Source organism: Geotrypetes seraphini, chromosome 12, assembly GCF_902459505.1.
Source record: "Geotrypetes seraphini chromosome 12, aGeoSer1.1, whole genome shotgun sequence".
In the NCBI taxonomy this organism is placed as follows: domain Eukaryota; kingdom Metazoa; phylum Chordata; class Amphibia; order Gymnophiona; family Dermophiidae; genus Geotrypetes; species Geotrypetes seraphini.
In genome coordinates, this window is record NC_047095.1 from 114,378,836 (window position 1) to 114,450,879 (window position 72,044).

At 44.4% G+C, this 72,044-nt stretch overlaps 2 protein-coding genes across 2 annotated transcripts; both read left to right on the forward strand.

The window, feature by feature from the left end:
• The first annotated feature begins 4,835 nt into the window (after nucleotides 1-4,835).
• LOC117346317 (carbohydrate sulfotransferase 6-like) lies at nucleotides 4,836-5,984 on the forward strand. Its single transcript, XM_033915716.1, has one exon. It carries the CDS (start codon nucleotides 4,836-4,838, stop codon nucleotides 5,982-5,984), a length of 1,149 nt encoding a protein of 382 aa, XP_033771607.1.
• A 22,600-nt stretch (nucleotides 5,985-28,584) lies between these two features.
• On the forward strand, nucleotides 28,585-53,148 carry LOC117346820 (carbohydrate sulfotransferase 6-like). Its single transcript, XM_033916944.1, has 2 exons — nucleotides 28,585-28,695; nucleotides 50,490-53,148. The coding sequence occupies exons 1-2, from the start codon at nucleotides 28,630-28,632 to the stop codon at nucleotides 51,648-51,650; spliced, it is 1,227 nt and encodes a 408-aa protein (XP_033772835.1). The 5' UTR covers nucleotides 28,585-28,629; the 3' UTR covers nucleotides 51,651-53,148.
• Nucleotides 53,149-72,044: the final 18,896 nt, after the last annotated feature.

Below are 72,044 nucleotides of genomic sequence, written 5' to 3' on the forward strand. Positions count from 1 at the left end.
AAATGGAGGGTGTGGGAAACCAGAGGAGGGGGGGGGAGAGGGATGTGGGGGTGGGGGGGTTGGAGTGTATGCGGGGGGTGAGGATTAAGGGTCTTGTTCGCGGAAGAGGTGTGTTTTGAGAAGTTTTCTGAATGGCATTACAATAATCGAGTTTGGAAAGGATGATGGATTGTACAAGGACGGTGAAATGCTTTTGGTGAAAATAGGATCTAACTTTCCTCAGCATGTGGAGGCTGAAAAAACAAGATTTTGCCAAGGAATTCAGGTGATCGTTGAGGGAAAGGGAGGAGTCGATAGTGATGCTGAGGACCTTGCTTGAGAACTCAAGGTGTAGAGCAGGGCCTGTGGATAGGGTGAAGAGGGCGGGCAGGTGGGCTAATTTTGGGCCGAGCCAGAGTAATTTTGTTTTTGATTCATTTAATTTCATCTGTACTGAGAGGGACCAGGCGTGAAGTCTCATTATGCATGATGTGATGTTCTCTTGGAGGTTTGTAAGGTTTGGATCTGTTTCGAGGAGGATGAGGATATCGTCTCTCTCTCTCCTTCTCTGTTCCCCACCTCCTCTTTCTGCCCCCATCTGACTGAGTAGTTCGGGGGCATAGAATGAGCGTGAGATGAGGAGGTAGAGGACTAAAAGCGTGAAAGAGAGATAGAGAGATAAAAGGCAAGAAGATTGAGTAGGGGACAGAAAAAGAGTGAGAGAGAGAGAGATATGAAATAAAGGCTGCTTACTTTACCTCACTGGGATCCACCGTGAAGGAACCCCCCCCCCCCCCCCCACAAGGCTTATATTGTATATTCCAAAGCAAATAACTTTTTATTCTAGTAATAAGTATTATAGCAGCATTTGGCAAATCAGAAATAAATCAGTTTGGACATATACAATGGAGAGAAGAAAAAAACTCATACAAAGAGAGTGCCAGCATATTTATGTAAGTATGGCGCAGCTTCTCTAAAGAAACTCTGCCAAAGCATGGGGGGAGGGGGGTTATACAGCAAGTTTCTTTGTCTTAGATCATACTTTGTCTGTGATTATGTACCACCCTATTTGAGCAGATATGCTGCCTATCTAACCCACTCCTAGTCCACACCTCCATTCTTCCCTGGGAGGCCCTGGACAGGCATAGCTTCTGGAACTTTCTTCTTCTTCTTCTTGAAGTTTCCATGCTTCACATGGATACATCAGTATCAGTGTCTCAGTGCATTAGTCTGGCATCTCTTTATCAGTTTTTAGGTTCCTGGATGGAGTGTCCTGCTGACTTGCATTTCCTTTCAGCACTGTTAAATAGCACTGTTTTGTGTCCTTGAGAAACTCTTCACAGCAAGAAATCTACACACTCACATGCCACACATTAGCATCTCAGCATCTGAACTGAAACCAGTTTGTACAAGCCCGTGACTTTAGCAACTCCAGCAAAATGCAGGAATAGGTCTCACAGCCTGTAAAAGTCTCCCATAGTCTCTATCTCAGAGAGTAAAAGGAGAAAGCGGGGATAGAAACAAGAGGAGGTGAGAAACAGAGAGAGAGAGGACAGGAGGAAAAGGTGAGGGACGGTAAGTGAGAGAAGATGGAGCAGGAGCAGTTGTTGAAGAACAAAGGGCTAGGTTCACTAAACTCACCTCAGCGATTCGATCCGTGGCTCGAGTCTTGCCAGCTGGCTGATTCACTAAAGATTGTACATACAAATGATCTGATTGGACGCACGCCCACAAGCGATCAAAACGCATGCGCAGAGTTCCCTTCTTGGCTGTTGATGCAATTTACGCATGCGCTAGCTCTTTGGCCTCTACTGAGTAGTTAGTGGGTAGGGTTTACTCATGTATGTCATTGGCAGGTGGTGAATGCGCTACCCGCAAAGCATTGTTGTGATAAAAAAAAATGTAATATAAACAACCGCAGAAGAGAGCTGTCTCTTCTCTTCGGAAGTTTTGTTGCAAGCTGTTGAAGCTGTCGCAGTAGCTTTTGGAGTTTTGAAGGTTTTGTAAGGAGTGATTTCTTTGGAGGTTTTTGAGCAAGCTGTTGAAGCTGTGACCAGAGCTGGTAGAGGAATTCTTCGCATTCGGAGGTTTTTAAGGAGCGATCTCGAATTATTGGATGGTGTGCTTCGAAGCAGCTTTACAAGATAGAATGCTGATGGTGGGAATAGAGAACAAAAGAGAGAAGGAAAATGAGGTGGGGAAGAAAAAATGAAAGAGGGTGCAGGGAGGAAGTGGGGTACAGAGAGATGAGAGAGAAAGGCAGAGGGGAGAAGTGAAGATAGAAAGAAGAGAAGGTGGGGACAGAGAGAGAGGGGGCAGGAGGAGATGGTGAGGGTTAGAGAGAGAGGTGATAGGAATATAGAACAAAAGTGAGGTGGGTTGGAGAGAATGAGAGAGGGCGGTATAGACGAGGTTGAATGAGATGGAGAGATAGAGGCAGATGGAGTTCACATTAAATAAAATGGATCCTGTCCAGAAAGAGCTTTAAATACAAGAATCAACCACTTAAATCAAATTCTAAAATACACGGAGCCTGGGGGGGAAAAAAAGGGGACATCTCCAACATTATTCCAAATAACCAAAAAATTCCCTACTGCTGCACTAACTTCTACCTAAAATTCAAGTCATTTCTTTTTTTTTTAAATTGAATTTTTAAATGAGTTACAAAGCTAGTAACTTAAGAAATAAATAAACATCTCATAAATCACTAATTAGAATCATAACACATTAGGATTCTAAGGCATATACCTACCTCTTGAGGAGCTAAGAAGGCCATTAGAAACACAATTTTCATTATATTTCAATATAACTACACATTATCATTTGTAAGAATGAAGCAAAATATTTGTTTAATCCCTACTTGAAATTAACCAGAGGAAATTTCTGTTTAGTCTTTAAGAAACATCTTCAAATGAGTTGGATCCAAAAACATATAAGGCGTCTCCCGTGTGACCAAATATTTACAGAGAAATGTCAAATAAAAAGTGACTCCCCTTGCCAGCACACTAAACGGAGGATCTGCAGGGCAAGGAAGAGACACTGTGGATCAATTTGGAAAGAGGGAATGGTAAATATAATTACATTGGTGTGATATACAGGCCTCCTTCACAAACGGAAGAAGTAGATAGAGATTTAATAGTAGACATTCAGAATATGTCTAAAAAAGGGGAAGTCTTGCTAATAGGTGATTTTAACATACCGGATGTTGATTGGGGTCTCCCTATTGTGGGATCTTCTAGAAGGGAGATCCTGGCTTCTCTACAAGGAGAACTGTTCCAGCAGTTGGTAATGGAACCCACGCGGGATGGGGTCATACTGGACTTAGTGCTTACAAATGGGGAAAGTATTTCTGATGTTACAGTAGGTGATCTTCTGACATCCAGTAATCACTGCATGGTATAGTTTAATATTAAGATGGGTATAGAGAGGGCTCATTCAAAAACAAAGGTTCTAGACTTTAAAAAAACTTTGTTCGGATGGGGGATTACGTCAAGGAATTGTGTGGATGGGAACGTCTGGAAGGAGTGGAGATGCGGTGGGCAAAACTGAAAGGAGCAATTGTAAGGGTGATATACCTTTTTGTGAGGCAAGTAAGTAAAAGTAAGAGGAAAAGAAGGCCGCTTTGGTTCTCAAAAGTAGAAGCTGAGAAGGTAAGGAATAAGAGGTTAGCTTTCATAAACTACAAATGATCACAAAGAGGAAGACAGGCAAAAATATCTGGAAAAGTTAAGAGAGGCTGGTCGAGAAGTCAGGAAAGCAAAGATGCAAATGGAAGAAAAAATAGCTGACATGGTAAATATATTAGTGATAGGAAGAAGTGCAAAAGTCGCATTGTGAGACTCAAAGGTGAAGGGAAGAAATATGTAGAAGTTGTATGAGCACATCAAAGTGATGGTAAGAGGCACCTGGGGCAGTGGTGCCCCTCCCCCTACCCTCACCTCCATCCCCTCCTTCCCTGTACCTTTTTAATGTTCCTGGTGCGAGCATCAACCAAAACCTGCTGCTCGTGACAGCATTGGCTCTTCCTCTCATGTCACTTCCTAGGCACAGCTCCAGGAAGTGATGTCAAAGGAAGAGCTGATGCTGATGCAAGCAACAGGTTAGGGGTGAGATGGGGCAGGGAAGAAGTAGGGGGTGGAAAGGAGGACAGGTTCCAGCGCCCCCACCAAGATGGCACCCAGAGCAAATCACTCCCCTGTCCCCTCTTACTATGCCACTGCATCCAAGTTAACTGTGGGTCCATCCAAAATACTTGGTCTGCCTATGCCACTGATATAGTTGCATATGCAGAGGGTTTGGAAAGGATTCTATGAGCCATGATCACTGAAACACAACAACCTCCCAAAATGATCACCAACCCCCCAATTACTTCATTATTTTCTACCACACCCCCAACTGTCCCCTAACAATTACCCCTGCCCCAATGATCCCCCACCACTCAAACTATACGCCAGGTAATCACAACCCCCAAATCCTCCTCATCTTCAATGGTCCCCAAGCCTACTTTCTTCAAGTATCCCTCTACTGCTATCTCTGCTCCCTAAACTACATCTACTCCATCTCCTAAATTACCCACATCTACCTACACTTTCCCCATCCACCAAAACTACACCACCCAACTCCCTATAAACAAAACTGGCCCCTCCCCATTCTTCTAAGTCATTCCCAGAGACAACACAGGTAGACATACACAAACAGATGGAGGGGTTGGAAGAAATTCCATCAATAATGATCTGCATGCTTTTCCTACTTGTTTAAAACTGGTATAGATGGAAATCACAGGAAATGTGTAGTCATTTTAACACTTCACCATCCAATCTAACAGCTCTGCTCTCTCTTCACAGTTATCTGATATGATGAATAGAAAGTACAGCATTTACATCCAATACCTCATCTGTGTGACTTTGATCCTTGTAATATGGCTTTCTGGCTTCCAAGTATATCAGGTTCCTAACCAAAGGTCCAAAACTAGACCAACTAAAACCCAAGTCCTCATCCTTACTTCTTGGAGATCAGGGTCTTCTTTTGTGGGTCAGCTCTTCAATCAGAATCCTGACGTGTTCTATCTGATGGAGCCCGCATGGCATGTATGGGCCCGGTTACCTGAGGAACCACCGAAGCTTCTGCATTTGCCTGTCCGGGACCTGATCAGATCCATCTTCCTGTGCGACGCATCTGCTTTTCCACCCTATATGTCCGAAAGCAAGTATATATCAGATATTTTCATGTGGCATGAGAGTCGTGCTCTCTGTTCCCCTCCTGCTTGCCCAAACTCCCCCCTCACAGAGTTCTACAACAGATTAGAGTGTTACAAAACATGTGGAAAAGTTCCGCTTGATAAAATGGAGGAGGCCTGCAGGGCTAACAGTCACGTGGTGGTGAAGACTGTTCGGTTCTTTGACTTGGAGGTTCTCTACCCACTCCTGAAAGACCCCTCACTGAACCTCAAGATAATTCATCTGGTAAGGGATCCTCGGGCTATCCTCTCCTCACGGCAGACATTCCCTTCTCTGTACCGTGACGACAATACAATCAGTAAAGCTCAGAATTCCAAATCCAACATCAGTGTGGTGATGGAAGAAATCTGCAAGGCCCAAGTACACATTTATAAACAGGCCTCAAATAATCCTCAACCCTTCTTGAAGAACCGGTATTTTATGGTGCGCTTTGAAGACCTTGTGAGGAACCCAGTGGATCATATCAGAGAATTGTATGATTATGCAGGGCTCACAATGAACCCCAAGCTCGAATCCTGGATTTACAATATCACCCACGATCTCATTCCTAAAGAGAAAAACTTCCTCCCTTATAGTGAGGACTCCATGAAGATTGCCCAAAAGTGGAGGGAGCAGCTACACTTCTCAAAAGTAAAGGAAGTGCAGGAACTCTGTCAACAAGAGATGGACGTGTTTGGTTATCGGCTCATTGAGTCTGAGAGGGAACAAAAGAATATGACATTAGACTTGCTGCTAGCCATACCAGATAAATTTGAGTGGATCCACTGAGATAACTATCTGGAACAATTAACCCATCCACTATTTCAAAGTATGGACTGATAAATGGGAAGGCCCATAGAGAGGCCAACTGAATATAACAGAACTTGAAAAGAAGGCACTTGCTTTTTTTGTTGTTGTTGTTGTTTATAAGTCCAAGTGTTCTTTCTCCCGTCCACATAATGGCCACAGTTGCCAGTTTTCTTTCCTTGGGAAGATTCAACCTTACTTGGCCAAAAGGTTGTGTTTCTCCTTCGATAAGCCCTTTCTAGAGTGTCCCTATGTCTACTGCCTGTGAACAAGAGAGACTGACTCTTCCTCAGTTCCACTCAAAACCTTTCTTAAAGGTTGCTATTTGGTTTTACTTTAGATTGGAGCTTACAAAGTTGGTCGCCATCTTATTCTTTTAAAGTATGATCCTGAGTCACTGCCCATTGCTATGGAATTGGCATTAGTCTCCAAGCTGAGCCAGCCTAGAGGGAGAGCAATACCAGCCTATCGTTCAGTAAATTTTATACAAGAGTATAATGTTCAATATGTGATTCCTTAAAAGTGGTGCAACTCTAACTGTGGTCACTAACCATAAAATTGGCTCTGGCAGGGAAGGACTGAACAAAGTCTAATGGTGTTTAGGGTTACCAGATGTCCTCTTTTTAAAGGACTCTCCATGTACCCGGAGGGATTTCTAAAACCTGGCATTTTGTCCGCGTCTGAAGGCCCTCTGCGCATGCGTGGCTGACGATGCGATGATGTCATATGCACCCACGCATGTGTGTGACATCATTGCATCGATGTCGACGTATGCACAGAGGCCTTCTGGACACAGCCCAGAGCTCAGGGCGGGAGACCGGAGGTTTGGGGTGGGGGCAGGGATGGGACAGAACAGGACGGGGCTAGAGGCAGAATGGGGCAGGGCTGGAGGTGGAACAGGGAATCTTGCAACCCTAGTTGTGATTGTAAACATCGCTGGTCCCAGCTCTGCGGATTATGCCTGGAAATAGGAGGTGACGGTGTGGTAATTCTGTGAATGTGAGCACTGATCAAAATCTAGTACAGACTGACTGAATAGTGACAGTGCTGTGGTTAGAGCTACAGTCTTGGCATCCTGAGGTGGTGGGTTCGAATCCCGCACTGCTCCTTGCGATCCTGGGCAAGTCATTTAATCCCCATTGCCCCTGGTACATTAGATAGAGTGGGAGCCCACCGGGACAGTTAGGGTAAAATGCTTGAATACCTGAATAATTTGTAATTTGCATAGAATTGTAGGATATGCAGAATTTAATTTATTTGAACCCCCCCCCCCCCCCAATGATCCTGGTCTGTGACTAAAAATGGCAGAGAGTGGGATGGATGGCAAAAGCAAACTACCGTAGCCATGATCAATTCATCCATGATCATAAGCATTGCTATGAGGTAGCAAGTGCCACCCCCAAAAATCGCCTTGCTACTCCAGCCTTAAGAACATAAGAGTTGTCATAGTGGAACAGTATCCTGTCTCCAACAGTGGCCAACCCAGGTCACAAGTACCTGGCAAGATCCCAAAGAATAAACAGATTTTATGCTGCTTATCCTAGGAATAAGCTGTGGATTTCCCCCAAGTGCATCTTAAGGAAATAATGGCTTATGGACTTTTCAAGTTAGCCAAACCTTTTTTAAACCCTGCTAAGCTAACTGCTTTCACCACATTCTCTGACAACGAATTCCATCACCTCCCTACCTTCCTCCTCCCCCATCTCTTGAGTCTGGTCTCTCATCTCACACAAGGGAAAGCTTCAGGGTGGCCAGAGAAAAGTCTGATCTAATTGCCATTGGCAAGAACTACAAGTTTGCAAACTTGCCACTGAGGGGAGAAAGACTGGACCAGAGGGGACAGGGGGGAGGTGGAAGTAAAAATGAGGAAGAAAAAGAGATTGAATATGCAGGAGCAGTAGGAAAGAGGAGAAACAATCTACCTACAGAGGCTCCACCATGTGTTCTTCAGCCCGCATACCGTAACTGGAAGTGTCCAGTTCCAGAACTGCCACCAGGGATCTAAAGGTATACATTCTCCTCCATTGCATCATTTGCAGAAACACCAGATGCAAAGATTGCCCTTGCTATACAAATGACTGTTACCTTTAGTAAGGGATTTACAAATATTACATTAACGCTATTAACACATGTTAATCCCCCATTGCCCCAGGTACATTAGATAGATTGTGATACCCTGGACAAGACAGGGGAAAAATGCTTGTATACCATTCTGAGCTCCCCTGGGAGAGCAGTATAGAAAATTGAATACATAGGGATTCCGGAAATTGGAGGCTTGGTGGATGGCTGGCTAGCAGTTGAGCTCCCTCCTCTGAGCATCATTATTTAAGCTTCAAAGTAACAAATTTTCTTCTATTGATTATAAAATCCTCTAAAATGACATCAAACAAGCAGATGATGCAAGAGACTCCTGCAAAATCTACAGGAAAGGTTAAAAGATTAAAGAAAGATTCACAGATTCCTAGTGGGAGTCCTCTGCCAATGGATGCGCTAGATGTAATTGAGGAAGGAAAAGTGTAGTTACTTACCTGTAACTTAGGTTCTCCGTGGACAGCAGGATAGTCAGCCACATATGGGTGTTGTCCCAACACCTCCCAATTTGCGGATAAGCTCTCCAATAGCTCAGAGAGATTTTTTTTTTTTTTCTCTGAGCACGTGCAGTGCCCGGGACCCACTAGGCATGCCCGAGCCCTACCCATTTCCCCCTGCTTCCCCCTAATCCCCAGTCTTTAGTTTCCGCCCGTTCCCATCGGTCGGATTTTTCTACAGCTCTCCATTACAACTTTTCTACTCATCAACTTGAAGATGCCTGAATCATCTAAAGAAACAAATGGGATGCAGGAGGAGGATGAACACACTGGATCCTCATGAATTGTGCGCCCACTGATTGGATCCGGCGCTCGAGGTTTCCATGTGGCTTGCATTGTGCGCACATGTCACCACGTGCACGCAAGCTAAGGAAGAGGGCACTGAGAGACTTCATGAAGAGAAGTGAGGCCCGAGAATCTTCCTCCAGCAGCCATCCTCATCGGAGCGTAGCAGCGGGGGATCCACAGACGAATCTGGTGAGGAGCCTCCAGGACATCCTGGCTCAGTCAACCCCCCCGACTGCAACTTGCCCGGTCGAGAAATCTCTCCCAGAGGTCCTGCATGCTGTCGCTAGCCGCCAGCCCCTGCAGGAAGCCGATAGGAGTCTCACCAGACCGAGAGATCTCTCCAGGAGTTCCTGCATGTTGCTGCTTACAGCCAGGCATGAAAAGAAGTGAGGCCCGAGAATCTTCCTCCAGCAGCCATCCTCATCAGAAGGCAGCAGCGGGGGATCCACAAGCTACAGTGGCAAGGAGCCTCCAGGATGCCCTGGCTCAGCTAATCCCCCGCCTGCACTTGGCCCGGTAGAGAAATATCTCCCAGAGTCCCTGCATGTTGCCGCTTAGAACCAGCCTCTGCAGGGCAGCCGATAGGAGTCTCGCCAGACCGAGAGATCTCTCCAGGAATCCCTGCATGTTGCCACCTACAAACCAAAGCCAAGGAAAAGACCAGGGTTCAACTGTCTGCAGTGAAAAACAATCCAGAACAAACAAACCAAAAACTGCAGACTTTGTACACGATGCAGGCAGACTTTATTATGACAAGAAGATCTTTGATTAAAAACCTTTTACCAGGTAAGGGACCCAACACGGTCCGTATTTCGGACTAACCTTCGTCAGGGGTCCTAATAAGTACAAATACAATATATTTAAAACATTAAAAATTTACCAATATATTAATTAAATTGGATCATTATAGTAATTAATATATTGGTAAATTTTTAATGTTTTAAATATATTGTATTTGTACTTATTAGGACCCCTGTTGCCACCTACAGCCATCCTCTGCAGGGCAGCCGATAGGAGTCTTGCATGCTGCTGCGTAAATCCACAGCCTCTGCAAGCAACAGATCGGGGCTTTCACCCTCCAGACGGCATGCTGCCTCTTACAGCCAGCCACTGCAGGGAGCCGATTGGGGTTCAAAGGTAAATCCTATCTGCTTGTTTTTGGGAAAACCTCTGATAATCTGTTGCAGCCCCGAGGGCTCTGCCCCACCCTCCTCCCAATCTGAATTTAAGGAGAAATAATCTCCCATGCTTCTTTCCCTTGGAGGGGACCTGCAGACCTCTCCCCCCAGTAGGAGACATGCTTATAAAGGACATGCTGGGAAAAAAAAAAAAAACAACAACTCGATGTTTCTTTCCCTCTTGGGGTCCTGCAGAGTCTACAATTCACACCTTTCCCACCCCGCCCCCCTCCCCCTCTCATGTTGGTAACGAGGAGTCTGCCTTTCTCAGCAGGGTGCTGATATCTTCAGAGATGCGGCATGTCAGACCATGCCTCTCCAAAGGTGGGGGTTTGAAACTCCTCAGTCTAAAAAGCTGTTTGCTCTTCATAAAACATAGGCAGAGTGCTTTTCCAGCTAGCATGAGGGACTCTGTACTATTCATGATTTCTATAGCACTGAAAGGCATATGCAGCGCTGTACAGTTTAATATACAATAGGCAGTACAGCAGCAGAAGCCCACTCAAGAGGCATTATCACTCCTCTTTCTCTGCCTCCAGGCACAGTGGAAAACGCAGCCAGGAGCACTTGCACAGATGAAGGGGTGCAACCTGCCCCTTCTCTGCAGGCTCTCCCCCCCTCTCAAGAAGGACAGAGAAGGGCGGTGGGGTACATGGAGCCACCCAACCAGTCAAGTGGAGCAGCACATGAACCTGTGAACCACCAGGGGTGGGACCAGCAGCCACAGTTAATCCTCCTGCTGACCCACTCCTCTCTCAGCGGGCTACACTCCCCACTATGTCCCCCTTTAGAGGGAGCCACGCACAACAACATGGCGCGGTTCAGCGGCATGCCATGCACCCAAGCAACGGAGGAACAAGCTACACACCAGCCTCCAGCCACGCCCCGAGTCACCACCCACAAATATAAATAAATATTTACTAAAAAAAAAAAAAACAAACAAACCCACAAACGAGGACTCACCCCAAGTCCCTCCAGAAACTCACAGCCTTTCTCAAGATCCACATGGGTGGACAACAAGTACCCAAGACAGAGTACTGCAAGGCCTGAACTACCAGTACCAGTACTTCACTCAGGCAGTGGCGATTCCAGTCCACAAGAACCTCCTGGACTGCAGAGACAAGATTTGGCTGACTCCCTCCTCAGGGCAACCAACATCAAGGAGACTGGGATTGAAGTACCAGATCTTTCCAGCCCAGGGATTTGACAACCCGCAGCAGCCATACATGGACATTGAGGTAGCTTAAGAGAAACAGGGCAGCACGACCCCCCCCTCCAACCCCCGTCAGGGAAGGACCTGAAAAACCCTGGTTTCCACGGGGAAAAAGACCTTCGAGGGCGCAATGCTGAGCGCATGAATTGCTGCGCTCCAGTTCCAGATGCGGCTTTATCAGGAGGCCAGTGAGAGGAAATAAATAAATAAAATAGAGACTCCAGCTCACAACTGAGCCAGTCCACACTGGCAGCAGTCTGTGCCCCAGCGCTCGCAACAGTAACATAACTGCTACGCAAACAAGCACCGCCCGAGGGGCAGGGGCATCCAAGGGCAGCCCTCTCCCCAAGACAAAAACAGAACCTTGATCACCCTCCGGCCCAGCAGGATCAGATTGTCTGCAAAGGCTTGGCCCAGGATCACCATCGACCAGTGGGCCCTCAGCATCATCAAACAGGGATTCCGAATTCGTCTCCACTCCCCCCCCCCCGAGTGGGCGGGGCACCCTCCATCTGACGACCCAACTTTCCTGCAGCAAGGAAAGGACCTGCTTTGGCAGAATCAATAGAGGCGGTGACGAACAGAGGAGATCACCAAGGGGTTTCTACTCCAGGAACCCCCGCGTCACCATGGACAAGGACAACACTCGTTCCTGGATCTCTGTATGCTCAACAGATGCATACACAAGGTCCAGACGCACTCTCTGGGTACAGTCTTGGCCCTGTTACAGCCCGAGTATTGGCTAGTATCCCATGCACCCAGCCCACAGGAGGCATCGTCGCTTCTAAAGTCAAGACAGACGCCTCCAGTACAAGGTCCTGCCCCTTGGACTCTCAACGGCTCCAAGAGCGTTCACAAAGTGCGTGGCAGTGGCACATCCTCGCCTTCAAGGGGTGCGCGTCCTATCTTATCTCGATAGCTGGCAGCCCCGTCAACCACCATAACCCTCCTCCAAGAACTGGGGTTCCTCATCAACTACATGAAATCCCACCTGATACCCACCCAGGGGATATCGTTCATCTGGGCAGTCATCAATATCACGCAGACCAAAGCCGTCCTACGGGACTACCAGATCGACGCTATGACATCCCTGGCCCAGTGCATCCCTGCCAGCAGCTCATCGTCAGCACGCTCCGGTCTTTGTTGTGCAGCACACCAGACTACTCATGTGATCCCTGAAAGGGCACCTCAGACGTCACTGGGACCAGTGTACCCGACCTCTGACTACCCACCTACTGGAGCTCAGGGCCTTAGGGAATGCCCTCGAAACCTTCAAACAGGCAGGGCAGTCCTCACCCAAACAGAAAACCAGGTGGCCTTGCACTATATCAACAAACAGGGAGGGACAGGGTCGACCTCGCTATGCAAGGAAGCTTGCCACATGTGGGAGTTCTCCAACTCCATTCAATGCCCCATCCAGGCAACTTACCTCCTGTGGGAGCAGAACGACCTGGCAGAAAGACTCAGCCACCAGCTGGATCCCGATGAGTGGTGTCTCAACCCAGTGGCGATGAAGAAGATCTTCAGCACCTGGGGCACACCGAGCATCGACCTGTTTGCAACTGAACCGAACTCAAAATATTCGACCTTCTGCGCAAAGAGATCAACCCATCGCCGCCTCAGCCCCGACGGTCTGTCTGTGAGTTGGAACACCCTAAGTCCTGCAGAAGATTCTTCAGGACAGAGCAACGGTGATCATGATTGCCCTGTTCGGGCTCCTGCAACCATGGTTCCCGTTCCGGCAAGGGATAGCGGTTCACCCACCTCTCCCCGCTCCCGATCAGTGCAGTTCTCATTACACAACGCGGGAACCTTACCCTCCACCACGACCTGCGTTCCTTAGCCCTGACCACATGGATGATGAGAGGATGAACCTACCACAAGACGTGGAGCACACTCTTATGGCAGCCAGAAGACCTTCAACCAGAAAACGCTATGGGTTGAAAGGGAGAAGGTCCCGCTACCAGTGCACAGACACGCAGCACAACTGCCCCATACCGGACATCCTGCAGTACATACTGAGCTTATCTCAGGGGGACCTAAAACCCACTTCCATCAAGGTCCACCTAAGTGCAATCACGGCATACCACGCTGGCCTAGACAGCAAACCAGTGTCGAGGCATCCAGTAATCACAAAATTTTATGAAGGGACTGTCCAATCTGCACCCACCGGCCAGACCACCACCGCCTGGATGGGACCTCAACTTGGTGCCGCATCATCTCACCTCGACCCCTTCAAACCTTTGGGGGAGGCAGATCCCGTATTCCTGGCTGGGAAAACCCTGACCATCGTGTCTACTGACACACTCCCTCATGAGAACAGGGTGGTACCCAGAACCCACCCCCGATTCTTGCCGAAGGTGGCTTCAGCGTGCCTCCCGGCACTCTACATCTCCCCCAGGGAGGCACACTGCCACCTCAGCAACACCTCCTGGACTGTGTGCGGGCCCTGACTATGCAGCAGATTAGACAAGCCTCAATTGTTCGTCTCCTACGACCAAAACAGACCAGGACTTCCGGCCACCAAACGCAGGCGCTCGCGCTGGATATAAGAGTGCATCCCCTTCACCTATAGAAAAGCGCAGTATCAACCGCAGGTGGGAGCCAACGCCCACCAGCGCAGAACCATAGCCAACACAACGGCACTTCTGCACCACACACCAATAGGGGACATCTGCGATGCAGCCACTTGGTCCTCCATGCACACCTTCACCAAGCACTACTGCCTCGACATAGCATTCCACGCTCCAAATGCATTCGGCCGAGCAGTCTTGGAAGTGGCTCTTCCCTCCCGGGAGGGACAGCAACCACTAGCACAGCCTTGACAAACACTGATCAAGTAGGGGGTTATAAATATCAACAAACACTGTTCAAGTAGAGTGTTATAGATATTGATTAAGTAGGTCTTCCAGCACTCCTTCCTAGACTGAATGTGGAATAGGCAAGTATGAATTCTCACATGCAAGTACGATTTGTCACTGTTGACCAGTTGGTTTCTCACTGTTCATTGATTGTCATTGACCAATTTCACTGTTCTGTGAGTTAAGTAGGTCTTCCAGCAATCCTGTCCAGTCTGAATGTGGAATAGGCAAGTATGAATTCTCATATGCAAGTACGAATTGTCACTATTGACCAGTTATGAATTGTCACCGTTGACCAGTTGGTTTTCTCACTGTTCATTGATTGTCATTGACCAGTTTTCACTGTTCTGTGAGTTAAGTAGGTCTTCCAGCACTCCTGTCTAGACTGAATGTGGAATAGGCAAGTATGAATTCTCACATGCAAGTACGAATGGTCACTGTTGACCAGTTGGTTTCTCACTGTTCATTGATTGTCATTGACCAGTTCATTGTTCTGTGAGTATTATTGCTCAGTTAACACAGCACTTTATCTAAAACCTTGTTTCCACAACTTTACCCGCTTTGCCTGATTACCCTGCCTGGCTCGGCCTCCACAGCCAGGCGAGGGATGCACAAAGCGCTAAGGCGCAGGTCCAGTCGGTACATCCCTCGGCTAGGGAGTCACCCATATGTGGCTGACTCATCCTGCTTGTCCTAGGAGAAAGTGTAGTTACTTACCTGTAACGTAGGTTCTCCGTGGACAGCAGGATAGTCAGCCACACAACCCACCCGCCTCCCCATACGGCCGACCCGGCCACAGCTAGGAACATCCTGGGGATTAGGGGGAAGCAGGGGGAAATGGGTAGGGCTCGGGCATGCCTAGTGGGGCCCGGGCACTGCACGTGCTCAGAGAAAAAAAAAAAAAAAATCTCTCTGAGCTATTGGAGAGCTTATCCAATAGCTCAGAGAGATCCAATAGCTCAGAGAAATCCGCAAATTGGGAGGTGTTGGGACAACACCCATATGTGGCTGACTCATCCTGCTTGTCCTAGGAGAATGAACCTCATGAACAACAAGCTGGATATAGTAAATCATTAATAGAGATGAGGAAGAAAATGAACCTCATGAACAACAAGCTGGATATAGTAAATAACAGAATGGACAAGATGGAAAACAGAATAGAAAAGATAGAACAGATACAACAGGACAATAAATAAGATGTTAAAAGAAAATGAATAAAAAAATGATGGATCTGGAAAATAGATCTAGAAGACAGAATATAAGAATATTAGGATTAAAGGAAGGAATTGAGAGGAAAAGTATGATTTCCTTTTTGGAAGAAGTAATACCAAAAATTCTGCCTCTAAAATTAAAAATGCCTATGGAAATAGAGAGAGCACACAGGATTGGAGTGAAAAAATCTCAGAATCAAGGTGAACCAAGACCTCTAATATTAAGATTATTAAGATTTCAGCATGTACTTGAAATTTTAAAAGCGGCATGAGAAACAAAAAATCTGCCATATAAAGACTCCAAACTGCTCTTTGTCCCAGATTTTGCTAAGGAGACTGTTCAACTAAGAAAACAATTTTTACAATTAAGACAACCTTTGAAGGACATTGGTGCTAGATATGGACTATATTATCCAGCATTGATGAGAATAACATACAAAGAAAAATTTTATCAATTCGAAGATCCAGATAAACTTAAGGAATTCCTGTCATTTCAAGAAACACCTATGAACTAGAGATCATTATATGGATGTAAAATATGTTTTTGGTTTTTACTTTTTATTACCTTGGTTTAAAAAGCTTGAGAAATACAGAGTTGACTTGATAATATTTTTACTGGATATTTGTTATCAAAAAGGTTGCTGCAACTGATTTTTAACTGTCATGGAACTATGGGGGTTGCTATCATTTTAAAACAGATGAAGATTCTATATTTGAATAAGAAAATTAACTAATACATTAATATATTCTATGGTCACCTGACGTCAGAAGAAACGGTTGATGAGTGGTGGAGGTGGAATGGGGGAGGCATTGAGGACTCGTTCTGACATGGAGCGTGAGGTGCGATGCTTCCATCTGGGTTGGTGGAGTTGCGAGAGGTGTTGGAAGGAATTTTGGTGATCACGATGTGCTGGAGATGGGAGCGACACTGTGTTTCCTTTGAGGCTTTGTCATGTTCTTAGTATCAAAATGCCTAGATTGAATAAAGAAAACAGAATATTAATAGATACATGGAAAACTTTACGATATATCAATAATTTAATACCTAATCCAATACAAAAATCTACAAATCAAACTATATGGCTGAACTCCAAGATTCAAATTGGCGTATTTAAGGTCGTCTGGAAGTATTGGATAATAGCAAGTATACGTATTTTAGATGATGTTATATCTAATGGTAAACTGCTTGATTTTTCACAGTTGCAACATAAATTCGGTCTTGACAAATCACAAAGTTATAAGTGGTTGCAACTGAAGCAGGCAATTCAGGCGGGGTTCCCTGAATGGAAAAATCTTAATAATCAATATAGTTTAGAATTCCTATGCTTTCAGGCAGACTTCCTGGGGCACCAGGCAGCACAGTGGTACAAATTAATATCTGGATTTGTGGAAAAAAAAAAACCAAAGACTGGTCTTAGAGACATTTGGAACATTGAGATTAAGCATCAAATTACTGCGTCTCAATGACCACGAATTTGGTCTTGGAGGATGAGATGTACAATGTCTGCATCTATGAGACAAACATGGTTTTTCCTGTTGCATAGAGCAGTGTTCTTCAACCCTTTTACACCCGTGGACCGGCAGAAATAAAAGAATTATTTTGTGGACCGGCAAACTACTTGGGCTAAAATTTAAAAACCCCGTTTATGCCCCATCTCCGCGAGCTCGGTCCCCGCAAACCATCTGATCCCATCTGCACAAGCCGCAATTATGATTTTATATTGAACGTATTTTATTAAAGTATAAAAAGAAACAATATTCTGAACAATTGTGATTTTATAAATACAAATATACAGAGCACGGACCAACAAAACCCCTGTCTCCCCTCCCCTTCACATATATCCCCTCTACTATCAAGAAAACTGAACAAGCCAAGTTATTATAGAATGCTACATAGAAATATCATGCTAACAGAATACTGCAGTCCCTAGTTATATATCTGATATATTCTAATGACAAAATAGAAATAAAATTATTTTTTTCTACCTTTTGTTGTCTCTGGTTGTCTTTTCACTCTTTTCCTTCCAGCATCTGCCCATTCCATCCAATGTCTGCCCTTTCCCCCTTCCATATGTATCTGACTTCTTTCTATGCTCCTCTTCCCTGTCCATCCACAGCCTGTTCCTCCTCTCTCCTTTTTACATCATTCGTTCCAGCTTCACTGCCTTTTTCATTTTTATCTCTCCTACACCAGATCTAGCATCTTTATCCCTCTCTCATTTCTCTGCTGACCCCCTTTCCAGCATCAATGTCTATCTACTTTCTCATTCCTCTCTCTCCCCTTTCCCTCATCTGATCTCTCCATTCCACCCTGACCCCTACCCCTCCTGTAATCTCCCTGCCAGCTGTTTCCTTCCTTTTTTCTTTCTCCCTTCCCTCCTTCCTTTTTTTCCCTTCTCCCTTCCCTCCTCCCTCTATCCAACATTAACTCTCTTCCCATCCCTTTCCCTCCTCCCCTCCCAGCAGCATCTCTCCTTCTTCTACCTTCCCTCCTCCCTCTATCCAACATTAACTCTCTTCCCATCCCTTTCCCTCCTCCCCTCCCAGCAGCATCTCTCCTTCTAACTCTCTCCAAGTCCAGTAACAGCTCTCCCTTTATCCAGCAGCTTCCCAGCCTCCTACAGTGGCTTCCTTCCCTTCCAGCAGCTCTCAGTACTTGCCTGCAGGAAGTTGCCGGTAAATCACTGCCCTGGCAAGCAAGAGAGCTGGTGGGAGGGGAGACAGCCACTGTGAAGGCTCCCCAGGATCTTGCTCGCACACGCTGACCATCTCCCTCCACCTTCACCTGTATCTGCAGCTCTCTCCATTCTACTCGCGACTTCCCTGCGGCCCTCTTCAGCAACTCGGCAGGGGCGGCGATCAAGACAAGGCTGCCGACGTCGGGACCTTCACTCTCTGAGTCCCGCCAATTTTGTTTCAACTTCCTGGTTCCTAACAAGCGAGACTCAGAGAGGGAAAGCCCCGACGTTGGTAGCCTGTCTTGATCGCCTGAGGCTGGGAGGAACATTAGTCAGCAGGAACCACAGTCGGGAGGAACTGCAGCCGGCAGGAAATTTAACTGCCAACTTGATCTCGCCGGCCCTGTGCGGACCGGCAGAAATTTTCTGCGGACCGGCAGTTGAAGAACTGTGGCATAGAGCATTCTGGATCCCTGTTCGTTTACAAAAATTAGATGGCTCTAAGTCTAATAGATGTTGCCATTGTCATCTTGAAGCAGGGACTTTAGAACACCTATTATTTTTTGTCCATTTATTTTGGCTTTTTGGAAATCAATTTGGGGCCAAATAAATTGTTTGTTAGAAAATTATGTGGCATTATCGTATGATACAGTATTATTTGGCATGTCTATGAGGGCTAAGAGCCAAATATCTTCCAAATAACAAATAACATGTACTGTACATTGTAATTAAAATTAACTACTTTAAATTAAAAATAAAAACAAACTGGGGTAAACAATCCACATGAAACAATAGGAAAGGGGGAAGAAAGAAAAAAAAAAAATAAGCAGGTTGGGTTAGTACATAGGGAAGGTATGAAGAGAAGGAAAAAAAAAAAAAAATTTGAGAACTAACATGCATTATGTACTTAGATTCCATTTTATGCACTGGGCCTTATCTACAAATATTTAACATGGTAGCGACTCTCAATAAACGTAGCAATTGATTTTCAAACTGAGCAGCTAGGTGTGACCTGGGGTGTGGGTGTGCCCTGAGCTAGTGTCTCCTTGGCTTGCCCCTTAAGCTGGCCCTGAGGGGGGGGATGAGTGGGAATTTGGAGAACAGGTGAGGGATAGTGGGAACTAAGAAACTGAACAGAGATTAGGAGGGCAACAGAGACTAAGGGCCGTTATACCACCTTAACGTGTGGTAAGTGCACCATAAGAGGCTACTGAAGAACATGCATGTCTGTGCTCCAAGTTTTCCATTCTCTGTCTTTTAAAGAATATACAAAAGAGGCTTAGAGACCATAGAATATTTATTGGGATTTATTAACCACCTTTATGAAGAGATTCACCCAAGACGGTGTATTAAAACAAAATTTCTAAAGCCATACATTGACTACAAACATTTTTGTGATATTTGTATTAGAACTGTTTGGTAAGGGTTGACTCTTTGTGGATGATACCAAAACCTGCAATAGGGTTGATACCGCCGATGGTGTGAATAACTTGAGGACGAATCTAGGGAACATTGAAGAATGGTATCGGATTTGATAACTCATATTTAATGCTAAAAAATGCAAGGTCAAACATTTGGGCTGCAAGAACCCAAGGGAGAAGAACAGTGTAAGTTGTGAAACGCATCTCTGCATGGAAGAGGGAAACTTGGGAGCAATAATATCCGATGATCTTATGGTGGCCAAACAGGTGAAAAGGCTACAGCAAAAGCCATAAAGATGCTTTAGTGAATAGGGAGAGGAATGACCAATAGGAAAAAGGAGATGATAGAGGTGGAAAACTGGAACGCTCTTCCGGAGGCTTTTATAGGGGAAAACACCCTCCAGGGATTCAAGATAAAGTTAGACAAGTTCCTACTGAACCAGAATGTACGCAGGTAAAGCTAGTCTCAGTTAGGACACTGGTCTTCGACCAAAGGGCCGCCGAGTGAGCGGACTGCTGGGCACGATGGACCACTGGGCTGACCCAGCAGCAGTAATTCTTCTGTTCTTAAATCCTGCCCTATAGGATGCAAGCATCACCTAGTACAGGGGTCCTCAAATCCTGCCCTTGAAGCCCACAACCCAGCCTTGTTCTCAAGACGTCCACAGCGAATACGTATGAGATCTGTTTGCCTTACATGCATATTCATTGTGGAAATCCTGAAAACTATCGCATGCAAAAACAACCTCATACATATTCATTGTGGAAATCCTGAAAACCATCGCATGCAAAAACAACCTCATACATATTCATTGTGGAAATCCTGAAAACTATCGCACGCAAAAACAACCTCATACATATTCATTGTGGAAATCCTGTAAACCATTGCATGCAAAAAACAACCTCATACATATTCATTGTGGAAATCCTGAAAGCCATGCTGGGTTGTGGACCTCGAGGACAAGATTTGAGGACCCCCGTCCTAGTATGTACGTACCTAACATTTTGGCATTTGAATTTATGGAAGTCATAGAGCTGGTGCTAAGTAAAAATGCCTAACTGTGGCAGAGATATGTGTATAGGATTATTTCTCTCTCTCTCCCTCAAACCCCTCTCCATGCAGGTGCCACTCTCTCACTGTCCCTCCCTCCAGCCCCCCTCCCTCAACAGGATCTAGTGGTACAGGATAGGGTTACCAGATTTTACTTTAGTAAAATTTGGACCTCCTAGACCCTCCCCCAGGCCTGCCCAGTTCCAGCAATTCCCGCCTATTACATCCAATGGGGCGGGGATGGGTGGAACTGGGGGTGCTCTGGGTGGGGTGAACATCTAGGGTCCGGATTTTACTAAAGTAAAATCTGGTAACCCTACTTGGAGGGGATAGAGAGAGACAAGACAGTGCTTGAGCACAGGCCTCTGCTTCAGGTCCAGGTTGGCACTGAATCCTTTTTGCCTCTTCGACTCCTAAAGAGGGAGGGCAGTGGTGGCAGCAGCAACAGCAGTGGCAGGATGCCTGGCAGGAAGAAGTAACATGCACTGGACAAAGAGAGGGGGGGATGGAGATAGGGGAGCGAAGATGGGAGATGTTGAACTCTGAGAGGAAAGGCAAGGGAGAAGCTGTTGGACTATAAGGGGAGATGTAGGGGGTAAGGCCTTGAGCTGTTCCGGGGATGGTGAGGAGGCCTGCTACTTTATAGAAGTGCACCTCCCCCCCCCCAATACTTTTACCATTTTCCTCCTTTTAAGTAAACACCATTCCCTACCACTTCTAAGCTGATTACCCTAAAAATTGTTTTTAAAAATGGCTCTCTCTATGGCCTACTCGGTCAATTTAGATTTGAACACTCAGTTCCCCAGCATTCCAGAAGCATCAAAGATTCTCACACGTTACATTCAGTAGAGCCAAAAAAATTATGAGAAGCATCTCCGTACCTCATTCTTACCACAGACATTCCATGCCCGTTGGTTCTTTAAATGAAGGTCTAATGAGTTCTGACTGGATTAGGCCTTTGCAAGTTCTAGCTTATCTGTCTCAGGAGACCGTGGGAGCAGGAGGAAGCGGAATCATGGGAAAATATTCTCATTTCGTGGTTTTTAATATATTTGTAATAAATAAAGTCTATTTTGTGATGTACCTTTTGTTGCTTGGTTCTTTTTCTTCTCCAGACCAAAAGGATTCCAGTGGAGATCCAGGAAATTACAGACTGGTAAGCCTGACTTCAGTGTTGGGCAAAACAGTGGAAACAATTATAAAAAAAATAAATAAATTATGGAATAAATAGGCAAACTTGATACAAAGGGACAGAGTCAGCATGGGTTCAGCCGAGGGAGTTCTTGACTCACCAATTTGCTTGATTTTTTTTAAAGTTGTGAATAAACATTGTAGATAAAGGTGAGCCAATTGATATGGTGCATCTAGATTTTCAGAAAGCTTTTGACAAAGTTTGCCATGAGAGACTCCTGAGAAAATTAGAGAGCCATGGGATAGGAGGCAGTGTTTAATTGTGGATTAGGAATTGGTTATTGGACAGAAAACAGAGGGTAGGTTTAAATGACCATTTTTATCAATAGAGGAGGGTGAACAATGGAGTGCCACAGGGGTCTGTACTGGGACCGGTGCTGTTTAATTCATTAATACATGATCTTGAAAATGAAATGACGAGTGAAGTGATTCAATATGCAGATGAGACTAAACTATTTAACGTTGTCAGAATGCATGAGGACTATGAAAAATTGCAGGAAGACCTTAGGAAACTGGAAGACTGGGCATTCAAATGGCAGATGAAATTTAATGTGGACAAATGTAAAAGTGATGCACATTGGGAAGAATAATCCAAACCATAGTTACCTGATGCTAGGGTCCACCTCTAGCACCCAAGATAAAGATCTGGGTGTCATTGTAGACAATAAGCTGAAATCTTCTGCTCAGTGTTTGGCAAACAGGATGCTAGGAATTATTTTAAAAAGGGATGGTAAGAGCATAAGAATTGCCGCTGTCTGGTCAGACCAGTTGTCCATCCTGCCCAGCAGTCCACCCAAGCGGTGGCCCCAAGGTCAAGACCAGTGCTTCAAATGAGTCCAGTCTCACCAGTTTAGCATGAAATTGTCCAACTTTGTCTTGAAACTTTGGGGGGTGTTTTCCCCTATAACAAACTCCAGAAGAACATAAGAAATGCCTCTGCTGGGTCAGATCAGAGGTCCATTGTGCCCAGCAGTCCGCTCACGCGGCGGCCCATCAGGTCCAGGACCTGTACAGTAATTCTCTATCTATACTCTTCAATCCCCTTTTCCTTCAGGAAATCATCTAATCCCTTCTTGAAACCCAATACATACTTTGTCCTATCACACCCTCTGGAAGCGCATTCCAGATGTCCACCACCCTTTCGGTGAAGAACTTCCTAGCATTGGTTCTGAATCTGTCCCCTCTTAATTTTTCTGAATGTCCTCTCATTCTTGTAGTTTTCAAGAGTTTGAAGACTCTGTACCTATCCAATTTCTCTATGCCCTTCATGATCTTGTATGTTTCTATCATGTCCCCTCTAAGCCTCCGCTTCTCCAGGGAAAAGAACCCCAGTTTCTTTAATCTTTCAGTTCCAGTTTTCTACCACTCTCTGGGTGAAGAAGAATTTCCTTATGTTTATACGGAATCTATCCCATTTCAACTTTAGAGAGTGTCCTCTTGTTCTCCCTGCCTTGCAGAGGGTGAACAACCTGTCCTTAGCTACTAAGTCTATTCCCTTCAGTATTTTGAATGTTTTGATCATGTCCTCTCACAGTCTCCTCTTTACAAGGGAGAAGAGGCCCAGGTTCTCCAATCTCTCACTATATGGCAACTTCTCCATCCCATTAACCATTTTAGTCGCTTTCTGGACCCTTTCAAGTAGTATCATGTCCTTCTTAATGTATGGCGACCAGAGCTGGACGCAGTACTCCAGGTGAGGGCACATCATGGCCCGGTACAGCGGCATGATAACCTTCTCTGATCTGTTTGTGATCCCCTTCTTGATCATTCCTAGCATTCTGTTCACCCTTTTTGCCACCACAGTGCATTGTGCAGATGGCTTCATGGACTTGTCGTTCAGAACTCGTACAATCCATCATTCTTTCCAGACTGGATTACTGTAACTCTATCTATCTAAGCCTGACAAAGAAAAGCCTACACAGACTCCAGCGGATCCAGAACACTGCGGCTAAAATAATCTTCGCAAAAAGCAAATTTGACCACGTCTCCCCGCTTCTGTCTAAGCTTCACTAGCTCCCAGTAATCCTTAGGGTTCACTACAAATGCGCCTGCCTAACCTTCAAGTCTCTGCACGGTATCCTGCCTCCCCTTTTTCCACTATCTTGGAACTCCTCTAACCCCAACACCACCAGATCCACTCAAAAATTCAAACTATCCTTCCCCTCTTTAAAAGGCATATCCCATGCAGGAAAACTAGGGACTTCCCTCTCCTTCAGGATCACCGAACTCTGGAACAGTTTTACCACCCCGCTTCGGTGCCTGTCCTCCCTCCAACTCTTCCGAAAACATCTGAAAACTTGGCTCTTCTCCAAAATGCAATGACCTCTCCCTCATCGATTTACTAATTCCCTCTAAGCCCCTCTTTCTAAGCCCTTCTACTTTTCATTGTAGTTTCTTTCTATACCAATTACTGTAAACCGTGACGAGCTCTACTTCTGTGGAGAAGATGCGGTATACAAACTTAAGGTTTAGTTTAGTTTAGTTTTAGTTTAGAACTCCCAAGTCCCTTTCCTGGGAGGTCTCTCTAACTACCGCCCCGGACATCCTGTATTCGTGCATGAGATTTTTGTTCCCGACATGCATCACTTTGCACTTATCCACATTGAATCTCATCTGCCATGTCGATGCCCATTTTCAAGCTTGATTATGTCACATTGCAGATCTTCACAATCCCCCAGTGTCTTCACTACTCTGTATAACTTCGTATCATCCACAAATTTAATCACCTCACTCGTCATACCAATGTCCAGATCGTTTACAAAGATGTTGAAGAGCACAGGTCCAAGCACCGAGCCCTGTGGCACCCCGCTGGTGACGCCCTTCCAGTCTGAGAATTGTTCATTTACCCCCATTCTCTGTTTCCTATCCTCCAACCAGTTTTTAATCCACGTATTTCACCCTTGATTCCATGGCATGCAATTTTCCGAAGTAGTCGTTCATGTGGAACTTTGTCGAACGCCTTCTGAAAATCCAACCGGGTCGCCATTGTCTATCTGCCTGTTTACTCCCTCAAAGAAGTGCAGCAAGTTCGTCAGGCAAGATCTGCCTTTACTGAAACCGTGCTGGCTGGTCCTCATCAGATTGTGTCCGTCAAGGTGATCAATGATGCGGTCCTTTATCAGCGCCTTTACTATCTTTTCTGGTACCGAGGTCAGACTCACCGATGAAGAATATTATAATACCTCTGTATCGCTCCATGGTGCGACCTCACCTTGAGCATTGCATTCCATTCTGGTTGTTGTCTCAGAAAATATATGTAATGTAATGTAATTTATTTCTTATATACCGCTACATCCGTTAGGTTCTAAGCGGTTTACAGAAAATATACATTAATTTTGGCACCCCCCATCTGTACGAAAAACATGATTTTTAGTAACAAGCCACAAGTCACACATGAGTACCTAGGAAAAGGCAGCATCTTACATACTGCAGTGAGCAGTACAACATCAATACACCCATTGTAAAACTAAACAAGCCAGACTAGTACAGATCAATCCTACACCGTCAATCCTAACAGAAAACCATGTCTTTTGAACAAACAGAACACAGAAAACACCTTCGCCTAGTATGGAATATGTCATCACAAACTAACCCCTCTCCCTTTTACAAAATTGTAGTGTGGATTTTAGCCACGGTGGTAACAGCTCTGACGCTCATAGAATTCTGAGCATCAGAGCTGCTACCACCACGTCTAGCGCTAAAAATCGCTCCACAGTTTTGTAAAAGAGGGGATAAAATAGAAATACATAAACAAAGGTTAAATTGAACCAGCAAGAATCTGGACTCTGCATACAATGCAACACCACAGAAACAATGACACATGTCTCCTAAAGCAATAAATAAATAGAAAATTTTTGTTCTACCTTTGTCTTCTCTGGTTTCTGCTTTCCTCATCTTCTTGTTACTCTCTTCCTTCCATCCACTGTCTGCCATCTCTCTGCCCCTATATGGCATCTTCTCTCCTTCTATGCCCCTTCCAGAAACTGTATGCCAACCCCCTCCATCTCTCCTTTCACCCCCATTGGTCTGGCATCTCTCTCCTCTCCTTCCCTCTCCCACACCTCTCTTCTGCAATCCCTTTTTTCCCTCATTTTCCTTTTCAATTTATTTTCTGCATCCATCTAGGGAGGGAATGCATGGATGGGAGAACATCGCAGGGTAGGAGACATAGGCATCCTGGGACTGTCTGCCAAGTCTCTTCCCTGAAGAAGCCCTTTCTGGAAACATCAATCGCTCCTCCTAAACTTACTTGCTCCACTTCATCACTGACGCTGAAACCGTGGATTGAAGACAAAGTTTTATTTTATTTTTCTTTCCAGCTTATGATTTATCTTTAATCTTATCTATTGTTTTGCCTTTTGTCTTTGTTTTGTTCTATTTCTATCATTTAAATTTCTCCAGAATTCTACTGTTCAACGGCTCCCCCTTCTGCTTCTATTCCTTTCTCTCCTCTCTTCTACCTTCCAAAGTATTTAGATCAATGCTGTCTTGTTAAAATGTTTATTTTATTTTTATTTTTCCTCTAACTCTACTTTTCACTTCTCTATTACCCTCCAGGTACTTTAGTTAGATTGTGAGCCTTCGGGACAGTAAGGGAATTTTTCAAGTACCTTTCTTATTTCTTATTTCTAATCTTAATGTATATTTTCTGTAAACCGCTTAGAACCTAACGGATGTAGCGGTATATAAGAAATAAATTACATTACATTACATTACATTACATCTAGATTACGTTCTTACTACCCTCTCATCAATTTCCTTTTTTACTGTCTACCTAGAGCTTGCCACCTCTTTCTCTCACCTCCTCCAGTATTTCCCTAACTCAATCCTTTTCCCCCATCATGTGCCCTCCTTTTATTTATCCCCTCCTTCCATCCTCTGCCCTCTTCTCTCTCTCTCTCCCTTCTCTCCACTTCCATCATCTGCCCCTTCTCTCTCTTCCCCCCTCCTTCCATTATCTGCCCTCTTCTCTCACCCCACTTCCATCATCTGCCCCTTCTCTCTCTTTCCCCCACTTCCATCATCTGCCCTCTTCTCTCTCCCCCTTCTCTCCACTTCCATCATCTGCCCCTTCTCTCTCTTTTCCCCACTTCCATCATCTGTCCCCTTCTCTCTCCCCCTTCTCTCCACTTCCATCATCTGCCCCTTCTCTCTCTTTCCCCCCTCCTTCCATTATCTGCCCTCTTCTCTCACCCCACTTCCATCATCTGCCCCTTCTCTCTCTTTCCCCCACTTCTATCATCTGCCCTCTTCTCTATCCCCCTTCTCTCCACTTCCATCATCCGCCCCTTCTCTCTCTTTCCCCCACTTCCATCATCTGACCCCTTCTCTCAATCTCTCCATCCACCACATGCCCATCCTTCTCCCTCACCTTTCCGATTTTGGCAACAAGATCGGCAAGGCCACCCCCCCCTGCGACGGTACTGAGTGGCATCGGTGCTCCCCCTCCGCGACGGCACTCAGCGGCATCGCCGCCCCCCCTGCTCTGCGACAGCACTCAAGTTCGGCCTCCTTCTCCTGGCATCAGCAGAACTTCAGATCGGCAACAGGTGCTCAGTCAAAAGCTTCCCCTGACTGAATTGCCTGGGCGGAAACAGGAAGCTGAGTCAGGGGAAGCTTTTGACCGAGCACCTGTTGCTGATCTGAAGTTCTGCTGATGCCGGGAGAAGGAGGCCGAACTTGAGTGCTGTCGCGGGGCAGGGGGGGCACCGATGCCGTTCAGTGCTGTCGCAGCCCGGGAATTTTCCGGACCTGTCTGGCTGTGCACCCCCCCCCCTAAGGCTGCACCCGGGGTGGACCGTCCCCCCCGCCCCCCCTTGGTACGCCACTGTGTTGGCCAACACGATAAAGAGGATGGTTAGGGGTTAGGGCTCTTCAGCTTGGAAAAGAAATGGCTGAGGGGAGATATGATTGAAGCCTACAAAATCCTGAGTAGAACAGGTACAAGTGGATCGATCTTTCACTCTGTCAAAAATTACAAAAACTAGGGAGACACTCGATGAAGTTGCAGTGAAATACTTTTAAAAACCATTAGGAGGAAATTTTTTTTCACTCAGAGAATAGTTAAGCTCTGTAACGCGTTGCCAGAGGATGTGGTAAGAACGGATAGCATAGCTGGTTTTAAGAAAGATTTGGAGAAGTTCCTGGAGGAAAAGTCCATAGTCTGCTATAGAGATAGACATGGGGGAAGCCACTGCTTGCCCTGGGATCAGTAGCATGGAATGTTGCTACTATTTGGGTTTCAGCCAGATATTGTGACCTAGATTGGCCACTGTTGGAAACAGGATGCTGGACAAGATGGACCATTGTGTGACCCAGAGTGGCTATTCTTATGTTCTTATGTTTAACCTGGGTACTGTTATTGAATAAACTGTGCATCTTCAAGGCACGTAGATGGAGGCATCAGTTCTGGAACTGCCCCTCCCCCGGCACCAGCTAAAAGTAGAATTCCCTCTGGAAACTGACCCACCATGGGAATGCAAAGCAAGAGAGTGCACTGTAAATTTTAGAAAACACCCAAGCCAGGTATGAGACAATCTTCCTCTGTACTCTTTCTCTGGCATGTTTGTGAAAGAATGCAAAAAGTCCTGCTCTGGACTGCAGAAACACCTCATGTACTCTGTGGCAGTGACAGAGACAAAGAATGCATTCAAATTCAAGAAAGAACAGTATCTCTAAGAGAGAGAGAGGGATTGTAGATGGATGGAGAATGGGCAGACTGGATAGAAAGTAGGGCAGAGGAAAAAATAAAACTTCCCACAGGCGTTTTGAAAATGAAACGTCATTAATTACCCATTTGACCAGAACTGTTCTATTAACTCAGTTAACCATTGCATAAACTGAAGGACTGGTGATCCTTCTGGGGTGACGCAGAGGTAAGTGGACAGGAAGAGCTGAATGCCTGACTGATTGAGTAACGAAGGGAGAGAACTCGGGGCATCCGTCAAATGCTTCTCTGGCTGCTATCCTGCACGATGGGAGAACGGCTGGAGAAGAGAGCAATCGTTTCACAGGTGAGCAAAATGTCTCCTCTGCCGAGCTCTGTCTGAGGGGTGGGGAGCTATTTGTTTATTCAGCTACTGTACTGTTATCTGTCTGTTTTTCTAGCGGCACTGGCTGCACTTACTGTAGTCCTATCTTAACTGAGAGAATACTCAAGCACCTTTCTGACCTCACCTTTAATGTCCTTTAAATTAATTCCCTAGTTTTCTAACTCCTGTTCACTGTATCGTATCTATTTAGATGCTCCGTCTTTGTTTACACCCTATGCCAGTGGTGGCACTCAGGGCCCTCTCTGTGGGCATGTGCACCGTTGCCCCAGCACAGGGATCGTCAGAGTTTGTTACTAGAAAGTCAGAGGGCCGCGGAGCCGGGCCGCTTCCCTCCCTCTTTCCACGCCGCGCCTGAGGACGTTTCTCACATCACCCGCCCCTCCGCCCAGCAGCCCAATGGGAGCGCTTCCTCCCTCTCCCCTGTCTGGGTTAAGGCGGGCGGCTCACATGCGGCGTTGAGTCTGTGGTGAAGGTAATTCTCGTGGCGGGGTTGGAGAGGAGCTAGGTTGGAGGAGAGCTTGAGTTGTTTTTTTTTCTAAACTAAAGCCTCGGTATTTAGGTTTCTTTGCCCTGTTGGCACTTTGCGGTAAATAAGTGGGTTTTGGGTTGCAGTTTGGGCACTCGGTCTCTAAAAGGTTCGCCATCACTGCTCTATGCTATTAAATTATTTTATTACGTATTGTGTTACATAGAAACATTGAAACATGACGGCAGATAAAGAGATCCCATGTGCCTATCCCACACTTTCTTGAATTCAGACACAGTCTCTGTCTCCACCACCTCTTCTAGGAGACTGTTCCACGCATCTACCACCCTTTCTGTAAAAAAGTATTTCCTTAGATTACTCCGGAGCCGATCACCTCTTAACTTCATCCTATGCCCTCTCATTCCAGAGCTTCCTTTCAAATGAAAGAGACTCGACTCATGCACATTTATATAACGCAGGTATTTAAATGTCTCTATCATATCTCCCTTCTCCCGCCTTTCCTCCAAAGTATACAGATTGAGATCTTTAAGTCTGTCCCCATACGCCTTATGATGAAGACCACATACCATTTTAGTAGCCTTCCTCTGGACCGACTCCATCCTTTTTATATCTTTTTGAAGGTGCAGCCTCCAGAATTGTACACAATATTCTAAATGAGGTCTCACCGGAGTCTTATACAGGGACATCAATACCTCCTTTTTTTCTACTGGCCATAACTCTCTCTATGCAACCTAGCATCTTTCTAGCTTTCGCCGTCACCTTTTCAACCTGTTTGGCCACCTTAAGATCATCACATACAATCACTCCCAAGTCCTGCTCTTCCGTCGTGCGCTTAAGTTCTTCACCCTATAATCTCTTGATATTGTTATTTGAATATTTTTACAGCTATAATTGGTTATTGCCCATGTTTGACTTGTTCTTGCCGAACACCGGCTTGAGTGAATTTCTTCAAATAGGCAATCAATAAACCCTAATAAATATTAGCGTTATTTTAGCGTTAGATTAGTTTGATATTTTTTTATGATTTTATGATCCGTTGTTTTTTACTGCCTGGATCCTATCTTTGAGTATTGAGAGGGTTATAAATCTGAATTGAAATGAAATTTTTAATTCATTAAGGCATCCTTTTATTAAGGCGTGCTGACCGATTTAGCATGTGCCAAATGCTAAGGCACCCATAGAATATAATGGATGCCTTAGCATTTAGTGTGTGCTAAGTCACTTAGCGTGCCTTTAATAAAAGGACCCCTAAATCTTTATAATCTGGCCCAGGGGTGGGTGACCTGTGGCCTGCCCGTGAGACCATGGAAAGTATACACGGAAAACTATTCACACATGCACCATTAAACAGAGTTTTGCCATCAGTGGAATCACCTAAGAATGCAACGAGATGAATTATTAGATCAGGGGTCCCCAAAGTCCCTCCTTGAGGGCCGAATCCAGTCGGGTTTTCAGGATTTCCCCAATGAATATGCATTAAAAGCAGTGCATGCACATAGATCTCATGCATATTCATTGGGGAAATCCTGAAAACCTGACTGGATTCGGCCCTCAAGGAGGTACTTTGGGGACCCCTGTATTAGACAATGTTTGGAATAAAGAAAAAACAAGTGGGGAGTGGGATAGAACACGTCAACCTTGGGACAGACAATCTTTTATTTCAATAAGTTCAAAATAAATACAGAAACACACTGGGGGGAGTGTGTGGCACACTGCTTCCTGTGAGCCTGGGCAAATCACTCAATCCCATAAACCAGGGGTGTCAAAGTCCTTCCTCGAGGGCCACAATCCAGTCGGATTTTCAGGATTTCCCCAACGAATATGCATGAGATCTATTTGCATGCACTGCTTTCATTGTATGCTAATAGATCTCATGCATATTCTTTGGGGAAATCCTGAAAACCCGCCTGGATTGCGGCCCTCGAGTTGGGACTTTGACATCCCTGCCATAAACCAAATGCAGTAGAGTGTTCTTATGTTCTTAGTGGGTTTGCTTCAATGCAAAAAAATATATACCATCTCAACTCTAAAAAGATTTTTTTGAAAATCATTTCATGAAATACTTCAACTACTGAATTTAATATAAGGAGGAAAAAAGCCTCAGAACCCTATCTTGAGACAGATGAAATCTTGCTGGAAGACTGGAAAGGGTAAGTACCTCACTGGCTTATAAAAAAAAACAAAAACCTCCTTCAACAGCGTTGATAAATGCTTGTTTAATTTTGAATGAAGTGATATAAACGTTAAAATCCATGAAATTGTGGTAAAGGTACAGAGCCCAGCAAACACTTTTTCAGCAGCTTTGAGCAGCTTTGAGCGAAACGCTGGTTACCATCGTCGGAGGAGGAAGGCTGAAGGGACGCTTACATGGCCCCGCACAAGCTGTTTCAAAAGATAAGTTGCTGTAGCTATATTTATCCCAGGACAAGCAGGCAGCATATTCTCACATGTGGGTGACGTCATCTACGGAGCCCCAGCGCGGACAGCTTTTCAAGCAAACTTGATTGAAGTTTCAAGTTTGCTACACTGCACCACGCATGTGCATGCCTTCTTGCCCACTAGAGGGCGCATCCCACCTCGTGGTCCATCACTTCATTCAAAATTGAACAAAAATTTATCAACGCTGTTTAAGGAGGTTTTTTTTTTTTTCATAAGCCAGTGAGGTACTTACGCTTTCCAGTCTTTCAGCAAGATTTCATGTGTCTGAAGACGGGGTTCTGAGGCAAATCACTTAATCCCCCCCATTGCCCCCATTAGATAGATTGTGAGCCCTCTAGGACATACAGGGGAAAAGGCTTGAGAACCTGAATAAATCCATGTAAACCATTCTGAGCTCCACTGGGAAAACAGCATAGAAAATCGAATAAATACATTAATAAAAACATGTATAAACATGTATAAAAGTCCTGTGAGCTTGATGTCCTTATTTAGAGCAGTGATTCCCAACCCTGTCCTGGAGGAACACTAGGCCAATCGGGTTTTCAGGCTAGCCCTAATGAATATGCATGAGAGAGATTTGCATATGATGGAAGTGATAGGCATGCAAATTTGCTTCATGCATATTCATTAGGGCTAGCCTGAAAACCCAATTGGCCTGGTGTTCCTCCAGGACAGGGTTGGGAACCACTGATTTAGAGGACCCAGCCGATGACCCAACACGGCCGGAATAAAAGATTGCCTGTCCCAAGGTCGACGTCTTCTATCCCACTCCCCACACAGTTAGACAAGTTCCCGCTGAACCAGAAAGTACGCAGGTAAGGCTAGACTCAGTCAGGGCACTGGTCTTTGACCTACGGGCCGCCGCGGGAGCTGACTGCCGGGCACGACGGACCACTGCTCTGACCCAGCAGCGGCAATTCTTATGTTCTTATGTTTGTTGGATTTTCCATGGGGTTTCTGTTCCCTTTACTTTGTTCTCTGTTAGCAACTATTTGGAACAAAATGGAAATGTCCAGATCCGAATGATGTGCGCTAAAAAAAGTCTCCTCCAACTCATCTGGTAATACGAAGATCTTTATTCCTCCAATGTCACAATAGTACAATTCAGCGACTCAATGATTCAATGACTCGACATGTACATGTTTCGGCCAACAGGCCTGCCTCAGGAGCAGTTAAGAACAAGCTCTCTTGTTGTAATATAGCCTGCGTCCTTTGCTATTGAGACTAGAGAATCGATTTCCGGAAACTGAAGAACCATGGAGTGGACGGAGACGTGCATAGATGGATCAGAAACTGGTTAGAAGGTAGGAAACAGAGGGTAGGGGTGAAGGGCCACTACTCAGACTGGAGAAAGGTCACGAGTGGTGTTCCGCAGGGCTCGGTGCTCGGGCCACTGCTTTTTAACATATTCATAAATGATCTAGAAACAGGGACGAAGTGTGAGATAATAAAATTTGCGGACGACACCAAACTATTCAGTAGAGCTCGGACAAAGGAGGACTGCGAAGAATTGCAAAGAGACTTGGACAAACTAGGAGAATGGGCAGAGAGATGGCAGATGAAATTCAATGTTGGGAAGTGTAAAGTATTGCATGTGGGAAGCAAAAACTCGAGGTATAATTATGCGATGGGAGGAAAGTTTTTGAATGAGAGTGCCCAAGAAAGGGACTTGGGGGTGATGGTAGACATGACAATGAAGCCGACAGCACAGTGCGCAGCTGCCGCTAAGAGAGCAAATAGAATGCTAGGTATAATCAAGAAAGGTATTAAAACCAGAACGAAAGAAGTTATCCTGCCGCTGTATCGGGCAATGGTGCGCCCACATCTTGAGTACTGCGTCCAGTATTGGTCACCGTACCTTAAGAAGGATATGGCATTGCTCGAGAGAGTTCAGAGGAGAGCAACACGACTGATTAAGGGGATGGAAAGCCTTTCATATGCTGAGAGATTGGAAAAACTGGGACTCTTTTCCCTAGAAAAGAGAAGATTAAGAGGGGATATGATAGAGACTTACAAGATCATGAAGGGCATAGAGAGAGTAGAGAGGGACAGATTCTTCAAACTTTCAGAGAATAAAAAAACAAGAGGGCATTCGGAAAAGTTGAAAGGATGCAAATTCAAAACTAATGCTAGGAAATTCTTCTTTACACAACGGGTGGTGGACACCTGGAATACAATTCCAGAGGAAGTTATAGGGCAGAGTACAGTACTGGGGTTTAAGAAAGGTTTGGACAAATTCCTGCTGGAAAAGGGGATAGAGGGGTATAGATAGAAATTTACTGCAAAGGTCCTGAACCTGTTGGGCCGCCGCGTGAGCGGACTGCTGGGCGCGATGGACCTCGGGTCTGACCCAGCGGAGGCATTTCTTATGTTCTTATGTTTTTAGTGTTAAAGTTGGATCCTTGTTTCAGTTAAGTTCCATGAGCTCTGCTTGGTCCTCTGAAGTAGGGCAGGCTTCCTGGATTTCCATCAAATCCTCTGGATTTGGAAGTAGGACAATTTTCTTCTACCTCCTGTAAAAGGCCAATCTACCACCTCAGAGTCTGCCTGCTCTCTCCTTTGCTGCATCCTGCTGGAGTGCTTCCGCCAGGTCACTCTCCACAACTATTCGGAAACATGGTAACAGACTGTGCTGGCAATAATTTATGTTCTTTGAATCATTGGGTTGAGTCTTGTTGGCGGTGAATCATACGGGTGGGGAAACGGGAAGGCAGCCAGTCAGTTAGATTCCCAACGTGAGAAGTAATACAGCGACCACATAGATGATTTTTTTTTAAAAAAAGAAACCACCTAGGGCTCCTTTTACGAAGCCGCGTTCGCGGGTTTTACGCGCCCAACAGCACACGCTAAACCGCCGGACGCGCTAGCCGCTACCGCCTCCTTTTGAGCGGGCGGTAGTTTTTCGGGGGGTTAGCGCACGACTAAAAGAAGTGCGCGCTAAAGCTGCTAACGCGGCTTCGTAAAAGGAGCCCCAAATCTTTTTCAAATGTATTCCCTAGCATTTCAAGCAGGTGAACAGCAGTCTTGGCTAGGCAATTGCATTCATCAAGCTATGTCCTCTTAGAGTTCTTTTCGGAAATTAATCAAGACAGCGCCGTTCGATAAAATTTTTTTCTTAGCATGGCCCATTATTACTGAAATTATATTTTTTAAAGTTCACAACTTGCATTTACAGTGGTGCCTCACACAACGAACTTAATTGGTTCCAGGAGCAAGTTTGTTATGCGAAAAGTTCGTTATGGGAAACGCGTTTTCCCATAACAATACATGTTAAAAAAAATAATTCGTTCTGTAGCATAAAATATGCTAAGATGACATAAAAAAAGATAAATTTTTGGTTATTATTTTTATTTAGATACATCTAAAAACATAATTGTTTTTTAAAACAACACACATTTTTTAAATTTAAAGACAGACTAAGTAGAGTCTAATTTTACAGTGAGAGAGGGCAGAGTCTCAGCGGCAAAAACTGGGACTTAACTGTTCATTTTTTTTTTTTTTCTAGCATCGGGGAAGCGGCGAGAGTAGCTCCGCCCCCCCAACGCATCAGCAGTAGGCGCCGGGCCCCTGCGAGCCGACGGTCCGCCACTGCACAGGGAGCCAGGCGGAGAGAGGGCAGTTAAGCGCAGTGCCTGCGCGGAAGGATGCAGCTCGGGCGACTTCGTTGTGTGAAACGAAGTTCGTTGTAGGAAGCAAGACATGAAGTTCGTTGTGCGCAGCGTTCGCTGTGTGAGGCGTTCGTTATGCGAGGCACCACTGTATATTGAATGTTTGAATTTTTTACATTACTTGTGTTTCGCTGATTGTCCAGCTCTTCTTAGTGTAAACCACCTAGAACTTTTGGTTATAGTGGTATAAAAGAATAAAGTTATTATTATTATTATTATTAAGATACAGGAAAGTGTCTCACACGGCCGTGTTTCAGCAAAATGGCTGCATCAGCATTTTTTTCTTAGCGCTGCAGCATCTCCTACATAAGGGTTACCAGATTTTCTGTTTGGAAAATCCGGACCCCCTAAACCTGCCCCCCTTGCCCGCCCAGTTTCACCCAAACCCGCCCCGTTATGCCCCAGTCCCGTCCCCAATCCCGCCCTATCCCTGCCTCCTGCAGATACGCACCTGTCTGCCATTGATTTGTTCCAAGTTTTTCAAAATCCAGACAAAGTGCTAAGCTGTCCAGACCCTCGGACATGTCCTCAAAAGGAGGACATTTCCGTGGAAATCCAGATGTCTGCTAACCCTATCCATAAAGGCAGTGAAACAGTGAATCTGCCATGCCTCTGACACAAAATTCCAAGACAGAAGACATAAATCCTCTGCAAATCGACGTACCGCAAACAGGGCATGATTAACCAACAGGCCAAGTAGGCACGTGCCTAGGGCCCGAAATGGTCAGGGGGGCCCGATGAAGGAGGGCATCAACATTGTTTTTTCCAAACGGCGATGGGCCCCTCCAGCATCAATCGGCAACGCGGGCCCCACCCCAATCGGCAACGCAGCCCCCCCACCCCCCTCGACGGAAAGTAAGACAAGCAAGCAACGCGGGTAAGAAAAGCAACGGGAACTGTAATTGTGCAAGCGGTGCTGCTTGCCCAAAGCTTCCTTCTGACACAGCTTCCTGTTTCCGCCAAGGCGCATGGTGGGGCGGGGCAGGGGGGGCCCAGTGTACTTATGTGCCTAGGGGCCCTCGACGAATTAATCCTGCCCTGACCGCAAAGGAACAGTGGTGGAGACAAGAGCAGTCAGGACGGCACAAGAACATATAAAGAAAATGTATTGTAGATGACTCGACATGAATCGCGTTTTGGCCAATAAGGCCTGCCTCAGGAGTCCAATCTACGCGTAAATCTCTCGATCTATATTGGACCACTCAAATGAATCACTAATATTGTGAAAACCAGAGAAAAGCCCTTTGAGAGTCTGAAACACACGGGGCAGGAAATATTGCAACTGTGATGTCAGAGACAGGCGACACCAGTGCAGGCAGCAAGTTCATAATGTTGCACATGCAGGAAAAATTAAAGAGGTACGAAAGAAAGGAAGGGGCACACCCACATGGCAGGGGGGTGGGAAGGAGGGGGATGGAGAGGAGTACGGGGGCTTGCACCCTTTACAAAGACTGCGCCCAGGGTGGACCCCCCATTACTATGCCAGTGCCCCCTCCTTCTGGAATTCTTTACCAGAAGGGTCTTAAAACATTTTTCTTTCATATAGCATTAGGGCGCCATACTGAGACAGACCGAAAGTCCATCAAGCCTAGTATCCTGTTTCTGACAGAGGTCAACCCAGGTCACAAGTACCTGTCAAGATACCAAAGAGTAAAACAAATTTTATACTGCTTATCCTAGCAATAAGCAGTGGATTTCCTCACATCCATTTTAATAATGGCTTATGGACTTCTCTTTTAGGAAGTAAGCCAAACCTTTTTTTTTTTTAAACCCTGCTAAGCTAACTACTTTCCCCACATTCTCTGGCTATGAATTCCAGAGTATAATTACATGTTGAGTGAAGAAATATTTTCTCTTATTTGTTTTAAATCTACTACTTAGTAGCTTCATTGCATGCTCCCTAGTCCTAGTATTTTTGGAAAGAGCATTTTTGAAAAGAGATCCCAAAGAGTAAAACATATTTTATAGTGCTTATTCTAGGAATGAGCAGTGGATTTCCCCCACATCCACTGTAATAAGGGCTTATGAACTTCTCATGTTGGAAGTTATCTAAACCTTTTTTAAAACTCTGCTAAGCTAACTGCTTTCACCATATTTTCTAGCAACGTATTCCAGAGTATAATTACATGTTGAGTGAAGAAATACTTTCTCCTGTTTGTTTTAAATCTATTATATAGTAGCTTCTTAGACCAGAGGGCCGCCGCGTGAGCGGACTGCTGTTCTTATGTTCATACCACTAGTCCCAGTATTTTTGGAAAAAGTAAACAAGCGACTCACATTTGCCTGCTCCACTCCACTCAGTATTTTATATGCCTCTATCATATCTCCCCTGAGCCAACTCTTCTCCAGGCTGAAGAGCCCTAGCCGCTTTAGCTTTTCCTCATAAGGAAGTCATCTCAACCTTTTTACCATTTCTATCACCTTTCGCTGTACATTTTCTAATTCTAATATTTGTTTCTCGAGATGCGGTGACCAGAATCACTCTTATTGTTGATTAAGATGGATAGTGGATGGATGTGGGATTGGAGTTGGGGAAGGTTTGGGGGGGGAGGGGGTTGGAATGGGATAATGTGAATATTGGATGCTGAAATGTTCTATATTGTAATCTCATAACTGTTCAATAAAGATATGCAAACATAAAAATAGCTACTTCTGCCTTTCACCAACAGAAGAGGCATGACAATACTGAACCACCCAAAAAACTCCTCAATTTTTAATGTTTAGCATCATTTGAGTCAATTTTCTGCAAACAGGCTACGTCTACCTTGAGTCTTCTTAGCATCTATAGTATTTTTTTCATTTTTTGTACTAATACTGTTTATTGAAATTTTTATAAAGAACTACTGCTACTATTTATCACTTATACAGTGCTGTACATTTTGACATTTAAAAGACGGTCCCTGCTCGGAAGAGCTTACAATCTAGCTTGGATAGACAGACATGATATATAGGTTTGGGGGATGCAGAACCCAAGGTGAGTGGAGTTAGGAGTCGAAAGCACTCTCGAAGAAGTGGGCTTTTAACTGGGCCTTGAACACTGCTAGAGTCGGAGCCCGCCATAGGGATTCGGGCAACTGAACAGATAGTCAACTTCCCATTTGTATAACAGTATTGCCATCTGGTGGCTACACCATACTTTGCACTCTGTGTCCTCGGAGATTTTTCTCTCTCTCGGAAATGAAGAATGCTATGCCAAACTGTTAGCCTTATAAGGAATCAGCCTATAAATTATAAGGCTCGCTAATCCACAGATACAGTATAACCTATATACTCCACTGTAAAATTGCTAGCTTATAGGAAAGATGCCAGAAGGATACTAGGATGTATAGAGAGAGACATAACCAGTAAAAGAAAGGTGTTGATGCTTCTGTACAGGTCATTAGTGAGGCCCCACTTGGAGTACTGTGTTCAATTTTGGAGACAGTATCTGGCAAAGGATATAAGAAGACTTGAAGCGGTCAAGAGAAAGGCGACGAAAATGGTACGGGGTATGCATCAAAAGACGTATGAGGAGAGACTGGAAGCCCTGAATATGCATGCTCTAGAGCAGTGGTTCCCAACCCTGTCCTGGAGGAACACCAGGCCAATTGGGTTTTCAGGCTAGCCCTAATGAATATGCATGAAGCAAATTTGCATGCCTATCACTTCCATCATATGCAAATCTCTCTCATGCATATTCATTAGGGCTAGCCTGAAAACCCGATTGGCCTGGTGTTCCTCCAGGACAGGGTTGGGAACCACTGCTCTAGAGGATAGGAGGGACAGGGTCGATATGATTCAGAGGTCCAAATATTTGAAAGGTATTAACATAGAACAAAACCTTTTCCAGAGAAATAAAAATGGTAAAACCAGAGGGCATAATTTCAGGTTGAGGGGTGATGTTTGGAAATTCTTTTTTACGGATAGGGTAGCTGATGCCTGGAATGCCTTCCCGAGGGAGATGGTGGAGAGGAAAATAGTGACAGAGTTTAAAAAAGCATGAGATGAACACAAGAGTATCCCTAATAAGAAAATAATGGGTATTTATAGAAGAATTCAGGAAAAATTTGAAAAAATTAAGAGGGGTAGATTCAGAACCAATACTAGGAAGTTCTTCTTCACCCAAAGGGTGGTGGACACCTGGAATGCATTCCAGAGGGTGTGATAGGACAGAGTACAGTGTTAGGTTTCAAAAAGGGATTGGATGATTTCCTGAAGGAAAAGGGGATTGAAGGGCATAGATAGAGGATTACTATACAGGTCTTGGACCTGATGGGCCGCCGCGCAAGCGGACTGCTGAGCGAGATGGACCTCTGGTCTGACCTAGCAGAGACAATGCTTATGTTCTTATGTTATGTTCTTAAGGCATGTGGGATCTCTTAGAGAGAGGAAGAGATAATGGTTTCTATGGATGGGCAGACTGGATGGGCCATCTGGCCTTTATCTGCCACCATATTTCAATGTAACCATGAGTGGACTTGCACAGTCTGTGTCCCGTATATGGTCATTCAGTTGAGGATGGGATGGCGAGGGCTTCAACAGCTGGGATGGTTTAGATAGGCTAGAGCAGTGGTCTCAAACTTGCAGCCTGGGGGCCACATGTGGCCCGCCTGGTACTATTTTGAGGCCCTCTGTATGTTTATCATAATCACAAAAGAAAATAAAACAGTTTCTTGATCATGTCTCTTTAGCTATAAATTACAATATTATTATTAAGACTTAGCCAAAAGGAAAGATTTATAAACTATAAAGAGTTTTAACTCATGCAAAATTGTCATCTATAATAATAAAATGCTGCTGCACAGGGAAGTAGTGTGGGGGGAAGGAAATGGAGGGGGAGGGAATGCTGCTGTACAGGGAAGTGGAGGGAGAAAAATGCTGCTGCATAAGAGGCAGGGAGAGAGACAGGCAGATAGATAGAAAGGGAGACAGAAAGAAAAGAAGAAAGACACAGGGGCAGGGAGAGACACAGAAAGATAGACAGACAAAAGGGGCCAGGGAGGGAGACAGCAGAAAGAAAGACAGCGGGAGGGAGAGAGAGACAGAAATAAAGAAAGGCAGACAGACATATATTCTAGCACCCATTAATGTAATGGGCTAAAATACTAGTTTCTTTAATAAGACATTAACTATTTTTTCTGCAGCCCTCCAAGTACCTACAAATTCAAAATGTGGCCTTGCAAATGGTTTGAGTTTGAGACCACTGATCTACACTCTCCCAGCCATTGAAGCCCTCCCCGGCCCATCCTCCACCAAACGGCCATATACGGACACAGACCGTGCAAGTCTGCCCAGTACTGGCCTTAGTTCTTCAATATTTACTATTATTTTCTGATTCTGGATCCTCTGTGTTCCTCCCACGCTTCTTTGAACTCAGTCACCGTTTTCCTCTCCACCACCTCTCTCGGGAGCATATCTAAGAAACTAGAGCTGATGTAGTCTATCTAATGCAATTTTCTGAATCGGCGCCCCAGGAACAGGTCAAAAACCCAAGGCACCGAGACATTTTTTTTTTCTTTGTTAGTCTGTGTTATCATAGTATGCGGGTGCTGGATGTTCTGCATATCTAAATAGTCAATAAAAATCCATTCGATTTCATAAAGTTATTTGTTCCACAGAAAATGCTTTAAAAAAAAAAAAAGGAAAGAAATTGTCGGACTGTACTGAGAGAATTGTTGGCAAATCGTAAAAAGTATGAAGGTCGGATGGCACGTCGATACTGTAATCAAAGGTATTTTCACTGCCTCTATTTTTTCAGTGACAGCACCAACGATTTGGAATTCCCTCCCTTTGTTCATGAGACTTGAACAAGATTTGCGGAAATTCAAGAGTAGTTTAAAGTGTCTTCTTTTCAAAGAAGCCTTCAACTGAATTTACTAAGTCTATCATGTGACAACATCTTATGATTTTTCTCATTCATGAAACCAGTTCACCATTATTTTTCTCTTTTTCGATCTCTCACAACCACTTTCTACTTTCTCTTACCCTACCCAATGTACTTCCCTTTTATGTACTTTTCTTGAAAAATTGTATTTCTGCCCGCCATTCCTATTGTTTCACAAGTTTATTTACCCCTGTTGGTCTAGTTATAAATATTATGTATCAGTGATTTCTTTAAAATCTTATTTTTATCTCTGTAAAACGCTTTGTAATTTGAAAAGCGTTTCATCAAATAATTTGAATAAACTTGAAACTTGAAATCATTTAGGCCCTCTTTAACTATGTTGGTCTATGGATGCATTAGTGTTTAGCGCACGCTAATCGGTTTGCACACCTTAGTAAAAGTGGGGGTTAGAGTACGTTATGGCAGTAAAATCTAATTCTTGCCATATTGGTGTTGTTTCAATTATCTGGATCTTTTATAATATTTAAATGATTCTGAGACATGTTACATTTTCTTCCTCAGACTCAAAGTGGTGGAAAGGTCCAGAAAAAGACTGGTGAACTCAAAATTTCACACACAATTCTTTATTTCTGTAATACACCATATGTTGACTCGACATGCGCATGTTTCGGCCAAAAAGGCCTGCACCAGGAGTCTCATAAATCTGCATAAGGTCCAAAAGACCACATCCAATATTCATTACACAGTAACATATATCGTGCTGTAAAATAACGCTACCATTTGCCAACTGCGTACGGCGAAAGTTCTCTTCCTTACTGCCATCAGCTCCATAATGGCGCAGTCAGGCTGCTGGGCTGTATAAAGAGAGGCATAACCAGTAGAAGAACGAAGGTGTTGATGCCCCTGTACAGGTCGTTGGTGAGGCCCCACTTGGAGTATTGTGTTCAGTTTTGGAGACCGTATCTGGCGAAGGACACACAAAGGCTTGAAGCGGTCCAGAGGAGGACGCTGAAAATAATAGGAGGTTTGCGACAAAAGACATACGAGGAGAGACTTGAAGCCCTGAATATGTATACCTTAGAGCAGGGGTGTCAAAGTCCCTCCTCGAGGGCCGGAATCCAGTCGGGTTTTCTGGATTTCCCCAATGAATATGCATTGAAAGCAGTGCATGCAAATAGATCTCATGCAGATTCATTGGGGAAATCCTGAAAACCCGACTGGATTCTGGCCCTCGAGGACCGACTTTGACACCTGTGCCTTAGAGGAAAGAAGGGACATGGGAGATATGATTCAGACGTCCAAATACTTGAAAGGTATTAATGTAGAACATACGGTAATCTTTTCCAGAGAAAGGAAAATGGTAAAACCAGAGGACATAATTTGAGGCTGAGGGATGGTAGACTCAAGAGCAATGTAAGGAAATTCTTCTTTACGGAGAGGGTGGTGGATGCCTGGAATGCGCTCCCGAGAGAGGTGGTGGAGAGGAAAACGGTGACTGAGTTCAAAGAAGCGTGGGATGAATACAGAGGATCTAGAATCAGAAAATAATATTAAATATTGAACTAATGCCAGTACTGGGCAGACTTGCACGGTCTGTGTCTGTATATGGCAGTTTGGGGGAGGATGGGCTGGAGAGGGCTTCAATGGCTGGGAGGGTTTAGAAGGGATGGAGTAGGTTTTGACGGAGGTTTCGGCAGTAGGAACCCAAGCACAGTACCGGGTAGAGCTTTGGATTCTTGCCCAGAAATAGCTAAGAAGAAAAACATTTAAAAAATTTAAATTGAATCAGGTTGGGCAGACTAGATAGACCATTCGGGTCTTTATTTGCCGTCATCTACTATGTTACTATGTTACTTTGCCTTTGGGATAGTAGAATCAAAAATGAATATTGGGCAAAAAAAAAAAAAGATTGGCCTCCGAGAGAATATATGGCGGTTGGAGGACAAAATGTAATCAATGAACCTTTGGTAGCACAAGTTAGAATCCTACTGCCACCACTACATCTAAAGCTAGACCTGATGAAACAATTTGTAAAGGTTTTGAATAAAGATGGCTTGTGCATTGACTATGTGGAGGGGCATAATCAAAAACATACGGCTAAGTCTGAAATAGGCGTATGGCAGCAGATGCCTAAAGTTGGCAGTGGGAAAATGTACATTTTTGAAAAATACATTTACAATTTTTTTTTTAATTGTTTTTTGGGTCATCAAGGCTATTGTTCATCTAGACCAGTGGTTTCCAACCCTGTCCTGGAGGACCAACAGGCCAATCGGGTAGATAGGTGGGTATGGGGGTTGGGGGGGGGGCTCCCTATAACTTATAAGGGAGTTCTGGTGAGATGTTTATCTGGCACCCTTTTTGTGATGTTCACAGTGGTGCGCTCTAAGGTGCCCCACTGCTCTGTTGCCATGTCTGGGTGGCCTGTCCATTATAAGATTGGCCACCCACGTCTACATGGTCTTGTTCTGGATATCTGAAACTTGGACTAAATTATGATTGAAAATGTGGTATAAATATAGATGTCCAAGTATTCAGATCCCTGAAATGTAACGTAATCTTATTTGTACTCTAACTGTAATCTATTTGTTATATCACACAGTAATGTACAGTCAATTTAATATCCAATTTGCAAGTTCTTCCAGAATTAATCCAGGTACCTATCCTCCCTTGTAACCAAACCCCCCCCCCAAAAAAAAAAAAAAAACTGTTGTAACTTCACTGGAAATGTCCAGTTAGCTCTTTTGTAATCCGCCTTGAACTGCAAGGTATAGGCGGAATAGAAGTCCCTAATGTAATGTAATGTAATGTCCTGGCTGTCTAGATCAGTGGTTCCCAAACGTGTCCTGGAGGACTACCAGGCCAATCGGGTTTTCAGGCTAGCCCTAATTAATATGCATGGAGCAGATTTGCATGCCTATCACTTCCATTATATGCAAATCTCTCTCGTGTATATTCATTAGGGCTAGCCTGAAAACCCGATTGGCCTGGTGGTCCTCCAGGACAGGATTGGGAACCACTGATCTAGGCAGCCAGGACATCTATATTTATACCACATTTTCAACCATAATTTAGTCCAAGTTTCAGATATCCAGAACAAGACCATGTAGACGTGGGTGGCCAATCTTGTAATGGACTGGCCGCCCAGACATGGCAACAGAGCAGTGGGGCACCTTAGAGCGCACCGCTGTGAACGTCACAAAAAGGGTGCCAGATAAACATCTCACCAGAACTCCCTTATAAGTTATAGGGAGCCCCTCAAACGCCCTATCTACAACCCCTATAGCCCTTATGGCTGCAGGTGGCACCTATATGGCAGTAGAGTAGGGTTGGGGGAGGGGTTTGGTAGGCGCATATATTCCACCATAAATGTAGTGGTTACAGTGGCTTATGGCCTGGGTCCTCCTCTCTATGGTTGACTAGCCCACCCAATAGTATTTAAAAATGAGCCTACTCGAAAAGAGAGGGGTCACAATAGAATATGCTCTTAGGAAAAGACCTACTCTCCACTCTCAGTGAGCAACTGGAACTGAGGGTTCCTTGCACTGGAATTTTAAAATAGAATTAAATTTAGGTTTTTCGCTTAGAGCTTTCAGTCAGTTCATGGAAACTTCTCATAAATCAATACAAAAAAAAAAGTTCATCAGTGTTTATTCCCACATTTAGCACCTGTCCAGCCCTAAATATGTTTTTATACCAAATTCAAAGGTATTAGAGCTGAAAATTTCTATCAATAATTTAATCCTGAAAGGTTACCCTCAGTGTCAGGTGCACAATTAATATAAGAGAGTTCAAAAGTGTTGTATACGTATCAAATCACTTCAAAAATTCCCCTAAATGTCCAGAGCTGAATAAATCAATCTCATATTTAACTTGTACTCCTCTTCAAAAAAGAGGGGGGAAAACAAAAGAACATAAGAAGTTGCCTCCGCTGGGTCAGACCAGAGGTCCATCGCGCCCAGCAGTCCGCTCCCGCGGCGGCCCATCAGGTCCATGACCTGTAAGGTAATCCTTGTCTTAAACCCTTTATTCCCCTTTATGCTTCTATCTATACTCTTTCAGAATCCTATCTCTACCTCTATCTGTATCCCTCAATCCCCGCATCCTTCAGGAATTTATCCAATCCTTCTTTAAAACCCCGTAGTGTACTCTGGCCTATCACAACCCACCTCCCCGCCCTCCGGCTATTTAAGATACCTGTGTGCAGCTCTACTAGGCTTTCCTATACCAGGTACTGATATTCTGGAGACAGCTATGTACTTTTTTATTCTGATCTTTGGGGGGTGAAGGCGGGGGGGGGGGGGTCAGTGAACACTGGGGGAGTATGTGAGGGCCTTTACTCTGTCTTTGCAGTAGTTATCTAGTCACTTTGGATATCTTTTTGGCACTTATACCTGTTTTCACATCGTGTAACTCGCAACGTTTAAGTTTCGTCCACGATGTCTAGTAAAACATTTGATTATCGCTGCAGGATGACTAAGTCTACCCTAACCACTTCTCCAGATATGCCCCTTTCAGCTCCGAGGGCACAGCGACATTCAGAAGCATAAAAAGTCCTGTGACATGTCCAGAAAGTCGGTTTGATTATCGGCACTTGGACAACGTTTCGTTGAGGTTGTCCAAGTGCCAACTTGGGCGGGGTTCTAGATGTGTTTAAGTTTTGATTATGAGCCCCATACCACATGCGCTACCTGGACTTATCATGGAAAAACTGAAGTCAGGAATTTTCAATGGTCCACAGATCAGACAAGTTATAAATGATCCGCATTTCATAACATCAATGAATGAAATCGAATCATGTGCCTGGTCTCCATTTGTTCTTGTTGTGAAGAACTTTCATGGCAACAAGAAGGCAGACAACTACACACAATTAGTAGAGGATACGCTCTTTCATGACTGTTAAAGTCCATTATCTGCACAGTCACTTAGATCGCTCCAGAGAATCTTGGTGACTTAAGCGAAGAGCAAGGTGAACGATTTCACCAAGACATAAAAATAATGGAAGACAGAGACCAAGGAAGATGGGATGCACACTTGAAGACAGAATATTGTTAGAATCTTATGCAGGATTGTCCAGGCATATCCCACTCTTGGAAGTCTTACGAAAGGAGCTTCTTGTGTGTCGAACGACTGGAAAGTTTGTATCATAAATGTGTGCTTATGGTGTGAAATAAGCAGATTTTCATGTTGTATACTTTCCTTTTAATTTTTAATATGTCTCCTTCATGCTTAAAATCCTGATTTATTAATAGGCGAGCAGAGTGAAAAGTGGTATATGCATGCTCTGTATCTCAAAAACTAGAGCTGCTAGGAGAAAACTGGTGCAGGACAAATCTACTTGGAAACAGGTCTAACATTTGAGGCACCAAAATGAGTGTTGGGCAGTGTAATTGCTGAGAAGCACTGTAGTTTTTCATAGTATGTGTTTCAGTCAGAAATGGCGCCAGAGCTCTCTTTCTGCTTGCACAGTAGGGAGAGAGTAGAATTCGTTTCGATGAGATGACAGCAGAACAACAATAAGTTGTACTGAGTTCCCTTTCTGCTTGCACAGTGTGAAGAGAGAAAAGTCCAGCCAGAACAGCACCTGAAAGAATTTAATTTTCTCCTAGGGTATGCAGAATGCGTCAGCCGCACATATAGGTGATGTCATCTGACAGCTCTCATTCGACGGATATAGAAACAGAGAAACATAGAAATATGATGGCAGATAAAGGCCAAAGGGCCCATTCAGTCTGTCCATCTGCAGTAACCATTATCTCTTCCTTTCTCTAAGAGATCCTTCGTGCCTATCCCAGACTCTCTTGAATTCAGACAGTCTTTGTCTCCACCATCTCTACTGGAAGACTATTCCATGCATCTACCGCTCTTTCTGTAAAATGTTTTTCCTTAGGTTACTCCTTCGTCCTATGCCCTCTCATTCCAGAGCTTTCTTTCAAATGAGATTTGACTCATGTTCATTTATGCCATGTATAAGGTGACCATACGTCCTGTTTTGAACGGGACTGTCCCCTTTTTAGATCCTATGTCCCGTTGTCCCCACACACAGCTTCGGGATGCCTAAATGTCCCGTTTTCAGGGACAGCATCCCGAAGCTGTCCATGGAGACAACAGGACAGGTAATCGCTTCCCCTCCCTCCAGCGCCGAAGCCTGCCCCCCTAGACCGGCCCGGCCCTCACTGCTGCTTCCTACACCACTTCAAACCCCCCCCCCCCCCGGTCAGCTGCCAACCGCCGAATGCCACAACTAAAGCAGTAAGGTCCAGGCTGGCCCGGAACTTCCTCTCTGACATCAGAATTGACGTCGGGAAGAAGGTTTGTGGGCCGGCGCCTGGACCTTACTGCTTTAGTTGCGGCGGTCGGCAGCGGACCAGGGGTGGGGGTGTTTGAAGCAGCGGTAGGCAACAGCAGCGGGGGCTTGTCCGGTCCAGTCCGGGGGGGGGGGGGGTCAGGCTTTGACCCTGGAGGGAGGGAAAGCGATCGCCTGTCCCATTGTCCCCACAGACAGCTTCGGGATGCTGTCCCTGAAAACGGGACATTTCGGCATCCCGAAGCTGTGCGTGGGAACAAGGGGACATGGGATCTAAAAAGGGGACAGTCCCGTACAAAACGGGACGTATGGTCACCTTATACATGGCATAAATGAGCATGAGTCAAATCTCATTTGAAAGAAAGCTCTGGAATGAGAGGGCATAGGATGAAGGAGTAACCTAAGGAAAAACTTTTTACAGAAAGGCTGGCCCGGAACTTCCTCTCCGACATCAGAATTGAAGTCGGGAAGAAGGTTTGTAGGCCGGCGCCTTATTGCTTTAGTTGCTGCAGTCGGTGGTCGGCAGCAGACCAGGGGGGGTGTTTGAAGCAGCGGTAGGCAGCAGCAGCGAGGGCCGGTCCAGGGAGGCACAGGCTTCAGCACTGGAGGGAGAGAGGCAGGCAGGCTGGCTGGCTTTAGCACAGCAGGGAGGGAGGTAGGCTGGCTAGCTTAGGGGGAGGGGGTGTAACAAAGGCTGGAAGGCAGTGAGGGGGACATAGGAAGGAGCACTGGGGGCACTAAGTACATAGGAAGGGGCACTAAGGACATGGGAAGGAGGCACTAGGGGCACTAAGGACATAGGAAGGGGCACGAAGGACATGGGAAGGAAGGAGGGAGGGAATAGAAAGGGACAATTGTTGGGCCTGAGAACAGAAAGAAAGAAATGAAAGAAAGGATGCACAGTCAGAAGGAAACGCAACCAGAGAATCATGAAATCACTAGACAGCAAAGGCAGGAAAAATGATTTTATTTTCAATTTAGTGATCAAAATGTGTCAGTTTTGAGAATTTATATCTTCTGTCTATATTTTGCACTATATTTGTCTATTTTTCTATAGTTGCTGAGGTGACATTGCATATTTTAAAGTCATCTGCCTTGACATCTTTGAAACCCCCCCAAATATAAATGATAATTAACATTTTCTCTGCGTATAGTGTGCTTTGTAGTTTTTAAAAAATTTTATGGTTACCATTATGAATTAATAAGATATTATGTGTACATAAAAAATGAATGGAAGAAATTGGGGGCAGGATTGGGGGTGGGGCTAGGTCGGGATTGGGGTGGGACTGACAATTAATAGATGTCCCATTTTGATGAAAAAAATAAATGGTCACATTAGCCATGTAGGTATTTAAACATTTCTATCATATCTCCCCTCTCTCGCATTTCCTCACATCTTTAAGACTCCCCCCATATGCCTTATGACGAAGACCATGCACCATTTTAGTAGCCTTCCTCTGGACCAACTCAATCCTTTTTATATCTTTTTGAAGGTTCAGCCTCCAGAATTGTACACAATATTCTAAATGAGGTCTCACCAGAGTCTTATACAGGGGCATCAATACCTCCTTTTTCCTACTGGCCATAACTCTCCCTATGCACCCAAGCATCCTTCTAGCTTTCACTGTCACCTTTTCAACCTGTTTGTCCACCTTAAGATCATCACATACAATCATACCCAAGTCCTACTCTTCTGTTGTGCACATAAGTTCCTCACCCCTTAACCAGTACCGTTCTCCTGAGTTTTTGCAACCCAAATGCATGACCTTGCATTTCTTAGCATTAAATTTTAGCTGCCAAATTTCAGACCATTCTTCAAGCTTCGCTAGGTCTTTCTTCAGGTTATTCACACCATCTGGGGTGTCCCCTGTATTGCAGATTTTGATATCATCCGCATAGAGGCAAATCTTACTTGACAGCCTTTCAGCAATATCATTAACAAAAATGTTAAAAAGAATAGGCCAAAAAACAGAACCTTGAGGCACAGCACTGGTAACATCCTTTTTCTCAGAGCGAACTCCATTGACCACTACCCTCTGTCACCTTCCACTTAACTGGTTCCTGACCCAACCCGTCACTTTGGGACCCATCCCAAGAATTAACGGCAGCCATTCAGTGAGTGGCATGGGCCCAGGCTGGAACATAAAAAGCTCGCTCCTGCCTTGTGTGCCACTGGCCCCAACATAATGAGGCAGCCGTCCAGTGAGGGAGGGGCAGGAGCGCAGAAAGCGCACTCCTGCCAATACACCGCTGGACCATCAAGATTTAAGGTGGATTTCAAAAGGTACAGGGGGGGCCGGTTAGAAATTGTTATATTCGCTCCATAAGATGCACAGACATTTCCACCCACTTTGGGGGGTGGGGGGGAGAAAGTGCATCTTATGGGATGAAAAATACATATGGAATGAAAAATACTTCTGTTTATCATTTCTGTAACCAAACCATTCCCCTGCCCCCACACTACCAAACCAGTCTGCTACCTATGAACAAAGCTGGTCCCGCCCCTCTCATCTAAGACAAAGATATACATAGAGTCCACACAGCTAGATGTTTACATACACAAATATGGTGAGGTTAGAAAGGATTCCATTAGCTGTTCTCCGCAATGCTTTAACCACATGTGTAAAAGACAGACTGTTCACACTCTCCAAGGTAGGGAGAACGAGAGGGCACTCTCTAAAGTTGAAAGGGGATAGAGTCCGTATGAACGTAAGGAAGTTCTTCACCCAGAGAGTGGTGGAGAGCTGGAACGCTCTTCCGGAATCTGTTGTAGGGGAAAACACCCTCCAGGGTTTCAAGACTAAGCTGGACAAGTTCCTGCTAAACTGGGATGTACACAGGTGAGGCTGGATTTATTTTAGAGCAATGGTCTTTGACCTGGGGGCTGCCGCGTGAGTGAACTGCTGGGCACGATGGACCACTGGTCTGACCCAGCAGCGGCAATTCTTATGTTCTTATGGAGCTCACAGGAATTAGGTAAATAGTCATTCAGACAGTTTTCCCTCCAGTTTAACACCTCTGCTCTCTTCACAGTTCTCTAACATGATGAGAAGAAATTTCAGCATTTGCCTGCAGTACATTATCGGTGTGGTTTTCATCCTGGTAATATGGTATTCCAGCTGGCATGTATACCAGGCCCCTAGCCATAGGGTCAAACCCAGACAAACCAAAGTCCACCTCCTCATCCTTTCTTCATGGAGATCTGGGTCTTCTTTTGTGGGCCAGGTCTTCAATCAGAACCCTGATGTGTTCTACCTGATGGAACCTGCCTGGCATGTGTGGTCCCGGTTGCCCCTCGAGCCTCCAGATCTCCTACATTTGCCTGTACGGGACCTGCTCCGATCCATCTTCCTGTGCGATATGTCTGCTTTTCCACCTTACATGTCCCGAAGTGAGAATATCACAGATCTTTTCCTGTGGCAGGAGAGCCGTGCTCTCTGTTCCTCTCCCGCCTGCCCAAACTCAACCCTCATAGACTTCATTAATAGGACAGAGTGTTTCTCTAACTGTGGAAAAGCCCCATTTAAAAAAGTGGAGGAGGTCTGCAAGAACTTCAGCCACGTGGTAGTAAAGGCTGTTCGACTGCTCAACTTGGAGGTTCTCTACCCACTCCTTAAAGACCCCTCGCTGAACTTGAAAATAATCCACTTGGTAAGGGATCCCCGGGCTATCCTCTCCTCGCGGGAGGCATTTGCATTCCTAGATCTCGATGATGCGATAGTCAGTAAAGCTCAGAATTCCACGTCCGACATCAGAGTGGTGATGGAAGAAATCTGCAAGGCCCAAGTACACATTTATAAGCTGGCCACACAGAATCCTCAACCCTTCCTGAAGGGTTCCTATGTCATAGTACGCTACGAAGACCTTGTCAGGAGCCCAGTGGATCATATCCGAGAATTGTATAATTATGTAGGACTCTCAATGACTCCCAAGCTCGAATCCTGGATCAATAATATCACCCATGGACTCCTTCCTACTGAGGAAGTCTTCATGCCTTTTGTTGGGGATTCCATGAAGATCGCTCAGCAGTGGAGGGAGAAGCTGCACTTCTCAAAAGTGAAGGAAGTGCAGAAACTCTGTCAACAGGAGATGGATGTGTTTGGTTATCGGCTCATTGAGTCTGAAAGGGAACAGAAGAACATGTCATTAGATTTGCTCCTACCCAAACCAGACCAGTTTGAGTTGATCCCCTGAGATAACCAGTGGCCTACCTGCAATACCCTGATCAATGACCATTTCTGAAGGACTTTACCAGTCAGTATGATAAATAGGAAGGCCCATAGAGAGGCTGATAGTACATAATAGAACTTCATAAGAAGACACTTGATTTTTTTTTACAGTAGACTCTCAGTTAACCGGCACTCATGGGGATTTATAGATGCCGGATAAATGTAGTTTCTAGATGCTTGAGCGTTACTATTAAAAATAGGCCTAACTAATACTATACCCCATACTATGCCGTACCATATACTGTTCCAGACAATCCACCAGACATGTGGTAGGAAAATCATAGCTATACTAAGGTGTGGCATGCCAAGTTTACACTTAAATTTCTGCCAGAAATTGATTTTATTTTCATTTTTAATTAAAGTATTACAGTATTTCTTTGATGTTTTTTATGCTGGTTGCTTGAGAGTTCTGGTTACTTGAGTTCTGGTTAGCAGAGAGTGTACTGTATTTGTATTTAACTCAAAATGTTCTTTCTCCCTTCGATCTGACTTGGTTTCATTTTCTAGTCTTCTTTCTTTAGATTGGGAAGATTCCTTACCTGGCCAAAATGTTGATTTTCTTCTTCAGTATTCTTCTCCCAGGTATCCTCGTCTCCATTGCATGAGAAAGTGAGAGACTAATGTTTCCTCAATGCCACTCAAAGCCTTCCTTAAGGGTTCTCATTTGTTTTACACTCAAAGATTTGAATCTACAAAATTGGACGCCATCTTGTTTTTCAGAGCATGATCCTAAGTAGCTGATATCACCACCCATTTGCTATGGAAGTGGCATTAGTCCCTAAACAGGGCCATGCTAGCGGGGCTGCAGTACAGGCCAATCGTTCAGTTAATTCTATACAAGGGTTTAAAGTTCAATCATGTGACAAAACTTGGATTGTAATTCCTTAACAGCAGCATGGTAATCCTGCAACTATAGTCACCGTCCATGAAACATGGACATCAGACGCTGTGGTGATTGTGGGCACTTCAGCCCTGGCTCTGCGGACTATGCCCAGAAATAGGAGATGGCGGTGTGACAACGCTGGAAATGTGAGCACCAATTGTAGTTGAAGATGAATGACCAATATAACATACCCCCCCCCCCCCTTTACTAATGTGTAGTGCAGGTTTTAGCTGCGGGAGCGGCAGTAACCGCTCCGACGCTCATAAGAATTTCTATGAGCGTCGGAGCAATTACCGCCCCTGCTGGAGCTAAACCCCACGCTCCACGTTAGTAAAGGAGGGGGATAATTCTTTATTTATATACCGCAATATGCGTTTCGGTTCAGTGCAGTTAGAGAAAAATAGATATAACAAGGAAGTAGAAAAATAACCTTGAAAATTAATAGAACCACTTGCCTGTAATATTAAAGCACATAGAATTCCCTATTTGTCCCAAATCCCTAAGAAAAATCAAATTCAGCAACAGGAAAATAGCCAAGGACCAATAGATGTATCGGCATTATTGGAATTATCAGATAAAGAAATGGCTACTCCTGCAACATTAGTGGCAACTTTAGCTCTAACAATGGACAAGAATTGGATTTTGAGACTTTTCTTTAAAAATAGAGCGAAAGAATTTATGGGACTCAAAATACAAATGTTCCCAGATTTGGCCAGGGACACACAAAGGCGAAGAAAAGAGTTTCTTATGTTAAAATCGGGAATAATAGCTCTTGGAGCAACTTTTTTTCCTGTGTTATCCTTGTAAATGTGTTATACAATATAATTCCCAAAAATATGTTTTCTTTGAGCCTTACCAGCTGACAACTTTCCTATCTCTTTCTCGGCTTGAGAAGGAAAAGAATGGAGGAGTATAGAATATTTAAGATGTCCTCATCAGCTGACTTGCATTATCTTCCTTAATAATATTTCTTTATTTTTCCGTTTATAATTACATTTTGGATCTTTTGTGGACTTGAGCTGACTTAAGTTAATTGGTATCTTGAATTTATAATATTGCTGTGATTTTCTTTTCTTGACTTAAAGCTTTCTGTACAAGTGAATCTTGAATTGTAATTTTGAAAATTGAATAAATAAATAATAAAATAAAATAAAAAAAGCACATAGAATTCCCTATTTGTCCCAAATAGGGATCACAATATAAGCTAAAGTACCTGAGAAGTGAATGGTATGCCCACAAAAACACTCCTTGATTTTAAGTGGGTACAAAGTGAAAACTTATTGGAATATGTTCATAAATAAGATGACAGTAAATACAAGTACCAAAAAACACAGTTAGCAAGACCTTACACAATTGCTCGTACTGTCACCCCCTATAAGCTGCAGCCTTCAGACAATGCAACGCGACAAAATGGCCAGGTGTTCCTCAAGTGGCCCCCAAGATCACCAGACCTTTGGGGGTATATGAAAGGCAGAGTGTACGTACCTCCACTACCCGCAACTACGGACGATCTTCAGGAGCACATCGCTGCAGCTATAAACGCGATCACGCCGGATGTGCTTCGGAGAGTCCGGTCCGAGCTCGATTATCACATCGATGTTTGCCAAGTAACAGGTGGGGGTGCACATCGATGGTATGTAATCAACAGATAATAATAATTTATTCTTATATACCACCAAAGCCATAATAGTTTGAGGCGGTTTTCAGTAAGAAGTGCTGGACAATCAGAGAAATAGTCACAATGTAAAATCATCAAATACATGCATACAGAATAAAAGGAGTAAAAACAGTAAAATTCTTAGGTTACAAATCGATTGAACAATTTCATTTCTACTGATTTTCTAAAACTAAAATAGGACGAGGAGCGCATGATAATGTTACCCAGCCAATCGTTCAATTTACCTGCCTGGAAAGCAAGAGTTCTGTCCAGGAATCTTTTATAACGACAGGCCTTTATTGTTGCATAAGTGAGCATATGAATTCTACGTGTAGACCTATTAAAACGATTCAAATTAAAATGAGAAACCAAGTACGTAAGGGCCAAACCAAATATTGATTTAAAACAAAGACAAAAAAAATTTAAACAAAACTCTTGGTTCCAGGGGCAGCCAGTGAAATTTTTGATAATAAGGACTTATATGTTCCCATTTTTTCAAACCAAAATTCAATCGAACTGCCGAATTTTGAAAAACTCGGAGTCTTTGAAGGGTTTTCTTAAAAGTTCCCAAATAAATGATGTTACAATAGTCAAGCATGCTTAAAATGAAAGATTGAACCAATAAACGGAATGATACCAATAAACGGATTTTCTGATGGTTCTGAGTTTCCATAATATCGAGAAACATTTTCTAACCAATAAATCCGTGTGTTCATCTAAAGTAAGGTATCGGTCCATTGTCATTCCCAGAATTTTTATGGAATAGTCAATAGGAAAGTCCTGACCTTTCAAAGAAATCGATAAATCTTTAATTTTATCATTCGGGCTCACCAGAAAAAATTTGGTTTTATCTGAATTAAGTTTCAATTTAAATTCAGTCATCCACAATTCAATTTGCTTTAAAATAAACGACAGATGATTCTTTATCTTAGAAGTCAGGTTTGTAAGGGGGAATAACTATAGTGATATCGTCCGTATAGATATAAAATTTAACTTTTAAACTCTGCAATAAATTCCCCAATGAGGCAAGGTAAATGTTAAACAGTGTAGGGGATAGAGGAGAACGCTGCAGAACTCCGCAAGAATTTACCCAACTGCAGGATTGTTTATTATCACTATAGACTTGATACGATCGTTTACTCAAAAATCCCTGAAACCATTTTAACACATTACCAGAAAGTCCAATTGACTCCAAACAGTCAATCAGAATAACGTGATCGACTAAATCAAAAGCACTACTTAAATCTAATTGCAGAATTAGGAGTGTACTTTTACCTTGATTACATAAACTAGGAAATCTAGCAATGATGGAATAACTTTTTCAGTACTAAAACCAGATCGAAAACCTGACTGATTAGCTTGTAGTATGCTGAATTTATCCAAATACATTACTAAATCCTGGTTAACCAAACCTTCCATCAGTTTTACAAATAATGAAATACTCGCAATAGGTCTGTAATTTGATGTCAACTTAATAGATTCCTCGGGATTTTTTTTTTACAATCGGTGTGATCAAAATCTGACCTAAATCCTCGGGAAATGTACCAGTCAATAATAAAGAAGTTTCAAGTTTCTTTTTAACTTATTGAATCGCTTAATTTAATTTGCTAAGCGATTTACAAATAAAAAGAGAAAAAGGTGTACACATTAGGTTAATTATAATAGATTAAATAAGTTTGACATGCTAACATACAAACTAACAGATACATAAGGGAAGAAAGGGCAGAACTACAATTGTATATATAAAAGGAAACATAAATGGTTAAAACAGCAGGTAAGGTGATTAAGATAAAAATATATATATATATATGATTATAAGTTAAAAGCGTCTTCAAAAAGGAAGCTCTTCAGAATGCCTTTAAAAAGTTTTAGGTCATTTTCCTCTCTTATATACTGAGGTAAAGTGTTCCATAATTGTGGGGCCATTACAGAAAAAAATATCAAGATGACGAGTTCCGATAACTTTTAGCGATGGAACTATTAAAAGTTTTTGATTAGTGGACCTTAAAGAACGTGATGTACTACGTGGAATAAGTAACTTATTAATGAATTGAGGTTCATTTGAGGACAATGTTTTTAAAAGTAAAATTTTAAAAGTAATGCGATGAGCGACGGGAAGCCAATGTGATTTAATCAGGAGTTGGTGTAACATGGTCAAATTTTTTACGGTTGTGTATTAATTTGATGGCGGTATTTTGAACTATCTTTTCTTTTTGGGTAACATTTATTAGTAAAGAGTTACAATAATCAAGTTTTGAAATAATTAACGAGTGGATCAATATGTTGAGTGATTTTGGTTCTAAAAATTTAGCAATTGAGCGGATCAACAAAACAACCCAGAAAGCTTTTCTAACTATGAGAAATCTCCGTAAAATCAGAAAATTCTTTGACCAAGCACAATTTAGACTAATCGTCCAATCCCTAGTCTTAGGTCTGCTGGATTATTGCAACTCCCTATATCTTCCTTGTCCAGCCACTATGATAAAACAACTCCAGACCATACAAAACACCGCCCTCAGATTGATCTACTCACTCAAAAAATATGATCACATAACAACTGCCTTCTTAGACTCTCACTGGCTACCCATACAAGCACGAATCCAATTCAAACTCCACTGCCTGATATTCAAAGCATTACACGGCTCTTCACCCTCCTATCTAAACAACCGCTTAAACCAAATTTCCACCTCAAGACACAGAAGAACCTCAAACCCTTTCGCCTTCCCCCCACTCAAAGGCACACAACGCAAGAAAATGTTTGACAACCTTCTGGCAACACAAGCAGCAAAAATCAACCATTCCATCTCCAATCTTATGACAATATCAGACAACTTCAAAACATTCAGAAAAGAAATCAAAACCCTGCTTTTCAAAAAATTCATCCAAATATCTTAACCCCTCCTCTTTTACCTCCAGAAGATTCACCTACCTTCAGATAACCTTCCCCCAAATTACCCACCTTAACACCTTCCAATTAAACAAATACCATAAATAGATTGTAACCTACCCTCTCTAACTGCATTCCATATGTATTTTTCATACAGTTCTTCACTGTCAGTTTAATTTCCATCCTAAAAATTCACATAGAATTTTTCTTTTTTCAACCATCTTTATTTTCTCTTCTTTATTAATTTCCAGGTACTTTAGTTAGATTGTGAGCCTTCGGGACAGTAAGGGAATTTTTTAAGTACCTTCTTACTTCTCATTTATAATCTTAATGTATATTTTCTTCAAACCGCTTAGAACCTAACGGATGTAGCGGTATATAAGAAATAAATTACATTACATTACATCATACGCAGCCTATAAAAACAAGAAGAAAGCCAATTATATAGCTTGGCTTTGAAGGTGACTGGAGCAACTTTCACAACATTTGGTGGGCAACAGTCTAACCATATGACATTTTAACGCATTGATGAAACTGTAGCCTCAAAGGTGAAAGAATATTCCAATAAATTTTGGTTTTGTCACCATTTAAAATCAAGGAGTGTTTTTGTGGGCACCCTGTATATAAGAAAAGAAGATAAATAAAACAGGAAGGGAGCATCTCAGATCCTCAGCCTGCACCAAACAAAGGCAGAAGAGTAAATGCCTGAAAGGAAAAGTATAAAGTGTAGTTACTTACCTGTAACGTAGGTTCTCCGTGGACAGCAAGATAGTCAGCCACATATGGGTGTTGTCCCAACAGCTCCCAATTTACGGATAAGCTCTCCAATAGCTCAGAGAGATTTTTTATTTTATTTTTTTTTCTCTGAGCACGTTCAGTGCCCGGGCACCACTGGGCATGCCCGAGCCCTACCCATTTCCCCCCTGCTTCCCCCTAATCCCCAGGATGTTCCTAGCTGTGGCCGGGTGGGCCATATGGGGAGGCGGGTGGGTTGTGTGGCTGACTATCCTGCTGTCCACGGAGACCCTACGTTACAGGTAAGTAACTACACTTTCTCCTAGGACAAGCAGGATGAGTCAGCCACATATGGGTGACTCCCTAGCCAAGGGATGTACCGAATGGACCTGCGATTTAGCGCTCTGTGCATCCCTTGCCTGGCTGTGGAGGCCGAGCCGGGCAGGGTAATCAGGCAAAGCAGGCTCAGTTGTGCAAACAGGTTTCTTTAATAAAGTGCTGTGTTAACTGGGCAATAATACTCGCCGAACAGTGCAACTGGTCAATAACCATCAAGGAACAGTGAGAAAAACTAACTGGTCAACAGTAACAATTCGTAATAGCATGTAAACAGTAACAATTCGTAATTGCGTGTAACAATTAGTACTTGCATATTGAACCTCTAGTCTAGACATGTAGTACTGGCTGGCACTTAATCAGTATCTGTGCCCCCCTACTTGATCAGTGCTTGTCAAGGCAGTGGTAGTGGTTGGTGTCCCTCCCGGGAGGGGAGGGCCGCTTGCAAGACTGTTTGGCCGAATGCATTCAGGGCGTGGAATGCTATGTCGAGGCAGTAGTGCTTGGTAAAGGAGTGCAAGGAGGACCAAGTGGCTGCATTGCAGATATCCTCTATTGGTGTATGGTGTAGATGAGCCAGAGTGGTGGCTACGGCTCTGAGCTGGTGGGCGTGGGCTCCCACTGGCGGTTCACGCTGCGCTCTTCTGTAGGTGAAGGAGATGCACTGGGATATCCAGTGCGAAAGCGTGCGTTTGGTGACCGGCCGTCCTGGCCTGTTATGGTCGTAGGAGACGAACAGTTGTGAGGCTTGTCTGGTCTGTTGTGACCTGTTAATGTAGGTGGTCAGGGTCCGCACACAGTCCAAGGGGTGTCGCTGTAGTGGCTGCGAGCCCCCCTGTGGGTGAATGTAGAGTCTTCGGCAAGAATCGGGGGTGAGTTCTGAGCACCACCCTGTCCTCATGGAGCAGTGTGTAGGGGGTGTGATGGACCAGGGCCTGGATCTCGCTGATACGTCTGGCCGAAGCAATGGCGGTAAAGAAGAGAGTTTTCCAAGCCAGGAATCTGGGGTCTGCCTCCCCCAAGGGTTCGAAGGGATCGAGGGTGAGCTGATGCAGCACCAAGTTCAGGTCCCATCCGGGCAGTGGTGGTCTGACCGGTGGGTGCAGATTGGACAGTCCCTTCATGAATCTTGCGAATACAGGGTGTCCCGACACCGGTGAGTTGTCCAAGCCAGCGTGGTACGCCGCGATCGCGCTTAGGTGGACCTTGATGGAAGTAGGTTTTAGGCCCATCTGAGATAGGCTCAGTAGGTACTGCAGGATGTCCGGTATGGGGCAGTTGTAAGGGTCTCGCTGTGTGTTCGTGCACCAGTGGCGGAACCTTCTCCATTTCAATCCGTAGCATTTTCGGGTTGAAAGTCTTCTGGCTGCCATGAGAATGTGCTCCACGTCTTGTGGTAGGTTCATCCTCTCAACATCCATGCGGTCAGGGCTAGGGAGCGCAGGTTGTGGTGGAGGGTGGCGCTCCCGTGTTGTGTTATGAGATCTGTGCTGATCGGGAGGCGGAGAGATGGGTGAACCGCTATCCATTGCAGGAAAGGGAACCATGGTTGCCGGGGCAATCATGATCACCGTTGCTCTGTCCTGGAGGATCTTCTGCAGGACTTTGGGTATGAGAGGTATTGGTGGATAGGCGTATAAGAGTCCGTGGTTCCAACTCAGGGACAGGCCGTCGGGACTGAGACGGCGATGGGTCAGTCTCTTTGAGCAAAAGAACGTGCATTTTGTGTTCAGTTCTGTCGCAAACAGGTCAATGCTCGGTATGCCCCAGGTGCTGAAGATCTTCTTCGTCACCATTGGGTTGAGAGACCACTCGTAGGGGTCCAGCTGGCGGCTGAGACTATCGGCCAGGTCGTTCTTCTCCCCCGGGAGGTAGGTTGCCTGGATGGGGCACTGAATGGCGATGGCGAACTCCCAAATGCGGCAGGCTTCCTTGCAGAGTGAGGCTGACCCTGTGCCCCCCTGCTTGTTGATGTAGTATATGGCCACCTGGTTGTCTGTTTGGATGAGGACTGTCCTGCCTGTTACCCATTGATTGAAGGTTTCGAGGGTATTCCCTATGGCCCTGAGCTCCAGTAGGTTGATATGGAGTGAGGACACCTGGGCAGACCATGTGTCTCCTGTGCGACGATGGAGAAGGTGTGCTCCCCATCCATGTTTGGAGGCATCCATGGTGACCACCAGCTGGTGGGGTGGTGGTCTGAATGGTTTCCCCTTCGCTAAATTTTCTCGGGACATCCACCACTGCAGCGTCTTGTGTATGGGTCGGCGAATGGGAATCTTGGTGGTCAGTGGTTGGGTATGCTGGTTCCAGTGACGTCTGAGTTGCCATTGCAGGGGTCTCGTGTAGTTTGGTGTGTTGGACAACAAAGACCGCGGCCGCCATGTGGCCCAGGAGACGCAGAAAGGAGCGTGCTGACGATGAGCTGCTGGAAGAGATGCGCTGGGCCAGGGATGTCAAGGTGTCGAGCCGTCCGTCCGGTAGAAAGGCCTTGGTCTGTGTGGTATCGATGACTGCCCCGATGAATGATATCCTCTGGGTGGGTATCAGGTGGGATTTTTTGTAGTTGATGAGGAACCCCAGTTCTTGGAGGAGGGTTATGGTGGTTGTCAGGGCTGCCTGGACCTCCCCTGGTGAGCGGGCCACTATCAGCCAGTCGTCGAGATAGGGAAGGACGCATATTCCCTGCAGGCGAAGATGTGCCGCTGCCATGGCCACGCACTTTGTGAACACTCTTGGGGCTGTCGAGAGTCCAAAGGGTAGGGCTTTGTACTGGAAGTGTCTCTCTTTGATCTTGAAGCGAAGATACTTCCTGTGAGCTGGATGGATAGGCACATGAGTGTAGGCGTCCTGTAGGTCCAGCGAGGCTAGCCAGTCGTTGGGCTGTATCAGGGGCAGGACTGTGCCCAGGGAGTGCTTCCAGAAGCGTTCTTTGTGTATGCACTTGTTGAGATGATGGAGGTCCGGGATTGGGCGTTTGCCCTTGTCCTTCTTTGGCACGAGAAAATACCATGTTGATCTCCTCTGGTGGCACCGCCTCTATTGCATCTGCCCGAAGCAGGTCCTTTGCTAGTCGCAGGAGAACAGACTCGTCTGAAGTTGGGTGCCCCGCCCGCTGCGGTGGTTTTTCTGGAGGGCGGGAGTCGAACCGTATGCGGTATCCCCATTTGATGATGTTGAGAACCCACTGGTCGGTGGTGATTCTGGACCAGGCACTCACAAACAATCTGATCCTGCCCCCCACCGGCCCCTGCTGGTTCGGGGGGTAGTCAAAGGTTCTGCTTTTGCTTTGGGGGGCAGTTTGCCTTTGATTGCCCCTGTCCCTTGGGCGACGCTTGTCCACGTAGGAGTTTCTATATGGCTGGGAGCGTAGGTTCCCAGACTACTGCCAGCATGGTGTTGCGGAGTGGCGTCTGTTGGCAGTGAAGGGCTTGCGATTTCTCTACTGTCTTCGTGGAGGGGCCCAACGTTCTAGGCCGTCAGAAGCGAGGGTTTGAAGGGTGGTGCAGTCGTTTTTAATGCTGTCGACTGTCTCTTTGACCTTGTCGCCAAACAAGTGTTCTCCTGTGCATGGGGCATCCGCCAGGGGCTTGTGGAGGTCCATGCGGAGCGCCGATGCACGGATCCAGGCCAAGCGCCGTGCTAGGATAGCCGTTCCCCCGATGCGGCTGGATGTCTCGAAGATGTCAAAAACCGCCTTGAAGAGGTGCTTGTTGCATTCCCCTTGGTCATGGAGGAGGGATGAGAGAGAGTCCTGTACCGGCTGGGAGGCGAGCTGTAATAATAATAATAATAATAATAACAGCTTATATACCGCAATACCGTGAAGTTCTATGCAGTTTACAAAAGATTAAGCAAAGGTACAAATTGACTGACTTCAAGAGGGGAAGAGGAAAGAGAAGTAATTAGACAGGAAATTCATTGTTGAGGAGAAAAGTGATCAAAAGGACAGTAGGTCGCTATTGAGAGGAAAGAGATAAGTGGATCAGTTGTCAAGATGTTTTAGGAACAGGTGTGTTTTTAGACGTTTCCTAAATTCCTCATAAGTAGAGGGCGAAAGTAATTGTTCTAGGTCTTTACCCCATGATGCTGCTTGGTGTGAGAGAAGGAATTCATGGTGTTTTTTCAGTTTGCAACCTCTCACTGGGGGGGAAACGAAGTTGGAATGTGAACTTCTCTTGTGTCTGTTGGTTGAGAAGGAGAAAAGGTCAGTAATGTATTTGGGGGCAAGTCCGTGTAATGCTTTAAAGCAGAAACAGGCAAATTTGAACTTTACGCGTGCCTTCATCGGCAGCCAATGTAGCTGCCGGTAGTAGGGTGTCACGTGGTCAAATTTTTTTAGTCCAAAGATTAGTCTGACTGCCACATTCTGCAACAGTTGTAGGTGTCGCATATTTTTTTGGGAAATTGCCAAATAGGCAATATTACAGTAGTCAAGCAGGCTTAGTACGAGGGATTGGACTAGGATTCTAAAAACCGATGTAACAAAATAAGCTTTAAGGGATCTGAGTTTCCAGAGAGTGAAAAATCCCTTTCTGATTAAGGAATCTACTTGGTCTTTCATGGTTAGGCATTGATCCAGAGTTACACCTAGTATCTTTATGGAGGGCTGGATAGGGTAACTAAGGTTATTGATACAGAGGGGTGATTTAATGTCAAGTGGATGTGATGAAGCAATGAAAAAAGTCGTTTTATCTGAATTAAGTTTGAGCCTAAAGTTTGTCATCCATTGTTCCATCATGTTTATAGCTTCTGAAGCTTTGGGAATAGTTTCGGAGACAGAATTGGTGAATGGGATGATAATCGTAAAATCATCTGCATAACTAAATAGTTTTATCCCCAGCTGGGTTAGCTTCGTGCCCAGTGAGGACATGTAGACGTTGAAGAGCAATGGGGATAGTGGAGAGCCTTGGGGCACACCGGATGGATTGCTCCAGGTGTCGGAAAGCTCATAATTAAAACGAACCTGATAGGTGCGGGATATAAGGAAGCCACGGAACCAGTTCAGCACCTTATCCCGGATACCAATGGCATCTAGGCATTGCAGCAGTTTCATGTGGTCCACTAGATCAAAGGCAGAACTCATATTGAATTGCATTATCAGGGCATTAAGGCCTTTACTAAACAGTAGGTGCAAATTGTCTAAGATAGCCGCAATTACTGTCTCCGTACTGAATAATGGCCTTAAACAAGATTGAGTTTCATGGAGGAGAGAGAATTGATCAAGATAACCCATCAGTTGGGTGTGAACCAATCCCTCCATAATTTTTATAATAAACGGAATGGAAACTACCGGTCTATAGTTGGATATTAGGGCTGAGGATACTTTACGATTTTTTAGAATTGGGGTTATAATAATGTGACCATTATAGAGAGGAACTTCCCATTGTTTAGGTTGTAAGCCAAGTATTGCATCAGTGATAATTTAAATTCTAAAGGTGCTGCTTTCATAATTTCTGGGGGGCATGAGTCCAGAACGCAATAGGATCTAGAGTATTTGTTATATAATCTGATATAATCATTCCACTCTAAATCCTGAAAGGAGCTCCAGATCATGTCTGCCGGTATATCATTTCCTTGGGTGTTCGCTATTTGATGATCACAAGAGTCGTTTGTTGAACAATGGATTCTAAGGTTCTTAATTTTAGAATCGAAGTACAGAGCTATGTCATTTGCAGAGGGTAGTTTAATGTTGTGTGTGGGTGAGGTGTAGCGAGTGGTGTCAAATAAATTTGTGATCAGGTTGAATAGCTCTTTTGTATTGATTCCTTGTGAACCATTACAAGATGAGTTGATTTTAGTGGAGTAGAATGCTTTACGTTTGGCTTTTAACATTTGTTTGTAGATTTTTATGTTAGCTCTCCAGTTGTTACGGTCGGCTAGTTCTCCTGTTTTTTTCCAAGTTCTTTCCAGTCGTCTAGCTAGTTGTTTCATTTTTAGAAGTTCGATGTCAACCCATTTGTTATATTTATTTGAATTGCTTTTGCTATTACGTATAGGGGCGATTTTATTTAAAATGGATGTGCTGGTTGTCGTCCAGTGATCCCAAAAATCGATTCCTTCATCTATCCCTGTTTGCAATTCGTATTGTGACCAGAATTCTTTTGGATTAATATAGCCTCTTGTGTGATGTTCTCTTTTTATAATTGGGCGTGTTTTAGATTTATGATAAGACCAGAATAGTTGGAAATAATAAGTAAAATGGTCAGACCAGATATCATGAATCCAGGTGCATTTAAGTAGCGAAATGGCAGGGTCTGGGATATCCTTTGTGGACATGACTACCACATCCAATTGATGGCCTTTTTCATGTGTTTGTGTGGGTAGAGGAAGATTGTAATTGAGTAGGGATAGAAAGTTTTTGAACTCTATCGCATTTGTGTTGTCCACTTCATCTAGGTGTAGGTTTATGTCGCCTGCGATGATATTATAAGAAGGACCGATTGAATTGTTTAGGACAAATACAAAGAAGTCTTCTTTGGCTTTTGGCCAGCTTTTTGGTGGGACATAGAATAATATGCAGGAAAGGGATTCTTCTATTTGACAGTTGCTAATTTTACAGGCTAAAATTTCTAAATGGTCTGTCATTTTGGAATCCAGAAGTTCAAAGTCAAATCCTTCTTTAAGAATAATTGCTAATCCTCCTCCTTTTTTTCCCACGCGGTTTAGCAGAAGGATTTTGAAATTGCTTGGTAGGAGATTAATTATTATTGGATCATCTTCAGATAGTAGCCATGTTTCATTTAGTAAAAGGCAGGCTATTTGCTGTAGAGCCTGTTTTATCTTTTTTTGTATGGCCTCCTGGTACAGCATCATCTGGAACTGGTGTTTCAAGATGGTAAGTAGAACAAGTTTTGATTGTAGAAAAAATGGAGAGCTGTGGAAAAATCCGACCGATGGGAACGGGCAGAAACTAAAGACTGGGGATTAGGGGGAAGCACGGGGGAAATGGGTAGGGCTCGGGCATGCCCAGTGGTGCCCGGGCACTGCACGTGCTCAGAGAAAAAAAAAAAAAATTCTCTCTGAGCTATTGGAGAGCTTATCCGTAAATTGGGAGCTGTTGGGACAACACCCATATGTGGCTGACTCATCCTGCTTGTCCTAGGAAAATATGTTATACAATATATGTACAGTTACAGATCAAAATTTACACACGAAAAGAATACAAGGGTGCAGCATAACTCAGCAATGGCTAACAATGGGATAGCAAAGGCAACCTGCTGGAAGGTATATAAACTAATAAACTGAAAAAGGAACTAAAAACTTTTTAGTTCCTTTTTCAGTTTATTAGTTGATCCTGCTTTTTAGGAACTAACTTTGTCTTTTTGACTTTAACCCAGTCGTTTATATTGGGAAGGTATATAAAAACATAAGTATTACTATGCTGGGACACTATTGTATAGAAGGTGTATAAAAGTTATAGGCATGTCAATTCCAGGTTACACTAGCTCACAGTGGCATAGTAAGGGTAGGAGTCGAACGAGGTGGTGGCGCCCACCCGTGCCTTCCTCTCTGTCTTCCCTCCCCCCACGCCCTCCTCTCCATGCCCCCGCTCCTTCCAATACCCTATACAACACTCGCGCTTTCCCTTCCCCTCCCTCCTCGTACCTCTTAATCTTCGCCAGTGCAAGTGGCTTTTCTCCAGTATGCACCTCACGCCAGCTTTGGATTTCTCTCTGATGTCACTTCCTGGCCCCTTGACCCAGAAGTGATTCTGAGGGGAGTCAGGCTGGTGCGAGCAACAAGCAGAAGTTGCTCATGCTAGTGAAGATCTACAGGGACGGGTGGGGGGTTGGGTTGGTGCAAGCATGGTGTGGTGTGGCAGGGCAGAAAGGTTCCGGTGCCCCCACCGATATGGCACCTGGGGTGGTGTGCCCCACCCCTTACTACGCCACTGCTAGCTCACATCATGTCTGTGTTTGAATGTTCTAATGCAGTGGTTCCCAACCCTGTCCAGGAGGACCACCAGGCCAGTCGGGTTTTCAGAATAGTCCTAATGAATATGAATGGCGCAGGTTTGCATGCCTGGCACCTCCATTATATGCAGATCTCTCCCATACATATTCATTAGGGTTATCCTAAAAACCCAACTGGCCTGGTGGTCCTCCAGGACAGGGTTGGGAACCACTGTTCTAATGCATGCTTATTAGCTGTTTTTTTTAGTATTATATCTGTTAGTTGAATGTACTTTCAAGCTGACTATTATGGTATTGTTTTGATTGAACTGACATTTATCATATTTCTGTTATGGTTTATGGTGTATTTATTTATATCCTGCCCTTTTATCCAAAGCAGGTTACAAAATAACATACGTATACAGTGTTCTCCCATGAATTTGCAGTTGGCGAATTGTAGATTTGCTCATTCACGTTCTGCTCCAACCACCTCTTCTTGTAGTAAAGTCGGGCTACACCAATCAGGAGCTGCGTGTCAAAGCAGCTCCTGATTGGTGTAGCCTGACTTTACTATAGGAAGAGGCGGTTGGAACAGACCGTGAGTGATTTTCTTCACCCGCCGGTGCTCCAGGCTACCCTCTGCTGCCTCTCCAGCTGCCCTCTCCTGCCTCCCCTGCCTTTTGATAGGTGAAAAATCGCATTTGCGGTTTTTTGGAATTCACGGGGGTTCCTGGAACGTAACCCCTGCGAATTTCTGGGGAGTACTGTACATCAACTCCAAAAAGCAATACTACATAAATCACAAACAATAAAATTAAACAGGCAACCAGCACCCCACTTTCACCCTAGGTTCAAAAATCAAACGCCGCATTTCATTTGACAGAAAAGATGACGTTTGAGTCGTCGCTGAAAATTCTGCAAATTCTGTTGTCGTTGCGTATATATACTGGGAGCCTATTCCATTCTCTTGGGCCAATACAACAGAATCTACTATCCCTCAACACTTTCAATCTAAGGTCTTTAACAGATGGAATTTGCAATTCTGCAAGCCCTGCCGATCGAAGTTGACGAGATGGAACATATGGCAGAATGCTCTCGATCAAACATTTTGGGGCCAAATTATGCAAACACATAACAGCTTATAGCGGATCCTATAGGTCAACTTTAACCAATACAGACTTACGTAGCATTCGGACACATATTCCCGTCTCTCCAACCCATTACGTAACTGTTCTTCAGTGGTGTTAAATGTACATACTTTTAATACCGTTTCATGTCAGTCCTATTATTAGTCTTCAATTTGCCATTTCCGAATCTACCTCAGTAATTGTATTTTATGTTTATAGTTGGCCATTTTACTATTGTTTGGCTGTTGAAAAATTTGTAAGTTTTATGTTAAACTATAACTTGCTCTATTATCACCTTGGGTGAAGCTCTTTCTAAGAGCAGTTAATTAATCTGAATAAATGAATAAAATAACATTCTGTAATTGAACCTGGGCACCTTAGATCATCATTCAGCGTGCCGGCCTCCGCTCCAATCCACTTTCACAGTTTTGTAAAAAGGGGGGAGGGGGGGGTGGAATTAGTAGTATGTGTAAGCTTGAAATCTTTTGATGGCACTCAGAGCTTTCTCATATTCACACTGGGGCCCTTTACATGAAAGTCGGAGACCCTTTGACATAGAATCTCTGAGGAAGAGGAAAAGCGTAGATGGTATGAATGGGCAGAATAGATGGGCCCATATGGTTTTATCAACCTATTTTTCTATGGGATCCTTTTTTAAAGCTACAGTAAGAACTCAAGCATTTTCCCCTATCTGTCCAATTTGGATGTAGGGTGCTAATCACCCAAAGTCAGTTGGGCACTGTTGAAGATTTCCTGAAATTTACAGGTGTGTTAGTTGTCACCGATGATATGAAAACTGAGATTGTGAATGAATCAAAATTAAGTGAATATATTAAAATTTGGAAACTCAGATGAGGTTTAGTGAAAAAGCCTTGAGACCTTGTAATTAAAGATTAAGCTCACAGATTGGCATTCCTTGTCTAAATTGCTGTACCTGCATTCTAGCTATGCTACAGAAGTTCAGAAGGTTGATTTTGTGACTCTTAAGACATAGTCAAATTTATGTATCATTCTTCATACACATCCATGGAGTTTATAGATAAGGTTCTCAGAGGAACAGGAAACTTGGGTGTTTTACAGAGAGAATATATTCCTTATAGATTAGAACATACAATGCTAATTGGGAGGTCAAACACAAGTTAAGATGTGTCTGCAGGAAGTACGGCTTTTTACTGACATGATTGATGTCTGAAAAGGTCAGAGATCAAAAGAGATTTAGAAAGAAAAAGTGAAATACTGCCACCTGCTGGGTTAACAGAATGGACTTAACATTAAAATTAAGGATTTAAATGTAACATTGATGTAAGGCATTTTTGGAAAGGATGTCATGTGATCAACTGTGCCATTATATTCTAGAGCACTGAAATTGTGATGGCTTGCTCTTCCCAGGCATAGGAGAACTATTAATACATCCTAATTGATTATTACATGGCTTTTCCTTATGTCTGTTATTTTGAAGTCACAGAACGGAGTCTCTGGCCCAGTCATGTGGGATAGAGAATCCATTCAGGCAATTCTTGTGGCCCCAATGGTAAAGTCTTCCAGCCTGGCTTGAACAGCACAAATGTTCATTCTTGGAAAAAAATTTAAATGATACTTTTTTCAAAAATCGTCCATCTGTACATCCAGGCCTTTGATCATTCAGACTGCCACGACGTCTATCTTTATACTACATTCTCGTCCAAATATTTGTCTAAGTCCCAAATGCCTAGAAAAAGACCTTTTGGATGTGGGAGGGGCCAGCAATGTGATAGACTGGCCACCCAGACATGGCAACAGAGCAGTGGGGCACCTTATAGGGCACTGCTGTGAACTTCACAAAAAGGGTGCCACATAAACATCTCAGCATGTTGAGTCCCTCCCCCCCCCCAACCTACTATATCTACCTGTCTACAACCCCAATAGCCCTTATGGCTGTAGGTGGCAACTATATGGCAGTTCAGTAGGGTTTTGGAGGGGGTTTGGTGGGCTCACATTTTCCACCATGAATGTAGTGGTTAGAGTGGCTTATGGGCCTGAGTTTTCCTCTCTATGGTTCACTAACCCATCAAACTTTTCAAACCACCCTCGTAATGAGATTTGCTCAAACAAGTCTGGAAACAAACATGCACTTTCCCAGGGGCAAACGACTTCAGATTTGGCCACTCTTAAAAAGGCAGAAGGTGCCGGAATGAAGATGCAGTACATAAACAAGTTATAAACCAGGATGCTTGGCTACAACATAAAGGCCACAAAGCAGCAGTTACAACCTTAACCACTTTACTAGGCAAACTGTATGTTGATCTTTGCCATCATTTGCTTTAATTGTCTATAATCACACTCTTGACACTGCATATAAGCTGATAATTGAGGGGATGAAAGAATGACCTATGTATAAAACTCCTCTGAAGCAATGATTGAGGTTACCAGTTTTTTGGGTGATGGGGGGAGGCAGATATGGGGGCTCTTGAACAGAAGGTGGCATCTCCAAGTTATGGAAATGAGGCGTGGGGGTGGGGGAGCTACCGATGATCAATTCCATGTGACCTGAGGCAGCTGTTTCAATTCAAGGCCTCTGAAGCAAATAACACAGCCACAGGATATACACACAGGGGAAAATTCTAGAAACAGCATCTAAACTAGGCACTGGTAGACGCCTCGCCGGCACCTAAGTTAGTGAAGAAATGCCATTTAAGATGGCATAAAAATAGCACAGTTAAAGCACTTACAGGCAAATAAATAAAAGACACCGGAATTTGCCCATTCCTCTCTGAGCACACTACCAGGACTCTTGTCCACACTCTTGTAACCTCACGCTTATATTACATTTTTCCCTCTGAATTAGTGAGGGTTAGGGGCAGAGCCGGCTCGCGAATATGAAAAATTCATGAATAACCTTTTGCCTGTTTAGATTGTAAGCTCTTTCGAGCAGGGACTGTTTTCTTCTTTGTGACTCTATACAGTACTGCATTCATCTGGTAGCCCTATAGAAATAAGTCATAGTAATCTAATCTAATAATAATAATAATAATATGGATTCTCGTAGGCACTTTATAGATTTCTGTGCTTAATCTTATACTCTAATACACACCATGGCACTTTTTCTTTTCGGCCTTTTTTGGCACATTTTTTCCTCTTATGTCTCTTGTCGATGTTTCAAGCCTCCCCATGATCACACTTGGATCACTTGTTTTATCCTGCAGTCGAGTATAGACACTAATATGCATGCTCCAGATTGGCATCACAGTCACTTCTTATCTTTCCATCTTTTTATCTTTCTCTTTATCATTATTCATTATTACCTCTTCCTTTTAGGACCCCTGAGGAAGGCATGTTCGCCGAAACACAGACCGTGTAGGATCTGGTTGGATTTTTATCACTGTATTTTTTTAGCATTGTACTTTTTTAATTGAATTTTCATGTTTTTATATGTCAGTGTATAATAAATTATCTCCAGAACATCTGTATCCACAGTTTTTTTGTTTTTGTTGACACAAGAATCCTCACATGAAACCGCAGCTTCTGGGAGTCACGCAGTTTCAGTTGATCAGGGGAAATATACCCTTGCAGTGATCAGTTCTGGCAGCTGCAGCAGAGGCCCATATACATCCCTGACATCAACAGGAGGGATACCTGCTCCCTCATCGTGCCAGGCCCCCCTCACACCACCAATACCTCACCTCAAACACTCGACACCGACCTCAAACCACCAAACACTGCATCCAGATACTCAGAGGTGTTGGGGTATGGTGTTAGCGGGATCAGGGTTGGGTGTTGTGAGTTGAAGCTGCAGTGTCGGGGGTTTGGGGGGGGGAGCTGTAAGAAGGTAATTTAGATTCGCGGTTAAGGGCAGGGAGGTTTGTCGGACCGGGGCTGTTGTCGGTCGGTCGGGGAAGTGCCACAAAAGTATGGGGACCTGGCCGGCTGTGCTGCACCCGGGGCAGTAGAGAAGGAGGGGGGAGAAGGACGCTGAAAGGCCATGGTGAAGACAGGAGGGGGGGGAAGGACTCTGAAAGCACTTGAAGACAGAGGAGGGAGAAGGACGCTGAAAGCACATGGGGGAATACAAAGGGGTGGAGAAGGACGCTGAAAGGCCATGGGAAGGGCGGGGGGGGGGGAAGGACTCTGAAAGCACTTGTGGAAAACAGAGGGGGGAGAAGGATGCTGAAAGCACATGGGGAAGACAAAGGGGTGGAGAAGAACGCTGAAAGGCCATGGGGAAGACAGAGAGGGAGAAGGACGCTGAAAGGACATGGGGAAGATGGGGGGGGAGAAGGACACTGAAAGGAAATGAGGAAGAGAGAGTAGGGAGTAGACGCTGGCAGGGAAGAAGACAGATGCCAGACTATGGGGGGAGCGGAGAGAAGAAGATGGGTGCCAGACCAATTTGGAAGGGGGAAGAAAGGGAGGGGCACAGTAACAGAGCAAATGGAAGATGCAGAAGGAAGAGAGACAGTGGATGGAAGGAATTGAATGAGAACATGAGGAAAGCAGAAACCAGGCAACAAAGGTAGGAAAAGAATTCTATTTCTTTTTTTTTTTTTTGCTTCAGGATAAAGTAGTATATTAGTTGTGTTGATAAAAATTTATAAACATTAGAGGCTCTGGTAGAAACCCGTTTACAAAGTATGTATTCTTCCCAATTAATATTTTCAAATTAATAAAGTCTTTTTGCTTATTTGTAAATGGGTTTCTACCAGAGCCTTTAATTCAGTAGCATAATTAAATGAAATAACTATTTCTGAAGTTTATAGGGACGGGCGGGGAGGGAGGGGATTCCTCGCGGGGACGGGTGGGGACGGAGGGGATTCCTCGCGGGGACGGGTGGGGATGGAGGGATTCCTCGCGGGGACGGGTGGG

Bases quoted from the DNA above. Each gene is read 5' to 3' on its own strand.
- LOC117346317 (XM_033915716.1), top strand. From the start codon at position 4,836: ATGAATAGAAAGTACAGCATTTACATCCAATACCTCATCTGTGTGACT.
- LOC117346820 (XM_033916944.1), top strand. From the start codon at position 28,630: ATGCTTCTCTGGCTGCTATCCTGCACGATGGGAGAACGGCTGGAGAAG. The intron at 28,696-50,489 runs GTGAGCAAAATG...CTCTCTTCACAG, and splicing joins AGAGAGCAATCGTTTCACAG to TTCTCTAACATGATGAGAAG.